Here is a 63,113-nt window from a genome sequence, read left to right as displayed (position 1 = left end):
ATTGATTACCGTGATGTTTAATGTATTCTTTTAGTCAACTCTTATTTCTAATAATCAACTGCGTAAAACGACTCTAATGAGTAAAGGAGTAGAACGATTATTCATATGTTTTAATATTATATATTATAACCAACGACAATAATAACGAGTATACGATCAATTCCAAACTTGATATAAATGATTTATTATTATAAGCATTATGATTGATATATAAGTTTGTAAATAGCTATGATGGTAATGAGAACAATACTACAAATAAACATCAAATGAAAATGATAATAGTTAATCATAAGAACATGTAACAAGTAACAACCATAAGTTAAGTAAAATAGTTAATCATAACTTATTAAAATAAGTTAACTCTTAACAATAACAACCATAAGTTAAGTAAAATAGTTAACAAGTAGTAACTTGTTAACATTTAACAACCATATAGTTTAATACTAGTATAAGATTAACAACAATAACACTCCCTTGTCTTTATAAGCTATAAGATTATTTAAGAAGTTATTAACAACAACAACAACAATGACAATGAGAACAATAATAATAATAAACATAAATTATAAGAAGTTAGTATCAACTCAATGAAATTCATATAAGTTATATCGTTACACAATAAGTCACTTAAATAGATATAATATAACTATTACGTGATTGGGTGATAGTTGTATACGTAACACTATAAGAAGTATAGCTTGATAAGCAAAAGTATATGTATGCTATAACACATCAATATAATTATATTGTTATATACATTCACGTAAATGACTATAATCAAAACATTAATTAAGCAAGTAATAGTTGTATAAGTAATCCAAGTATAGTTTCGTAAGTAATGACCTTATAACAATGTAGCTAGTATAAAAATTTAATGGTTAGCATTTATGCTCATTACATTATAAAGATTCAAGATAATTTTTCAAGTATATATTCATATGATTGGTTTATTTGTTTTATGATATGAATATTTGTTATTCCCTAATTAATTTATGATAAATGAGACTATGAGATAATTGACACGAGAATAGGAACATTGTGTATGAGATTTGGGTTTAAGTTTTGGAGTATAGGGTTAGCTGTTTGGGATAATAATTCATTAATTTAGTAGGATTATTTCTTTTATTAAGGAAAAATCCAATACCAACTAAGGAGAAAACCTAAACCGTTAGATCATAAAAATCAATGGCACATAAAATTACTTAATTGAATAATAGTTTGATAGTTGTATAAATAATGCTATAAGGAGTCGAATAAAAATTTAGAAACTCAAATCACAATTTTAATCTAATAATAATAGTTATACTATGCTAATTAATAAATGATAATTATACTTAAATAATACTAATAACAACTTCAATAAAGATAATTAAAATTTAAAATTATAATGAAATAGTAATAATTAACTAATTACTAAAGACCGTAAGACTAAACCAACATAAGAACTATTAAGTGATAGAATATAAGATTATCAATCCATGTGCTAGGTCATCAATCCATGTGCTAGGTTATTCTATTTTTCTATTGGCTAAAAAATGATATCATGGATCATGAATTAGAACCATTGATATGAGAAGGATTAAAATCTAACCATTAATTGTGTATTGAAATATAAAAGAGGGGAAAAAAGGGATCTAATCTCATCCGTTGATGATTTCGATCAAACGAATGAGATTGAATTTAAAAAACCCTAACATTCTTAGGTATAAAAGAAGCACCCACATTTTTCATCGATCTCCCATCTGGCCATCTCCCTCGACGGCACAACCGTCCTCTCCTTCCTCTATCTACTTTCTCAGATCCTCTCTCACAGCCACCATTTTTATGTATTTTGCCACATACGTGGGTTCAGTCCTCCAAGACCGGTTATAGCTCATCAACAACCGTCGTCAACAACCGCACGCCAACCTCTCCTTCCTCTATCTCTATCACATTAGGGATCAGGCCTCAGAAGTAATGATGCTGATCTGTCAAAAGTAAGTCATAACCATTCTATTTTCACGTCCTCCTACCACATTTCATGCATTTTTGGTAACAATTTTGTCCTCCTTTAATTTCTCTTTTGCTGCTTGATATAGCTGAGCGGAGTGATAAAACTAGAGTATAGAATTGCTTTAAGATCTTCACTTAGAGAAGATTTCACTGAAGGTGTCCGTGTTGTCTTGGTTGACAAGGATCAGGAGGACGTGAAAATGGAATATGGTAGGAGGACGAATCGACGGAAGGAATCGGAAACGAAGAGTTGATTCAGAGGAAGGAGATGTGGAGTTGATGAGAGTGAGAATGTCGAAAGATTTTTAGCGTTTATTTTTAATTTAGTTTATTAAAATTCTGAATTATTCAGCGTTTAATTGTAATTTTAATAAACTCTAACTAAATTTTGTCTATTTTTTCTTTGAGGGGAAATTTTGTCTATTTTTAATTTAGTTTGTTCATCGTTGTAAATTATTTCTTAATTTAGCTTGTTTATATATTATTTTTAGATTTTTAATTGTCGAAATCTTCAACAAGGCTGAATATTGTTTTAGATTTTTGATTTAGCTTGTCAATATACATTATTTTCGCAATTCGTTTATTAATTTAGCTTGTTTAAATATTAGGTTTTAGATTTTTAATTCGTATAATATTATTTTTTGCGCTGAATAATTCAGAATTTTGTAATTCATTTTTCTTGTTTTTATTAATTTATTTTTTCGTATACTGTATTTTTCTTCTTGTTTTTGTTAATTTATTTGTTTATTTACTGTCTTTTCTTATTTTTATATTCTTATTAATTTAGCTGTATTATGATATTGCATGTAGAATCTCTTGCGTTTTCAGAAATGATAAAGATTGTTGGTGGTGTTTGTTAATTGAACAAGATTTGCATAAAACCAGTAGTTAACAAGTACTTGATTAAGCGATTTAAAATTGCTGGTTTGGGATCTAGAAATAGTTTTGTAAGTTGATGTTATCTTAGGTTTAATAAGTTTAATAAAAAAATCAAAGTAAAAATAATTGACTTGTGAATTCAAGTACAATTTGATGTAGATAACAATAAATTAATTTGATTACTAAACAGCTTTGGTTAGTCAAGTTCAATTTTTGATTAAAATTTGTCAAGTTTCAACTCAATTTTTGTTCAATTTTTTTTTTTGACAGCCAATTTTTGTTCAATTTAATTTTAGTAAAAATAATTTACATGTTGACATTGTGACTTTAATAATATACATCAATAGATGTAAAATTAAAACAAGAGAATAATGTACACAAATAATTCAAAAATAAAGAAAATAAATAAAAATATAAACAAATACATGATATTGAAAGTGTAACCTTCAAATAGTCAAATTAAATGTAATTTAATTTTTAATTTTTATTTAATTAATTATTAAATGTAAGCAATTTTATAAATTAACATATTTAAATTATTTTGTAGATATAAAAAAAATTGAATTTTAATAATATCTTGTTGATTGCGGTCGGGTTCGGGTTTGAGAGCAGGTCTGTCTGAACAGGTCAGGATATAATCTTGCCGGGTGCCGGTCAGGTCTGGGTAATCCCAGGTCAGGTTTCGGTCAGGTCTAAGGACTGACCCTCACAGGTCGAACCAGGTTCAAGTCAGGTCAAAATCAGGTTGACCCAGCGGTCAGATCTGATTCTGACACCACTACTAAAAGATAACCAAAAACAAAAACAACAACCAAAGAGTCATAGACTCACCTCACGCTGCCGCGTGAGATTGTGTTGATTTTTTTTTTTGTCTTTTTTTTTTTTTCATTAAAATCTTTTTCCTTTTTTTTTTGTAAACCTTTTTAAAACATTTTTAAAATTTTGTTACCAAAGTACTTGGGTTTCAAAACTGGTAAACTTAGACCCAATATTTATTTGGGCTACAATTTATTTATAAATACTCAAAATCTTTTATTAAAGCTTTTTTAATAAATAATAAGCCTTTTTAGTAAATAAAACCTTTTTAAAATACTAAAACTTTTATAAAAATATAAATAGTAACTTACTAAAAAATACGGAGTGTTACAGACTACCCCCTTAAAAGAAGTTTCGTCCTCGAAACTTGAACAGCAGCAAGCAAGTAAAAATAAAGCAATAATTACATATACCAAATTTCTATTAAAGTAAGTTGCTCACTTAATAACTCATAAAATAAGTCAAAATATAGGTCAAAAATAGTGTTTTAAGTTAAAAGCGCGAAACTCTATCGCATTCTACCCCCTTAAAAGGAGTTACGCCCCGTAACTCGCTAAGGCTTAAAATTACTTAAAATTATTTACCAACTTTGTAATCAAACAATAAAGAAATCGATTGTGGAAATGTAATAATAAATCACTAGAGAGAAATAACACTTTCAAAAATAACTTTAAACTTTTAAAAAAAACCTCTATTCAAGGTATTAATAATAGAAATAATTGCCTTAAAATAGATAAACATAATAAAGAAGTATTTGAATAAGTACAAAGGTAGTTTATGACAGCTAAAAAGTTATACGAATTGAGTAGGAAAATTTTCCAAATTCTTGAAATAATAAAGAATTACATACTGATACTAAGGACAAGTTTTGTAGGAAAACTATTTGAGAAAATACTAATATATTATCAAAATGCTATAATATAGTGAGAACAAAAGAACTTTATAAAACCTTTCGTAAGCTTTACTCGAAAATATAATATTCAAACAGCTTTTTCCTTTTGTTTGTAAAATACATTTGTTTTCTCCTCAAAATTTAATCAGCTTCATAAAACTCATGAAGCTCTCACAATGAATATCATAAAAATGAATTACCCTTGCTCCTATACTTTATTACAAATCAAAATTAAATCAATTCATCATTATTCACAAGCAAAACTTGTTAGTATATATACTAACACAACATATAATTGAAGGAAAAAAAAGACTTCCTTACTTAGATCCTCAAAACTAAAATTCCTCGAAATTCAGCTTCAGAATTTTTCTTAAAGTACCATAATTAATATTCTCTAAAAAATAGACAGTAGCTCAACTAGGACTTGAGATAGTAAATAAACAATCTTTCCTCATACAATCTTCAATTCAATAAAATTAACTCCTTCACATAATATAAACTCAATGCTTAGATCCATAATATAAAAATACGACTACTCTTTCCAAAATCAAACCTTGATTGACTAGTTTCTTCCCTTTTTCTCTTTTATTAAGCTCCAGATTTCTCCCAAAAGAATTATTTCTTCTATTATTAGAGTCACTATTTATTTCAATAAGTGATATACCAATCCTTATAATCACTCTATCTTTCATTTATCCAAAACAACAATTATACACTATCATTCAAGCAAAGTTTAAGACTACTCCAAAAATAATACTCCTCTTGAACTCAATAATCCCAAAATCAACTTAGAATACATTTAGAAATTCTAGTATCTTACTTCACCTTTAAAACAAAAATGATCTAAAGGAACCTGCTAAATTTCAAATATGGTCTTACTTCGTACTTTCTTTGTTAACTATAACAACGATAACTCCTTTAAAATTGCGATTCAGCATAGGGGAAAATTCCTTAATTAAATCCAACTTCAAATATGGTACTCGTATACCTGTAAGGTCCTCATAATCTTCCTTATTTTGTCACCTTTCAAAAGGTTATGTCTATATCATTGCTAAGACGGTGTTGACTATATCCATAAACAAAATATATAACTTATCTAAATCTTAATAATTCCTCCAAGCTGGTATAAACCATTGACCTCCTACTTGTTTCCACAAATTATGAAATTTCTCTTCCTTACTCATGTCACTAAACATTAAAGATCATCCAACTACATAAAACTTCAAATGACTAATTTCACAATTCTTAGCACATAGTATAATGTATTGCCTTCTTCACTCCTAAAAAAAATAACTACTAAACTTCTTTCCTTCAAAGGAATAAACTAGAACTATCTTCACCTATAATGAATCTAAATATCAACATGGCTTACTTTGAACTCATAGGTTCTCCTAACACTTATAAATCAACAAATAAACATATTGATGCTTTACACAATGTATATAAATCACTTTGCATGAATTGGATCACATGCATACATGTCATATAAGACATAAAAAAAAACCAAGTTCAACTCATAGAAAATATACATGCCAAAAAAATATCGTAAGAGATAGTAATCTCACAACTTGCAAGTAGCTTTTCTTAATAATATGTCATGAAAGACAGAATAATAACTCAATTCTTATAATAAACATCTTGCATAATAACACTTTCTTTTGCTTATGAAAAATACGAAGATTTTTCATATTAACTTGACAATAAGTCAAACTTCCTTAAAATATATTCAAAATAATCATATTACAAATAGACAATAAACACTAAACAATTCTTTAAAAAAAACAATACTTTATAATTCAAATAAATATATATAGATTTATAAGTAAAATAAGGGATGCATGTTGAATAATAGTCAAAATAAAAATAAATTTGAACTATAATTTCAAATGAATCGAAAAAATATTTGAAATTCCTATATAAAAAAAATTTGTTTGATATTCTTGAAAAATACTATATATGTATATGACCAAAGAGTTGTTTATTTGAGTACTAGGCTTAGTGTATGAATAATTATCGAGTGAGTTCCCAGGAAAGAGAGGTGCGGCACAAACGGCCAACTTAAGTACCAAGTCTTTCCTTAGCCAGAACTTTCCTCAGAAAAATAAATCCACATACTTATTCCGTTCTTCAAAATATAAATCAGAAAATATTTATACTTGAAAATATAAGTATTTGCTTAAAAAAAAGAAGTATTTTTTTTCACATAATATAAAATGTCAAAAAAAAATGCAAATAGAATGCGAAACTCTAGCTTATATGCCCTTCCTAGATCTACCCATACTCTCATTGACTGTTTATTTTATTTTCAAAAAGAACCTGGAAAACTGATACCACTTTGTAACACCCCCAAATTTCTCTCTTTTGGAAAACTTATTTTAATATAAAACTCCTTGAGAAACTTGAGAGTATTACCGCCACGTGATAACGTTAAAGGCTTTAATACTAACTACTAACTGAACTTTAAACTAATGCAGCGGAATAACCGAACTAACTTCTCTTTATAAATATAAACTTTATTGTACAATTATATAACAATGGAAATAAAGACAATAAAATAACAACTCCTTGACTAACTATGATTCCTCACTAGCTCCCCCATATGAAGTATGCATCAACCTGTAAATCTGCTCACCAAAAGGGTCATCACAGGGACAAAGCCATAAAACAAAACAAAACAAAATGCGTGTCAGTAAAAAATACTGAGTACATGTATATGCGGAAATTTAAATACTTTACTAAACATTTAAAATACTCATATAAACCTTCCTTGGATACTTGAAATAATTTGTATAAACTCCTTGGATACTTGTATAATATAAAGTATATAACTTTAATAAAAATCCTTTTCCTTGCCTAGGTACCTTGCCTAAAGTGTGCACACCCCCCAAGTTTAGTATTCCTTACTGAGTCTATTATGAGGGGTTACTACCTTGTCCACATGACTTATACAAAAAGTACATGGGTAAATAATATAATAGCTACCGTTCTTGCTAATAAATAACAAGCTGTGGCCTCTTTATAAATTGTGATCATAAAAGATCATGTAACTAATAAAAATCCTTCGGAAATAATCCTCCTTTAAAAAGAATAATAATTCTTATATAAGACTTTAGCCATATAAAGGCATAAATAATTTGTTCGTAGAATAACTTTGAAAACTCTTAAAAATAACGGTTATTTCACCAAATACCCCCGACAAATCAAAAAATTCACAATATACCCTCAATGTTTCAACAATTCACCATATACCCCTGACTTTTCATTTTTGTGCACCATATACCCTTTTTCTAACGGACGTTAGGCTGCCGTTTGCTTTATTTACAATTTTGCCATCATTATTCACTAACTCTAATTTAAACCCTAATCCCTAACATCTAAACCTAACCCTAAAATCCAAACCCTACACCAGCCCCTCCCCTACACCAGCCCCCCACCCCACCCAACCCCCACCCCCCCCCCCCCCCCCCCTCCCCCTCCCCCACCGCCGCAGCACGCTCCCTCTCCCCTCCCCCTCCACCGCCTCTACCGTCGCAAGCCTTGCAGCCCCTCCCCTACTCCCTCGCCGCCAATTTCTCGAAGGGTTGTAAAATCTCCGGCGAAGCAGCAAAGCAGCGACACAACGCGAGGAAGTAAAGCTCCGGCGAGCGGGAAAATCGATGGGGTGGGGTTTAGCGTTAGAGGGAGGGGTGGGATTTTTCGAAGGGTTGTAAAATCGGGGCTGGGAAATCAACGGGGTTGGGAAGTCGGTGGCTGGGAATCGGCGGTGAGGGTGGGGGCTGGGAAATCGCCGGGGAAATCAGCGGGGAATGGGTGAGGGGAAGCCGGCGGTGACAGACGCGCAGGCAGTGGGGAAGGCCGGCGGTGGGGGAGGCCGGCGGTGGGGAGGGGGAAGGGTAGGGGCGGGGTAGGGTGGAGGGGGGGGTGGGGCTGCCAAAGAGGTAGGGTTAGGGTTAGGGTTTAATGGAAGGATTAGGGTTGAATTAGGATTAGGGTTAGGTTAGATTAGGGTTAGGGTTTAATGATGGCAAAAACGTAAATAAAGCTAACGGTGGGTTAACGAAAGTTAAGAAAAGGGTATCTGGTGCACGTTTTCGAAAACTCAAGGGTATACGGTGAATTGTTGAAACATTGAGGGTATATTGTGAATTTTATGATTTGTCGGGGGTATTTGGTGAAAAAACCGTAAAAACAATCATAAAACCATAATAGTTTTGGTCTTGCTAATCACGTTGCTCTTCAGTATTCATGCTAGTGTATGATATGAAAACTTTAAACAATTTTCATACTAGTAGATGATATGGAATTTCAAACAAAGAATGTGATAATGATTGTTAAAATAATCCTGCGGCTACCTACGCCGACTTCAAACATATTATAAAACATAATATTCGACAAGTTCAACTAAAAAAAATCATGTTGTTCATATTAAACTCAAACAACATGCACTCCAATCTAATATATTTTTCCTAAAAACATGATACTACACTTGTAAAACAATTATTAAAAAATCTACAAATACACGCACCTTGAAAATTAATAAGGACTAGGGAGAAAGAGAAAGGTAGGCTAAAAGGGAGAGAGAGTTTAAACTTGAGAAAAGAGATTTATTCCTCAAATTTGGTGTGAAAAATATGATGGGTGGAGACCCCTATTTATACTAGTTGGAAAAGTAGAATCGGAATAGGATTAGGAAACTAAAAGATAGATTTAGGAAAAAATATAAACTAAACTAGTTGGATATAACTAATATTTACGCTTATCCAACTAAGATTAGGAAAAAGATATAAATTATTCCATAATACATATTTGTATAAGATAAATAACTAAAAGATAACCAAAAACAAAAACAACAACCAAAGAGTCATAGACTCACCTCACGCTGCCGCGTGAGATTGTGTTGATTTTTTTTTTTTTGTCTTTTTTTTTTTTTTCAATAAAATCTTTTTCCTTTTTTTTTTTTGTAAACCTTTTTAAAACATTTTTAAAATTTTGTTACCAAAGTACTTGGGTTTCAAAACTAGTAAACTTAGACCCAATATTTATTTGGGCTACAATTTATTTATAAATACTCAAAATCTTTTATAAAAGCCTTTTTAATAAATAATAAGCCTTTTTAGTAAATAAAACCTTTTTAAAATACTAAAACTTTTATAAAAATATAAATAGTAACTTACTAAAAAATACGGAGTATTACACATGAAATCTCAAGATGCTCCATTTTGGAAGGAAGTTATTGATGATGAAATGGACTCGATCATGGGGAATAACACATGGGTTCTAGCGGATCGGACCTACCTCCTAAATGTAAACCAATAGGGTGTAAATGGATTTTCAAGAAAAAAATGAATGTCGATGGAACTATTGACAAGTTCAAAGCCCGGTTAGTGGCTCGAGGCTTTTCCCTAAAGCCGGGGAATCGATTGTTTCGATACATATGCACCCGTAGCTCGAATCACCACTATAAGATTATTGATTGCTCTTGCGGCAATCCATAATCTTGTGATCCATCAAATGGATGTCAAGACAACATTCTTGAATGGAGAGTTAGATGAGGAGGTTTACACGAGACAATGTTGGGTTTGTTGTCAAAGGTCAAGAACAAAAAGTTTGCAAATTAATTAGATCTTTGTATGGGCTAAAACAAGCACCTAAGCAATGACATCAAAAGTTTGATGATGTAGTGTTGTCTAACGACTTCAAATTGAAAAATTCAGACAAGTGTGTATATAGCAAATTCGATGACAATGGTCATGGTGTAATGATTTGCTTATATGTAGATGACATATTAATATTTGGAACTGATTTATCCCAAGTTGAGTGGAGTAAATTTTTTCTTTCGTCTAAGTTCTCAATGAAAGATTTGGGGGAGGCGGATGTCATTCTAGGAATTAGAATTAAAAGAAGCAAAGGTAAATTGAGCTTGTCTCAATCTCACTACATCGAAAAGGTTCTTAAGAAAGCACAAAAACTTTTTAAAAGTACAATTCTCTTTCCTCTCTCCTCTATACTACTACTTGAAAGTGACAACTTCCCTAAAAAAAAAGTGACAAGTAAAATATTTTCTCACTCCTCGTATTTTCTCACTCTTTAAATTTTTTTTCAGTCACTACTACTTGAATTCTTGAAGGGTTTCTAATTTATATTTTGCTAAAGTAAAAAAAGACAACAGTAAAAGTAAAAAAAAAAAACCCACTATACTTTGCTGTTCTCATTGCTCTTCGATTTCTTCATTTATACACTTCAGTTTAGCATTATTAACCATGTTTCTATTTTCTTTTCTTTAGGTGGCTTTTCTCCCAGCAATCAATATCTCTATTTTTTTTTTTTGAGCTAATCAATATCTCTATTTTTGTTCTTCTTTTGTATGAGTACTTCAGTATATTGATGACATCGGAGTATGCACCTCTTACTTCTATACTTCCTCCGTTTCAAATTAATGACTACACTTCTCAAAACACGGACTCCAATGCAAAATTTTTTCATCTTCTTACAACCACTGCATTCACTACATTTAGGAAGCTCATAATTATACAACCACTGAAAATAACCACGATCCGCTTCCTGACAGTAAGGAAAAATGTATTAAAACCCTAAACAATTACTTCCTCCATTTCCTAAAGATCTTCTCACTTACTGTTCCTACAGATACCAAGGAAAATCAAGTTGTGTGGGGCATGGTGTGAGTAAAGTAGGAGAGAGAAAGGGGTTAAGATAAATAAACAAATAAAAAGGGGTTAAAGTAGGAGAGAGAAAGGGAGTAAAATTGAATTAATAATGTAATAGTGGACCATATGATAGTGACATGAGAGGATAAATAGGGAGATTTGTTTTGCCAAATAAGGAATAAAGCAAAAGTGGGAAGATCTTTTGGAAACACCCTTAAACGAAAAGTGAGAAGATCTTTAGGAAACGGAGGGAGTACAAATAAATAAAAGCGATAATGATTTATACTCCTCGAATGCAAAACTAATGTTTAAAGAATACTCACAAGAAACATCCCACAACCCCTGAACTTTCTTCGATGGTTGCCACTCTTCTTCGCGACGGTCTGAATTGCACAAGGAACCCCACACTTGCAATTCCTCATTAATCCACCCCATGAGTTGGAAGAATCACCAGCGGAACCATGTGATGGTGTCATTTTATAATTACCAAGTATAAAACAAAGGAGGATTAGAGGTTGAAGAAGATGATTCGGCGCGCGATATTAAGAATAGAGAAGAGGATATGAGAAAGAGTAAAGAAAACGGTTGTTTTTGTCATGAAAAAAGTTCATTTAATTTCATGTGACTTTCAAAGTACCGTTATGGTTTTATATTTCCAATATCCCATATTCCCACATTAAACCCATGTTTGTGGGTAAACTACACTAATTTATGCTAAATTTGTGTTTAAATTATACTAATCTACGTTAAACTAACCCATGTTTGTGGTTAAACTACACTGATTTATGCTAAACTAACCCATGTTTGTGGTAAAACTACACTAGTCTGCGCTAAACCAACCCATGTTTATGGTTAAACTACACTAATCTATGCTAAGTTTGTGGTTAAAATACACTAATATATGTTAAACTAATCCATGTTTGTGCTTAAATTACACTTGTTTACGCTAAACCAACCCATGTTTGTGGTGAAACTACACTAGTCTAAGCTACAGCAACCTATGTTTATGGTTAAACTACACTAAACTATGCAAAACTTGTGTCTAAACTACACTAAGTTATGCTAAACCAACCCATGTTTGTGTTTAAACCACTATACCCATAAGCAGCAATATATCACATAAAAAGAAAAAAAAATAAAATAAAGATATATCTGCGGTTTCGGCCAAAAACCGCAGCAATATGATTTCAACGGAATTTTTTTGAAAAAAGTTTACTTTTTGACTAGACATATTGCTCCGGTTTCTGACAAAAACCACAGCAATATATTAAAATTATATTGGAAAAAAATATTTTAATATATTGCTACGGTTTTTAAAAAAACCGCAGCAATATCATCATTTATTTCATAACAGACGCTAGGTTTGGACACTCCCTCATTTAGTCCTTTTTCAGCCTTCAGCCGCATAAGAGGCGCTAGGGTTTCAAGTCTCCTTTCTCTCTCCTCCTTCTTTTCACCCGTCCCTCTACTCCTTCTTTTCAGCCGTCCCTCTCCTCCTCCTTTTCAGCCGTCCCTTTCCTTGAGTTTCCTCCTTTTCAGTCGTCTCTTTCCTAGAGTTTCGTACTTTTCCGATGCACCATAACCGCCCTCTCCTCGAGTTTCACTCCCGCTAAGCGTTCGCGTCTCACTCACACAATCTTCATTACCATTACCCACTCTCATCTTTCTCCCCCCTTGCTTTTCTGATGAACCGGAAACGAAACATCTCTCTCTCTCCTCCTTACATTCGTCGCTGAAGACCAACTGGAAATGAAGACCAAGCGCATGAAATGAAGACCAACTGGACAAGTTCTACCTCGATGGCTGAAGACCAACCGGAAACGAAACATGTTTCCCTTTTTTTGTTTTTTTTTTCGTTTTTTTAATATTTTGGTAGTTTTTTTAGATCTGAATTTATTTTTCGTTTTTCTCTTCATTACCGTACCAGTGCCATCGTTGTCGACCGTTCGTTGATGTTGTTGCTATGTGACTCCTTCGTTGTTGCGACCAGATCTGTTTTATTTTAGGTGTAATTTAGTTTTTTTTTTTTGCGGCCAAATCTGTTGTTACTATATGTTTGTTTAATTTTCTGGTAATTTTACCAGATCTAGATTTTTTTTTGATTCGTTTACATTTTTTAATAATATTTCTAGAAGTTGAATTTTTTTTTACTTTGTTGTTGATTATAAGATGTCATTTTATCTTTCTATGGGCTGTAAATTTGGCGAATAGTGGATTGATTAATTGCTTGGTTTTAATATTTCAAATTTGATTGCAAAATACGGATTTTTTTTAGTTGTACCAGTAAATATTGCTGCGGTTTTAGGCAACAACCGCAGCAATATGCGTATTTTTCATTATTAAATACAGTATATTGCTGGTGTTTTCCCTAGGAACTGGAGCAATATCCTTTATTATTCTGCTATAAGTTAGATATATTACTGCGGTTTTACCCAAAAACCGCAACAATATCTTCCAATATTTCTGCGGTTAAAAACCGCAACAATATAGTTATTACCTATTGTTGCCCTCTTAATTGTTGCGCGCCAAAAACCGCTGCAATAAGCATTTGTTCTACTAGTGAACTACAGTGGTTTATGCTAAACCAACTCATGTTTGTGGTAAAACTACACTAGTCTGCGCTAAACCGACCCATGTTTATGGTTAAACTACACTAATCTATGCTTAAACTACACTAATACTCCCCCTATTTTTTTTATTGTTCTCACTTAGAATCTTGGCACTATTCATACTTAGAGAGAATCTTCTCAATTTTTTTCAATTTATAAGAAAAAATATAGTCATGTGGGATCTTGTTTGATTCGTCTCATATAGTACATTATTAATATTCAATCATTATAATTTTTACTAATATATAATGAAAGATATTTAAGTTTAAAAATGTGCGTTGGGAGATGTGTACAGAAAAGTGAGAAAGACAAAAAAAAAAAACAGAGGGAGTATATGCTAAACTAATCCATGTTTGTGTTTAAACTACATTGGTTTATGCTAAACCAACCCATGTTTGTGGTGAAACTACAGTACTACACTAGTCTGAAACTACACTAATCTATGATAAGCTTGTGGTTAAACTACACTAATATATGTTATGTTAAACTAACCCATGTTTGTGTTTAAACTACACTTGTTTATGCTAAACCAACCCATGTTTGTGGTGAAACTACACTAGTATGCGCTACGGCAATCCATGTTTATGGTTAAACTACACTAATCTATGCTAAACTTGTGGTTAAACTACACCAATATATGCTAAACCAACTCATGTTTGTGGTGAAACTACACTAGTCTGCGCTACAGCAACCCATGTTAATGGTTAAACCACACTAATCTATGGTAAACTTGTGGTTAAATTACACTAATCTATGTTAAACTAACCATGTTTGTGTTTAAACTATACATTTTTATCCTAAACCAACCCATATTTGTGGTAAAGCTACACTATAGTTTGCTATAATAAATTGTTTATAAACACCTTTGTCACCCCAAACAGCAAGTGCAAGAACTAACTGTTTTGGAACAGTTATTTGACAATCATCTTGCTAATTAAATTCAACGTAAATCGAATATTGCAAATATGCTATTTTGGATACAAACAACTCATACGGTAAAAAAAGCCAATAATTTTGGGTAAAACTAAAAAAAAAAAATCACAAGAAGTACAACATTTCTAAACCTGATCAGTACTTTGTCCAAAAAAAAAAAATAACAAAAAAAGAATGATGTTAAGAATTGAAATTACAATAATCTAAAAATTTATTTAAAAAAAAAAAAAAGAGAATCCGACCCAACGTCGTAGGAGAGGAGAGTCACGATTTTAGAGTAATCTATAAATCAAGAAGTTATCTTTTACGATCAAGTATTCTATAAATCAAGAAGTTAAATGCACTTCTTACAACTTCATAAACATTTAAACACCACCAAGCACACTGCACAAGCATACGTAGCTTCTTGAATTGTTTCCCACACCACCAAGCACCAGCATACCTTCTTGTTTCCCACACCAGTACACCACCAAGCACCAGCATACCTTCTTGTTTCCCACACCAGTACACCACCAAGCACCAGCTCCAACGTAACAATGAGCACTACTTTTTTTAATATTCCTTGCTACAAATTTATACCAACACTTGAAGAAATATTTACAGAGTGTCTAAAACCCAAAATCTGTGGTAAAAAACTTCCGCCGGAGTATCCAATAACCGAAGTTAATCTTTATGCTTGTCATCCCTATGAGTTATTCAAAGATATGGCCATGAAAGAAGATCGAGAGGAAGAAAGAATTCGCTACGTTTTTACCGAACTCAAGAAAGTTAGCAGCAAGCTAAATAAAGTCAGAAATAACCAACGTCGAATTGTCGGAGTTGGAACATGGAAAGGAGAGCGTCCTGACGAGATTATAGATGAGGATGGAAAAGTTTTTGCTTATGATAGGTATTTTAAGTTTGTACCAGAACCTAAAAAAGAAGATAGTAACAGTATATTAATGGTGGAGGGAGAGTGGAGGATGCATGAATATTCCTTCCATCCAGACTTCTTGCAACAACTACAAGTAGAGATCAGGGATTTGTTCTATGCCGGATAACTATGAAAGTCAAGGGAAATAGTAGAGCAAAAAACAAGCGTGGATGTCGAGGACTGATTTATGTGCGCAAACCTCCTGCTTCTTCCAACGTCATGATGGAACCGCCCGCCGCTGCCGCTGCAGCTGTACAAGAGACGATTGAGCAACCAACTTATCATCTTAGCTGCAATGTTGCTGCTACTACTAGTACTACTATGGAGGAATTGGGTGAAAGTATGGAGTTTGTCGATAGTGGTAAAAGTTTGGACATCATCGTGGATGATACCATGAAGGAGGGTGATGGTAATAATGCTACTACTGATCATGTGGAGAACTCTTTCGTACCAACTTATTTCGATATATTTGGTTATTCTAGCGACGAAGAAAATAATATGGGTGAAGATATGGAGGTCCATGATAATGTAAATGAAACCGCATCTTCTTCTGATCTTAGCTGCTATGCTGCTGCTGCTACTACTACTGTGGAGGAAGTGGGTGAAAGTATGGATATCATTGTGGATGATACAATGGAGGGTGATCAAAGAAATTGCGAAACCGGTTGTTCTACTGGCAATAGTACTACTACTTCTATGGAGTATTTGTGTGAACCTTTACAGGTGCCTGAAGACAACCTTCATGATATTGACTTTGGCTTCCAATATATAGAATTCAAGATTGTGGATGAGTTCCTTAGAGATGTATAAAATAAGATTTTGTTTCATGTATGATGATCTATATCCAATTAGTGTAATTATTAGTGTCTTATCAAGTAACTGTGCTAATTACCAATTTAGTTTGTGTTTGTGGATTTATAAGATTGAGTTCTTTGAATAATGATCAATGGAACATCTGGATTTATGATCTACTTTCTTGCAATTTATGCTTACATTTGAAACTCTGTTATGTACAAGCTGCACATATATATATATATATTCTTGCTAAGTTGATTTTCTCGAGTTTATGCTTCAAGCAAAACTATTGGACATTGAATCTTAAGCACAATTACAAACTACTGCATCTTCCTCTTAAGCACAATTACAAACTATTGCGTCTTTCCTAACAATATTTAAACTAGTGTGTTGGCTTTAGAAATTGGAACGCAACAGCTATAAACCACCATTTACAAATCAAAATAGTTGTTCACTCAGTTGTTGTCCTAGTTGCTAGACATCTAATTACATTTGAAATAAAAGTTCAGACAATTCATAGGTGCCTAATAATATAAGAGGTATTAAAACCACCATTTACAAATACAAAATTTGTTTATTTATTCAGTTGCTATTACATCTTACAATGAAGTGGTAGCTAGTTCTACCAGTAAAATTGTTGATCAGATAATTGCTTTGGTTCAAGTTGGGTGCGCGGAAAGCATAGACTCCATTTCGAGCCTTTTGATTCAGTACTTGTCATGCTGTTGGGGTTTCTACAATCATTTTAGAGATTAATTTGAGTAGATGTGCACTTTGATGTGTTATTTTCTGCTCCTGGGATGTGTTGGTTGCAACTAATGAGCAATTTTTGGAGTTGGAAGTGGAGTGTCCCTCTGAATAGCTTAATTTGAGGGGCTGAAAATGAGAGGATTATAGAAAATAAATTGCTCATCATGGATCTGAGATTCAATTTTGTGAGACTTGCATTGTTGCTCTTTACATGGCAGTGGAAAATCAATTACACTATGGAAACTCCTGTTAATCTTCAGTCTGTTCTGCAGTCTGATTTAGATTATTGGACAGTTTAATCTTCGTTTCCTTCAAACATTCAGATGGCGTGCACTCAGAATTCTCAACATAGCTTCTACTAGGACTGCCTTTCTTGTCATAAGGAGTAGAATCCATGTGCATTTCCTCAGCATCAAGCACATTGGACGAGGAAGCTAAGCAACTAGGAGTCCCCTTACACTTATGATCAATATATTCAAGCCATTTCTGCTTCTATTGTTGCTGCTCTATGACGGATTGATATAATTCTGAGTATGGGGTTTCACCTTCAAGGTAACAGGATATCCTGTTTTTACCTTGTGTTCTGTTTTTATGAGATGGAATTTAGCTTGTTTTGAGTTTCCACGTTTCGCTTTTGCCCATATCTTGGATTGGCACTTGACAATACTGTGTAAGCCACTGGCTAAAGCACCACATTAGCTGTATCTTTTTTATGTTTAAGAAGATTAAAAGAGTGTGATAAGGTCTGCTCTAGTCTATTCCATAAATTTAATTGATATTAGTTTCAAGTTTGGTTAATTTTTCCTTCAATATTGTTGAATTTGTGTGAGATTTCTGTTTGAATATCATTAGGAAGATGCAATAATTTGTAGTTGTGCTTAAGAGGATCTTATGAACCACTGTATTATTAGCACACGGGGCTTCTAAAACGTTTGATCGAGATGTGGTGTTGATAAACATTAAACGGTATACATCATCATAGGAAACACTAACTAGAAGTGAATACAAACTCATAGCACCAATTAAACATCAAATACATGAACATGAATAACATTGAATCAACTTAAGATTTCCGCCGAAACAAAAGCATCAATCGAAGGGAAGGAAAACTGAATTCAAGGATATAAACATGAAATTAAAGAGTTGAAGAATGTGGTACATGGGAAAATTAAAGAAACTCCCACATAAATAAATGGTATCATGGTGGTTGGAGTATTTAGTTAGAAATTATAGACAAAGTCCAATTCCACCAAGATCAGGAATATGAATGCACTCCAGTCCATCACAGCAAGCGTATGGACCTTCACCTGGACAGACATGATTTTGTTGCTGACATTGTGGTATTTCACTGGGTGAGGGTGACTTAGGAGCTGGAACATATTTTTGAGACTCATATGCCCCTGGAGTATACGATGATCGCCCTGCTAATGTTGGAACTGCAAGCATACAAGAAAAAAGTATCCATCTTAACTCTGTATTATAAGAACAATTTAGAAATGACCTTCACCTAGCTATTTGACGTTATCTCAAAATAAAACCCTGTATAGACTTCTTTGCTATTGGAATTAATCATTTTCCAAAAGAATTGTTAATACCATATTCATAGCAACGATATTACTCTATACACAACTTTGACAATCGATATCTTCAAGTCTTAATTAGAGCAATAACTCATAAAAATTTGATATCGTGTAGATATATAGTAGAACAAATCTTATAATATTGTGTACTTAATATATTCTTTTTTCCAATACTAGTAAAAAGTTATTGTGTGGATATAATGCAACAAGTCCAATTAGAAAAAGATTTAGAAAACAGATGGAGCATAATGTTATATAGGAGTAATAAAATAGGTTGATTCTATATTATATATATACTACTATAAGCTAATAAGGGAAGTTAATTCAAAGGAGTTAAACCTGATGTAGAAAGTAACAGAATTGCTAACATCATAGCAATAACAGAATAGTTGCTGTGAATCCCCATCGCTATTTGATGATTATTGCTAAAGAGAGCTTATGTTATGAAGATATGGTGAATTGGTGATAGGTTCATCCTCTACGTTGTCTACTATTTATAAAGTTTCTCAATGGCAGCATTAGCAATATCTGAGCTGTAACTGTGTAGTGCTATGAATTTGTAGCATATGATAATGAAAATGATATGCATCACGAGTTTCATTTTAGCTTTGTGATCATGACTGGACTAATAAGAAATAGTCTATCCCCATCGCTATTTGATGATTGCTAAAGAGAGCTAATAATGAATATTTTTTAATGGTACTTTTCAGAACAGCAAATAGCCACTAAAAGACAACTAATTGCTTAACTTATCGTCCACCAAATCTAAATCAATTTTTCGCGACGTGGAATTTAATTTAATCTAATAATGTAGAATTGAGGTGCACCACTTTTATTGTTGTTGAAGTCGTGTATGTATAGGAGTTGGTGGACTTGTTATTGAAATTTACTAGATATACAACAATTGATGTATGCCATTTTGAGGCTAAAATCTACCCTCATCCAGATTTAGTCTTCGCTTACTCATCTAGGCAATGTACAAATAGTGCACACGCTTACATCGAGTGAAACATGCAAATAGAATAGCCATTCATCAAACACACTTTTTGGCTATATGAACACATGAAAAAGACAAAAGTCAATGAAAAAGATACGCAATACTAGTCACCAAGCACACACATGTACAAGGCCACAAGATTTAGTTACCTTTGGTGTATATTGATTTACATTGGTAACAATATCGCCTAATGGTTCCTTCAACAAAATCTAATTGGCTATGATTCTTAACGATAGCCCAACGAGAGATGGCAATGCGTAAGGTCTGGGTAGGGTAAGGCTAGACCCTTACACATACCCAAATTTTTGAATGTAGACCCATACCTTACTCATATATATCCATAGGATAAAAAGTTTAGGACCCTTACCCGTACAAGTAGGATCCAATACAAAAAAATTTCCACTTACATTTCACGTGGATATATAATCGTTAAGTACAATTCTATATATAAATTGTCAATTAACACACAAAATATCATATTACATAGAAATACATGATTTTTTCCATCCAAAATATGAACAAAAACAATAGTTTAGAACGAGAGACTGGGATACATGTAAGATGAAATTACTAGAGTGTGGCTAGGCAACGAATTGATGGTTTTATTTTAACTAGAAGGGTTTCTATATATACATATATATATATATATACATATACATATATACAGTGGCGGATTTACTTAGGGTCACGTGACCAACAAATATTTTTGAAAAAAAAAAAAAATTTTTTTTTTTCATTTGCAGCGCTTCACACGCGAAAGCAGAGAGCAAACCCAGAAACCCTTCCTTTCTCTCTCTTTCTCCTTCGCGAACAAAAAACCCTAAGTAGGAGAAGTGTAGCAGCGCCGCAGCCCGGCCGGTGAATTTGCCGGTGAGTTTGCCGACAGCCCGACCCCCGACGCATTTCAGTCTTCAGTATATGTGTATGTACAGTAGCAGCGCCGTGTAGACGTCTAAGAGACGAAGACTGATTTTCCGATTTTCCGGTAGACTAATTCGCAAAAGAATCTGATTTTCCGCCTTTCCGGTATGTTATTTGCTTGATTTTGTTTGATTTTGTTTTGTTTTATTTTGTTAGCATTTCGATTTTGTTGTTTTGATTTTGTTAGGGTTTTTTTTTTTATCACGAAAGAATCTGATTTGTGCTTTGATTTGCGAATTGCGACAGACAACAACACCAACAGAGTGCGGCAGGCCGGCTGCAAGGCGGGCGGCAGCAGGCGGCGGCACCGCGGCAGCAGGCGGCAAACACTTCAGGTATTCTTCATTTCTTCTTACGTTCTAATTCAACCTTCTTAATTGAATCATTCTTAAAAATTGTTAAATTGTTCTTCATGAATCATTGTTGGGTTGTAAGTTGCTGGCTTGTTGCTGAAAATTGATGTTTATTTGTGAATTTTTGTCAATTTGATTCCATTCTTGATTGAATCATTCTTGATTGTGTTGTGATTTGGAAATTAGATTAGGATGCCATTACGATTGTGTTGTGATTTAGAAATTAGATTTGGAAATTGATGTGAATTTGTGATTTATGAAATATTTTACTAAGGTTAGGAATTAGAATGTTTTAGAAATCATTTTTGAATGATGTATTATGTGCTTGATTGTATTGTGTTGGCTTTTTCAATCGACTTATTTAATCTCATTCAAAGTATTAATTTAATTTTCAGAATGAAAAAGAAAAAAACGAAGGATATTTCAAGTTTTTTTGTTAAAAGAACGCCAATTCAAAATCCACCTCCACCTTCTCCTCCTCCATGCAAGCTACATAATTCAACTTTAGAAAAATAATCTTCCATATTTCATCATACTTTTATATTATTTATTTCTCACTTGCTTTAATTTCACTAAATTCACTGCTCCTGTGTAAGCCATGCGTATGTGTTTGCTCAGTGAATGCGTGGAGGATACATCACTATCTTTTACCAAGTCATGCAATAGTTTTAATATGCTATTCAGTTAGAAATATATGCACATTTGCATAACCGAACTCTTATGAATAATGTAATGACTCGAAAGTCTTGTTATGCAATCAACTTTGCCGTGGGTCCAATTCAGATAACCCTTTTATAATTCTTTAGTACAAGTATTACTAGTTCCTAAACTTGTGTGATACATTCTCTCCGTCTCCAAATATTTTTCCATTTTTCTATTTATGTTTGTCCCACATATATTTTTCCGTACCCGTAGCCATTTTTGTGCAACCTAGTCGGTAGTGACCAACTACTCATAAATTCCTGGATCCGCCACTATATATATATATATATATGTTTCATTTCATGTTTAACTAACTTTTTACATACTTCTTAACATACTCAAATTTTGGATAGTCTATTTGTTTTGGCTAACTCTTAATTTGAAACCGAGAATTGTGTATTCCGACTCATCGGTAATCCCAACATCAACTTGACCCATGTATTAAATTGTTAACTTGTGTTGACCTACATCCTTTCTAGATATAGTGGATTATCTAGAAATGATATAGATTATGCATGATATAGTATGTTTTTGAATGATATAGTAAGTTTCTGAATAATATAGTGGATTGTTCAGAAATGATACATACTTTTTATAGTGCATACTAATATTAACATGAATTGGGTCTACACAAGTTAGATTGTATATAGATTGTAAAGTCGGCTAACGAAAATGAAAAGTTCTTTTAAAAAAATAATCAAACTTGAAAAAAATTATTATAACTATAAAAGGATAAGAACAATATATAGAACAGGTTTTCTTGGATTCTCCTTTCTTATTTTGTTATTATCTTTATTTGGTTGGGAGATTTTGCGGATCATCAAAATCGAAAGACATGTCAGCCATAAACAATGAAAATGGCAAGTCACTGAAGTAGCTAGCAATTAATTCTTATCTGAATGGTTTCATACACGTAGATGTTGTAGTCAACTCACGACAAAACCGCATGAAGTTTGAGATACAAAAATTATTGAACAGATCAAGTTATAGAGAGCTGTATACAGCTCATACTATGGCTTCAAAAAAGTCCTATTTTTATGCGTTGGGGAGTATTATAAATACTAAAATGGTGAACTAGTAGCAGCAAAAAACACATAGTTTAAATTGTTCATACAACAATATTACTTGGCATCTAGTATTATTCACAAATATGAAGAGAAGTTCCATCAACGTTTTGGTCATGACAGTTATACTAGCAGTGATTTTATCAGGTTTCGCGATTCTACCATAAATTAACTATTCCAGCTTAATTATTTGTTCCACATTTCCTTGTTTTTTTGGGTACAAACATTATTGTACGTACTTTCGAAATATCAACTAACAATTTGGCTAATGCATATTTGGTTGTTTTATTTTCTTGTTCTTCAGTTCCGGCGTGTTGGGCAATGAACTGCCGGACTGAAACCGAAATTTGTGTAGAAATCGATGATTATAGATGTTGCGAAGAGTTAACCTGTGCACTAGAAACTCAAAACCTTCCTCTTGGTATTGGAGTATGCGCGCCATTAGGTCTACCACCACAGCCACCAAAAGAAAATGAGTGTCGAAAAATGCATGATATTTGTCAGCTTTACGGTCAGCTCCAATGCTGTGACAATATGCGATGCGTTCATACGGGAAAACTTCCTGTTGGTTTAGGATTATGCGAAGCCATATGATATAATAGTTTAAATGTTCGCGGCTAAGCAAAATCTACAAGGCCTTTTTTCTATAACCACTCTTCTTTCAGGAGTGTTGTTGCTGGTTTAATGTTTTTGCACTTGGTGTTATTGAGGGTTTCACCTTGTTATTGCCTTTCATCTTTGGATTGAACCTATTGTATTGATTTCAACGCTCCTTTTTATATTTGACAATCATTTGATATGTTTTTGCCAATTGACACTTGTGAAGACTCGAGAAGATGATCATAATTTTGTAACTATTTTGTTTTTTTTAAAATTACACAATTGGCTTTTTCAAGTTCGACGAGACGATTCTTTGTATGTTAACATTTCTAATTATGTAAAAATAAAAAATATAGTGACACAAATCTAATAAGACCCCATCTGATTGTGTTTTTTCCAATATAATTATGCGAGATAGCTTAACAAAATTGTTTGATGAATAGTGCCAAAAATGAAATGGTGCAATAAAAAAAATCAAGAAAGTATTCTCAAGTTATATAACTTTATAAATAAAAAAAATCATAAATTTGAAAAGGAAGATTAAAGTAAATATATATAATGTTCAATATATAAATCTATGGCAACGTTTCATGTTTTTGGAGTTCATAATCCATCGTAAAAAAATCAACAATTAGATTAGTCAATAATCTAGTGCATGGATTGATGTCGAACGACAATCAATAGGGTGTTTTTATTTTGTGGATTAATCTCAAATGATATTAGAATTTTTTTTCTTAGGACTCGTTAATTGAGATAGAATCACAGTAAGCTCGTGTGGTGCAGTATGCTCGTACAAGCAAGGTACATGCTGTGTGCACGAGAGGGCAAACATGAAGCACCAATTGTACAAATTGTGGCTATTCTTAACCTTGTAATGGTGGAAGCGAGATGTATTATTAAATTATTAGTCGACCATCAACAAAATAAAATGAAAAGAAGAATATAATGATAGTCTTGCGATACTAGCTGAAAAGGAGCTGTAACTTAATTATAAGTAAACTGAAACTGACAAGTAGCTGAAACTAATAGGTGTTGAAACTGATAAGGTTGTTGATTATCTAACTTGCTTGGCAAATTTAGTTGTTTAATTTAGTTAATAATTGCATCAAAATAGTTGTTATAAAAATTATCAAAAGAGAGTCATATAATATAGCCAAAAATCGTTCTATCTTAAAAAAACTCCCAAACGCTAAACCTAGAACTCAGCCCGCCGCCTACCGTTCTAGGATCGCTAATGGCTGGCATCCATCTTTGTCGCCGCGAGCCTAGCTCTGTTGATGCTTCGTAAGTTAAGCGTCAGTTTTAGGGTCATTTTTCCTCTTCCACCGCATTTTTCCCCGACTCATAGCCACGTCGCCCCCTTCCCGTCGTTCCCCCACCGAGCCCCTCAATTCCATTGTTCCCCTCCTCTTCCTTGTGCTTCAATTCGGCCTTCTCTTTCCCCTTCCATGCTTTCTTTTCTCCGTCGCACCACCTCTAGTTCTAGGTTTTCGTCCTTCTTCATCAAATTACGTGCCAGCAGCTTTCCCTCCCCGGCTTTTTAGCTTGTCACAGTAACTAGGTTAGTTCCCCCTCCTTGTTCCCATGAACTTAGTGTTTCAAGGTTTAAGATTTAGGTTTCCCTTCCCCGCTCCCCGGTTCAAAGTCGAAGTAGTTAATTTCTAGGTTTCCTTTCCCCGTTCCCCTTCTCTAGTCTTGAGATTTAGAGTATTTAGTGTCCTCTTCCATGTTCGCATGCTAAGGTCAGTTATTGTCCATTCGATTGGATTACAAAGGTAGCAATAGTTGGTACGTGCAATGTTCATACAGTATTTCAAGGTTAGGTGGTGTTGTTAACGGTGTATCTTTATGTTTCGAGTGTGTGATTGTTTTGTTTGTCTCGTTTGTGCTCTTTGTTTAAGCCTTAGTTTAGGTTTAGTCGGATCAAAAATTGCAATTGTAGGAGTAAGTTGAGAGGAGGTTGTCACTTTAAGCTTGTTATGGTTCGATCTTCTAGGTTAGAGATTGCAAGGTTGGATCTTTAGATCCGTAATTTGGGTGACTTATTGCACCATAATTCGCCCCAGGTTCATGTGATGACTTTCAGAGTCATCACAGTTCAAAAATGCATATTGTGGGAGACCCTACAATTTAATTCGGGGCAAGTTTCGACTTCCAAGAATTTTGAGTTTGGGTCTCGTGAGACCAAACTCTGGTTACCCTCGCAGATGCGACAGTAGTCACCGAAGAATGTGCCTTCTTTGTTACTTCAATCAATAGAATCTCAAAAAGCCTTTTCCGTTCAAGGACCTTGAAATTTATTGTCTGGAAGACCTTGGCGTCTACTAGATGAGATGTGGCAATCCGTTTCTGCAGACAATGTCATTTTCATTTTTCAACAGGTTCCCTCTCATTTTAGGTCTTCTACAACAAGACATTCAACCTGACACTACCTGTCGTTGCTTGCGACAAGTTTGAAGTTCACTGGACATGTGATATTTTGTTTTTGTTTCATAGAGGATGTAAGAGAAAATAAATTTCTTTTTTTGTTTTATGTTTGATTGTATTAGCGTTAGGTTGTATTTCTTTATTTAATTAATGCATGTTGTTTCGTTGTAAAAAAAAAATTCATAAAATTGTTGAAAATTTCTGTCACTTGATTTTGAAAAGTTAATAATTTTCCATTTATCAATTCCGTCATTTTAACCACCTATAATTATTTAATATTAGTTAGGATTTGAAATCCTGATCGTCATGACCATCACTCCTAATCGATCGTCATAATTTGTAGTGTTTGGGCCCATTAAATCCTTCCAAGAATATCATGCCATGTGGCACCGCCATCTAAGCACCGTGGGTCCCACCAACTACAGCATGGCCAATTCAGGCCTCATGGGTCCCACCAGAATCATCCTTTGAAAAGGTATCATCAATCCCCAAGTGAGCTGTCATGTCTAGCACACCACTTTCTAGAAATTCTCACCACTATAAATACCTCTTGTCCCATCAATGCAAATGTATTGAATTCTCACCTAACTAACTTGAGTTTCTCACTCTAGACTCTCTCTCTACCTCAATCATCAACTGACTTGAGCGTCGGAGGGGCGATCCCGGAACAACCCCCGGGGTAGTTTTTCTGTGTTTTGCAGGTTTCCGGTGAACTGATAACCTGCCCTGCTCAGACTTAAGGACTTGCTCAGCACAGATCATTAACCTTAATTTCTAGACAGAAACAGTTTGGCGCCGTCTGTGGGGATAGTACAAAAAGTTACTTCGCCACCACTCAGAAGATTTTACTTTCTACTCAGTAGAATTTGACCCTAGTGCTAATCAGCTATGGCACCATCCCAAAACGCCAGTAACAAACAATCTACCCAACCCCAGCGATCCGAGAGGGAACGTTCACCCCACCAGAGGAGATCAGCACGGACTCGATCTCCTTCGGTTCATACACTGGACCCTAACCTGGAACTCTCCCAGGAACTGCAGCCTTCCCCCTCTCGGGAAATACAGCATGTTGACCCCCAACCTCTGCTCACGGCTGACATAGCACTTATAGCAGCTCAGCTACAACAGACTTTGCAGCAAAGCATCATGCAAATGCTGACTACCCTCCAACAGGGACAGGGCCAGAACCAATTCAGCCTCCAACAACGTGATGACAATGTCCAGAGGCCATCCCATAGGGAAGAGCGTAACCCTCGCTCCATTCACGACCAGCCTAACCGGCAAAGGTCAGCGGCTCGGGAGCCTGTTCGGTCTCAAAGGCCCCCCTCCCGGCAAGATGAGCGCCCTCCACAGGGCGAGAGGTCAGCACCTCGGGAAGCTGCTCTCCGAAGAGAGGAGACCCACGTCTCCAGGTCGCCAAGGGGGAATCCTGGCCGCAAGCCGGAAGATGCTCGAAATATTCTTAATGAGAAACGCCGTAGTCAGGGATATGACGCTCGTTAGTTCCTAGATCGCAAGGCCGCTCAGCGTGAAGGACATGGTGACTCGGCTTAGTCCAAACCTCTAAGGCTCGGTAATGGAAGCCTCAAGTTCATGACCCCGTTCAGCCGAGAGATCATTAACACCCCCACCCAAGGGAAAGTTAAAACGCCGCTGATTGAACCATTCGCGGGTCTAACCGACCTGGAAGATCATATGGCCACGTATAAGGCTCAGATGAGTGTGCAGACCAGCTGCGAGGCCACATGGTGTCGGTTCTTCCCTACTACGCTGAAGGGGCTCGCACTGAATGGGTTCCAAGAGTTGCCAGCTGGAATTATCACCGATTTCGCGGTACTCGAGGACATGTTCACTCACCAATTCGTGGCCGGAAAGAGGCAAAAGAAGACAAGCTTGCACCTCATGGAAAGTCTAGCCGACTACATAAAGAGGTTCAATGAAGAATCCTTAAAAGTATCCGACCTGCAAGATGTCGTTGCCTTCGCTGCTCTCATGTCCGGATTGCAGCCTGGCCGGCTCAGATGGACATTGGCGGAAAGTGAAGTCAAAACTTTTTCCGAGGCCATGGCAAAAGCTCAAAGATTTATCCAAGCGGCATACATTTGCCGTCACTCGGAAGAAGGAAGTAAGAAGAGAAAGGAAGAAGGAAACAACAGAGATCAGCCCAAACAACAGAAAACGGGCGGTAGGTCGGACATATTTACTGATCATGGAAATGACCCTCGTTTCAATAAGAATCGAAGAGAAATTTACCTGGATATCAAGCACAAGTCCATGCTGCCCAACCCCCCACCCATCAGGACTTCAGCCAACCGAAGAGACAAAAGCTAGTGGTGTGAGTACCACCGGGAATGTGGTCATACCACAAAAGATTGTAGAGAGCTGAAAAAAGGATTGGATAACCTTGCCGACCAGGGCAAGCTGAACCGCTACCTCAAGCACACAAGTGAAGAGAAGGGAAAGCAAAAGGTCGGTCAGTCCAATAGTGGGGACACGGAAGGGTACATTGGGGTCATCGCAGGGGGCTTCGCCTCGGGAGGCCTAACCGGTCGAGCTAGGAAAGCCCACCTCCAAAACCTTAAGCACCAAGTGCTAAAAGTCAAGCCAAGCCGGTCGAACTGTCCCATAATGACATTCGGGGAATCCAGTCGGCCCGTCAGTGTACCCCATGATGACCCCCTGGTCATCGAGCTCAAAGTAGCCAACTCCCGGGTCAGACGTGTCTTAGTTGACAGCGGGTCATCTGCCGATATCATAACTCTGGAATGCCTGAAGAAGCTGAAGTACAGTGAGAAGGACGTCACGCCACTCGATCAACCACTCATAGGCTTCGGGGCAAACTCGGTACAGCCTGTCGGGTCGATAAAGCTCCCCACTCGGATGGGTGAGAAAGGCAAAGGTAGAAGCCTACCGATCGACTTTCTAGTGGTCGACATCCCTTTGCCATACAACATAATTATGGGACGACCCACCCTGAACAGAACAAAAGCCGCAATCTCCACATACCAACTCCTCATGCAGTTCAAAACAGATGAGGGGAAGGTCGGAAAGATTCAAGGGGATCAGCAGGCCGGACGAGAATGCTATGTTAATAACCTAAAAAGCAGAACTGAAATCGACGTCCAAGAGGACTCGAAGAAGAGAAAAAGGAAGAAGATCACCAAAAAACTTGGGGTATACATCACAAGAACCCCAAGTAGTACGAGCGACCTCAGCCAGCTGAGGAAGATGAAGAAGTAGAGATCGGAACAGAACCCGGTCGGACTGTGAAGGTGGGCAAGGCCCTAAACCCAGAAACAAGAGCGCAAGTAGTGGAAGTGCTCCGGGAATACCAAGACGTATTCGCCTATGAGGCCTCAGAGATGCCTGGTTGACCCCAAAATCATGTGTCATGAGCTGAATATCAAGGAGGGGTACAAGCCAGTCAAGCAAAAGCTAAGGCACCAGGGTCCGGAAAGGTGCAAAGCTGCCGCAGTTGAGGTAGAAAACTGCTGAGGCAGGAGTTCATTGAGGAATGCCAGTATTCGGAATGGCTGCAACGTAGTACTGGTGAAAAAGCCGAGGGGCTTGGCGCATGTGCGTGGATTTCACAGACCTGAACAAGGCCTGTCCGAAAGACAACCATCCTCTGCCCAAAATGACAGGTTGTCGACTCGACAGCTGGTCATGCCCTTTAAGCTTCATGGATGCTAATGCAGGCTACTCACCAAATTCCATGGCGGAACACGATCGTGTTCATACCGCCTTTCACCACCCGCAAGGGTCTTTGCTACAAAATGATGCCATTCGGACTGAAAAATGCCGGAGCCACCTACCAGCGGACGTTAACAAAATTTTCAGTGATCATTGGGTCGGAACATAGAATGTATGTTGACGACATGATCGTCAAAAGCAAGGCCCATTCTGATCACCCAGCCACCTAAGGGAGACGCTGAGCACATGAGGAAGTATCGTATGATGCTCAACCCTAAAAGTGCGTCTTCGGAGTGAAAGGGGCAAGTGCCTCGGATTTCGGTTGATGAAAGGGGTATTGAAGCCAACCCCGACAAATCAAAGCAGTACTGGAAATGAAATCCCCTCGGAACGTCAGGGAAGTGCAGCGCCTAACAGGATGTCTAGCTGCTCTCGATTTCCTCTCGCGGTCGCTATAAGAGCCTGTTTTTCTTCAAGACACTTAAGAGAAAAGAGTTCACTTGGGACGAAGAGGCTGAGCAAGCCTTCGCTTCCCTCAAACTTCATCTCTCAGCACTCCCCAAGCTCATGTCCCTTGCTGGGGAAACATTGTTCATTTACCTGGCCGTATCGGAATACGCCCTAAGTGCCGTTCTGGTGGCCGAAAGGGAAGGGGAACAGCACCCGGTCTTACATAAGCCATGCCTTCGAAGGCAGAAGCAAATATAGCGAGGTGGAGAAAATGGTTTTCGCCCTTGTCATGGCTAGTAGAAAGTTGAAACCTTATTTTCAAGCCCATCAGATAAAAGTCCTCACCGGACAGCCTCTCCGCAAGGTAATCGAAAGCAGAAACCATTCCAGTCGGATGACAGACAAGGCCGACCAGCTAGCGGATTTTGGTTTAGAATATGAACCTCGCGAGAGCATAAAAGCCCAAGCCTTGGTGGATTTCATAACCGAATGCACAACTCGGCCCCCGGTCGGCCAGAATGAAGAGTGGGAACTATATGTGGATGGTTCTTCCACCAAGTCGGGATGTGGAGCGGGGCTAGTGCTCAAGCCCCCGGTCGGAGAAAAATGGAGTATGCAATCAAGTTCGAATTCCTGGGGTCGAACAATGAAGTAGAGTATGAAGCTCTCATCCTCGGACTTCAGCTGTGCATTCTTGCGGGAGCTACAGCCATTGAGGCCCGATCGGACTCCCAGCTTATAGTGGGTCAGGTCTCGGGGAGTACGAGGCCAAGGAGGATAATATGAGAATGTATCTGGCCAAAGCACAAGAGTTCATCAAAAAACTCTCCCACTTCCATATCAGCCACATACCTAGGTCGGAAAATCAACAAGCCGATGCCCTGGCACGCATGGCTAGCTCAGCAGAGGGGTCAACCCCTCGGACCATCATGTGGGAGGTACTCCACCAACCCAGCATAAACGCGAAAGAACAGCTGATTCTAGACCGAACGTCCACTTGGATAGATGAGGTGGTCGGATATTTAAGGGATGGAGTCCTCCCAGCAGACGCCAAAGAAGCCGAAAGGATCAAGCACCGAGCAGGTTGGTTCTTATGGCATGACGAGCAGCTATACAAGAAGTCATACACACATCCACTGCTGAAGTGTGTAACCCTGAAGAAGGAAATTACATCCTAAGGGAAATACACCAAGGGGCGTGTAGCAGTCATCAAGGGGGGAGAACCATAGCGGGAAAAGCTCTAAGAGCTGGGTACTACTGGCCTACTCTCAAGGCAGATGCACAAGAGTTGGTGAAGAGATGCCCATCTTGCCAGATCCATTCGGATATCCCAGAGCCCCAGCCACCCCCCTCAACTCCATTCAAGTAGTTCTGCCATTTGACAAATGGGGCATGGATCTGCTCGGCCCATTCCCACCAGCATCTGGTCAGCGGAAGTTCTTAATTGTGGCCATAGACTATTTCACTAAGTGGACAGAAGCCGAACCCCTCGCCTCCATCACTGACAAGCAAGTCCAAGCCTTCATTTGGAGAAACATAATTACAAGGTTTGGAGTACCCCGAGCTCTGGTCTCAGACAATGGTCGGCAATTCAACAGCGGACCAACTCGGGAGTACTGTGCTCGTTTTGGAATACAGACCAGGTTCTCAGCCGTTTCCCGACCGCAAACCAACGGCAAAATAGAAGCAGCCAACAAGATAGTGCTCAAAGGGATCAAAAAATCCCTCGACGCAGCAAAAGGCGCTTGGGTGGAGGACCTGCCCGGAGTCTTGTGGTCTGCTCGGACAACAAGTAAGGAGGCAACGGGACACTCCCCGTTCAGGTTAGTCTATGGTAGTGAGGCGGTACTACCCGTAGAGGTCAGCATCCCATCACCTCGGATCACCTTCTATGACTTCGAGCAAAATGAGGAAGAAAAGCCTGTCAACCTCGACTTGCTGCCAGAAACAAGGGGCAACGCCTTGCTAAGGTCGATCCGCTACAAGCAGAGAGTAACTCGGCAATTCAATCGTCGAGTTACGACAAGGCCAATCCAGCTCGGAGATTGGGTGGTCAGAAAGGTTGAAGCAACGGGGCTATCACATCTTAAAGGCAAGCTGGGGGCTAACTGGGACGGTCCTTACAAAGTCACCAAGGTGATCAAACCTGGCACATTCCAACTCGAGAACCCCGAAGGCATCCCACTTGCCCGGCCATGGAACCTGGACAATCTCATGAAATACTATGTATAATGTCCGTCAATTGCAATTGGGGGCATATAGTTGATGTAATGGCCAAGTATGGCATGTAGGCACTCGGACCAGTCCAGGTCGCAATTGTAAAAGACTTAACCAGTCAACTTTCAAGTTATAAAAAGACTTAACCAGTCATTTACAAGTTCCAATCAAACTTAACCAGTTTCAATTTCAAGTTATTCGAATATTAATCCGACCAGCACTATCATTCTAAACTTAACCAGTTTCAATTGCAAGTTGTTCGATTTTAATCCGACCAACGCTATCAGGCAAAACTTAACCAGTTCGAGAAACAATACTTGGGCATAAGCAAATTGCAATTGACAAACATAAAAGGTGCTCGGATAAAATAGAAGGAAGAATTTCATTGAAGTTAGAAAATATTACATCCTAAAAGCCTGGTACTACCAAGGCTAAGCGAACAAAAAGCAAAAAATACAACATAAAATGGGCCTAAGCTGCAGGGGGGTCGGTCTGGTCATTGGTACTCCCATGATGCTCCTCGGACCTGGCCACCCCTTGGCCATGATCCTCGGCAACCTCCTCCGCATCATCATCATCATCATCCTCGGAGAGGGCGATGCGCAGCTCGGAGAGGAGGGCCTGATCCTCCTCCTTCAGAAGGGCATCATAGCTCCCCATGACCTCGGACCAAGGACGAGATGGATGTGATCTCTCCAAGGCCGCCTTCATCCGCTTGAGGGCGTCATCTACCCCCATTTTTTGGGCGGTCGAGCCGACCTCGTTGACGAAGTCCTCGCAGGCCTTGGTTTCCTTCCAGCCCACAAACCACTCCTCCTTAGATCTGGGAGCCTTCTCCAATTCAGCAAGTTGGGCCATCAACTCAGAGACCCTCTTCTACGCCTCGGCAGTCTGGACCTCGGCAGCCAGCTTGGCGAGCTCGGCTTCCTCCCTCTCCTTAGTCAGCTTTGCCTTGGTAAGGGCCCAGTCGTCCCGCTCCTTTTGAAAATCTTGCTGATCTCGCGCTATACGCCTCTCGGCATTAGCAAGATCAGCCTCGGCCTTTCGCTGACCTTCCTGAGCAGCATGCAGTTGGTCGAAATGCTTTTTGCCCTTGGAATGAAGAGTGTTGACCTCCTCGGCCAAGCGTACCCTATTCTGGGCCACGTTAGCCAGCCGAGCGGAGAACTGCACAAAAAGGCAACAGTTAGGAAAATTCTCACTTGATAAAAGGAAGAAACCCGATCAAAGCTTACCTCGACCCAGCAGCGGAAGAGGTCGTCGGTTTCCCGAGCGCCGCTGGTAGTGTTGATATGCTCCTGGTCAGCAGGACCATAGAGACAGTCTATCGCATTGGACCAGCGCATGTCCAACTCGCGAATGTTCAAGTCGGCAAAGGACTTGGACAAGTTCACGGCGAGAGCCTCTGTGTCCGCGTGTGGATGAGGAGGAGTGGATGGAGTATACTGGGGGCTACCCACCGGGCGAAAGTCATCCAAATGAAGGGATATCCGAGTCCCCTCGGTCCGTTCAGCAGGCTCCTCTGGTCGGGGGCTATTGACTTCCACCGACCTGGCTTTCTTCGCCTTCTCGGCCTGGGCCTTCGCCAGCGCCTTCGCTGTCATGGCGACCTTCTCAGGAGCCCTTTACTTCCTTTTCTTCGAGACTTTGGGTTTCGAAGGATCCTACAAAACAGCAAAGGAGTTAGTCGGCTATAAAAAGGCCAAAGAGTCGATCATCAATCGGAACATTACCTTGGGCTGGGGAGGGACACTGAGCTTCTTGGCCTTCAGTTCAGCTTTTAGCTGAGCCGCCCTCATGGCTGCATAGTTGAGCTTCTCGGCCATATCAGGGTCGGATTCAAGCAGATAAGTTAAGGATTGGGCTGCAAGGAAAAACAAGTTAGACAATGAAAAGAAAATATGGACTAAGTAAAATAACCCCCGGCCGATTACCCTGGGGAAACGTCCGGCTCAAGCCGACCGCCGATAGCAGATGTTCATTCTTGAACAGACGACAGCTAGGCAACCAATTGCTGGCCACATACACTTCTCCACCCTGAACAATTTGGGCCTCGGTCTGCATATAGATGGCGGCCACGGCTTCCTCCTCAGACATTTCGGGAACACGAAAGTTCAGCTCATAATTCGGGTCAACCTCCGGTCGGACGGTAGGGATACCCCAATCCCCTCCATAGAATACAAAGGCAAACTCCCTCCTAAACCCTTTTTGAGATGAAGGGAGGTCGAGCACAGCTTTGTAACCTTGTCGGGCCTGGAAATACCACCAGCCCGGGCCGTTCTCTCCCGCCATCATCTCGACCAGCTTGAACATATTGCGCTACAACCTGATGGTTGGTCGGACGCTTAGCATAGAGCAAATGGTTTGAACTGCTACAATCCCTCCCCAGGAGTTCGGAGAGATCTGGCTTATAGTCAAATTATAAGCGTTCAAAAGCTCCGTGACAAATGGCGTCAAGGGAAACCGAAGCCCCATCTCCATTGACTTATAATAGACCGCTATACAACCAGGAGGAGGGGTCAACACTGTATGGAAGGCCTCTGGTCGGACAAGCATGTACGGATCCCTGATCTGAAATCTTGCCGCTTGCCCCCTCGGATCATCAAGAATGGCCTTCATCAACGAAGGCAAAGAAAATTTTGACCCGGGTCCCCCCTGCGGATCCGGATCTGGAAACTCTGGTCGACCTGAGGTGGATGCTTCCCCTTCGCCATCCGACATGGTCACCCTCACTACACCATCAGCAATGTATTTGTCTAAGTAACTGGCTTTAGAAGAAAAGGCCAGGCACACTTCCCAGGGGAAGGGAACAGCGCCCTCGGCCTCTTCCTCCACTGACGATGAGGGGCTCGGGAGTAGAACCGCATCGGGAACGGCCGAGGGGTCGGAGCAACTTATTACGGTTGACACCAGCGTTATTCCCATACCCCTCACCTCCTCGAACCTATTTTAGGGAGGTGAGGTCGGAGGTGTCACCGACTCGGATGATTCTCCCATTATTGTATGGACAAGGGAGTCGGCCGAGGATTATTAAAAAGAAAGCAAAAAGGAAAAGCTAAAACAAGAGCGTACCTGGTCGGGTGATGAAAACCAGAAGATCTGCTGACAAGTTAGAGAGAAGGAAGAGCTTTTAGAGAGAGAAAGAGAAAAATTTGCAAAGGATGCACAAATGATTTCTCTCTCCTCTCCGTACCTTTATATAGACCTGCCTCGGGACGCGTCCTTTCATGGGCCTATCAAACGCTTCCAGATGGCACCATTCCCCTTCCAAAAGGCGGCCCATGGAAGATGAACCGTCAATTTTTTTGGAAAGCTCCGTGGCCCAGTTGAAAAATGCCATGTGGCCATCACTGACTTCCAGCTCAATGCCACCCGCTCGGTCATGTAATATCAGTTTCCTCATAGAGCCGGTCGGACAAGATGGCAATCTCTGCTTGTTCCCTTCACTTAGCCAAATTTCACTAAGTGCTAGGGAATACCTGCTCGGCCTCTCCAGGGCTTGTTAGCCCCTGTCCGAGCTGCGCCCATCAATCCAGAACCCGGTCGGTCAATTTGGGGCTCCATCACCCTTTGTCCGACCAGGCCTCTGCTTGTTCCCTTCACTTAGCCGATGTTGCTAAGTGCTAGGGAGCACCCGGTCGGTCTCTCCAGGGCATATTGGCCCCTGTCCGAGCAACACCCGTCCGTCTAGAACCTAGTCGGTCAATTTGGGGCTCCATCACCCTTTGTCCGACCAGGTCTCCGCTTGTTCCCTTCACTTAGCCAAATTTCACTAAGTGCTAGGGAACACCTGGTCGGCCTCTCCAGGGCTTGTTAGCCCCTGTCCGAGCTGCGCCCGTCAATCTAGAACCCGGTCGGTCAATTTGGGGCTCCATCACCCTTTGTCCGACCAGGTCCCCGCTTGTTCCCTTCACTTAGCCAAATTTCACTAAGTGCTAGGGAACATCTGGTCGGCCTCTTCAGGGCTTGTTAGCCCCTGTCCGAGCTGCGTCAGTCAATCCAAAACCCGGTCGGTCAATTTGGGGCTCCATCACCCTTTGTCCGACCAGGCCTCTGCTTGTTCCCTTCACTTAGCCGATGTTGCTAAGTGCTAGGGAGCACCCGGTCGGTCTCTCCAGGGCATATTGGCCCCTGTCTGAGCAACACCCGTCCGTCTAGAACCCGGTCGGTCAATTTGGGGCTCCATCACCCTTTGTCCGACCAGGTCCCCGCTTGTTCCCTTCACTTAGCCAAATTTCACTAAGTGCTAGGGAACACCTGGTCGGCCTCTCCAGGGCTTGTTAGCCCCCGTCTGAGCTGCGCCCGTCAATCTAGAACCCGGTCGGTCAATTTGGGGCTCCATCACCCTTTGTCCGACCAGGTCCCCGCTTGTTCCATTCACTTAGCCAAATTTCACTAAGTGCTAGGGAACACCTGGTCGGCCTCTCCAGGGCTTGTTAGCCCCTGTCCGAGCTGCGCCCGTCAATCCAGAACCCGGTCGGTCAATTTGGGGCTCGATCACCCTTTGCCCGACCAGGTCTCTGCTTGTTCCCTTCACTTAGCCAAAATTACTAAGTGCTAGGGAGCACCTGGTCGGTCTCTCCATGGCATGTTGGCCCTGTCCGAGCAGCACCCATCCATTCGAAAACCGGTCGGTCAGTCAATGGGCTCTTTAGCTTCTCAGCCGACCTGGTCCTCTCTTCAACGACCTGGTCGGTCAATCATGGGGCTCAGCCTCTCACCCGACCTGGTCCTCTCTTCAAAGACCTGGTCGGTCAATCATGGGGCTCAGCCTTTCAGCCGACCTGGTCCCTGCGTCAAAGACCTGGTCGGTCAGTCAAGGGGCTCTTTAGCCCCTCAGCCGACCTGGTCCTCTCTTCAAAGACCTGGTCGGTCAATCATGGGGCTCAACCTCTCAGCCGACCTGGTCCCTGCTTCAAAGACCTGGTCGGTCAGTCAAGGGGCTCTTTAGCCCCTCAGCCGACCTGGTCCTCTCCTCAGAAATCCGGTAGGTCAGTAAAGCTCCCTAGCTCTCGGCCAAATCGATCTGCCTGTCAAAGACCCTGGTCTCCTTCTAATCTCCCTTCATGGACGTCGGTTCAAGAGATCCTACTGATTATATAGACCTGGTCGGCGCATGCCCGACCTGGTCCCCTTCTGGCCTTTTTTTATGGAGGTCGGTCAGATGAGAGGAATGTACTCCACCAAGCCACCAAGGGGCTTCACCCGGTCGGACGGCTCTTCTGCCCCTTCCTGGCGTGGGGCTAAATGTTTGGGCCCATTAAATCCTTCCAAGAGTATCATGCCATGTGGCACCGCCATCTAAGCACCGTGGGTCCCACCAACTACAGCATGGCCAATTCAGGCTTCATGGATCCCACTAGAATCACCCTTTGAAAAGGTATCATCAATCCCCAAGTGAGCTATCATGTCCAGCAAACCACTTTCTTGAAATTCTCACCACTATAAATACCTCTTGTCCCATCAATGCAAAGGTATTGAATTCTCACCTAACTAACTTGAGTTTCTCACTCTAGACTCTCTCTCTACCTCAATCATCAACTGACTTGAGCGTCGAGGGGCGATCCCAGAACAACCCCCGGGGTAGTTTTTCTGTGTTTTGCAGGTTTCCGGTGAACTGATAACCAGCCCTGCTCAGACTTAAGGACTTGCTCAGCACAGATCATTAACCTTAATTTCTAGACAGAAACATGTAGATAAATATCTTTGAACTTAAGAGAAAGGTAATAACATATGTCAAAACATAATTTCTTATAGGTCCATATAGGATATCTCGCATTATTTTTCTAGCCATGTATAGATAACAAAATATTTTATTCATAAATATCCATAGAAAAAATTGTACTTACCAACCATTGGACAATACTACAATATTATAATATTATTTTGGGTTCTTCTAACCTATGTCATAAGACATAGGTTAAGAGTATCAAATCTCCTATATAAGATATTATTATGCGAAGATTTTTAATTTCAAAATACAACTAAACTAAAAAAATCTTAGATAATTATCTCTATCTCAAGTATCTATTCTGATTTTTTATTCACAAATAGAATCTTATTGTATTATTATTTTAATAAAATCTTAAAATTTTCTTACCTATGCATTGTGCTATAGGTTAGAAAAACTATATTTTTATTTTTAAGATAAGTAGTAAAAAAAATAACGAGCCAGTGGATCATTTTCTATAGTGATGAAAATGCCCTTGACAAGGGCCTAACATGGAGGAGAGCTACGTGACTGAACAAGGGAAAAACTAGGTCGTTGCTAATTCTCCTAAGATCAAATAAAGGTCCTAACTATCCACCTAAACTACTAGTCAAGGGGCAAGCAAGGGTCGAACCACAAGGATCGGACGTCTCACCAAGTAAGGTATAGTCACTAGAAGTAAGCTAAGTCGAAGAAGATATCAATTTCTAGTTAAACTAAGGGGTATTAACTATTGGAATTTAAATTAGTAAAAGCATAGGAGTTGGGAAACACCACAATCATGAATCACATCCTAAAATCAAGTAGAGTTATGAGGATTGACATGTAAAGGTGATATACAAAGGGGATACATAATCCTAAATACCTTTATAATATATCTTAGGGAGTTTATAGTCCCAATTATAGAAACAAAACCTATATTTTGAGGTGTTAGCACTTAACTAGGACAAGATAGGAGTTGGAATAAAACCCAAGTCAATACAAATCAACAAGTGATGCATATCAACTAATCAATCATTTACGAATTAGGTCAACCACCTAAAAGCAAGCTATTAAGGAGCAACAAATGGGTTAAAAGGTGATGGACCTCACATCAACTAAGTGGTAACAACATTAATGATCGAAAATGCACAAATTCCAAACATAGAAACCCCCAACAAACTCTACTCATGAAATATTATGGACACAATGATTGGGCTATTCCCCAATCCTAGTTAATGAACTACCCGTCTATCCATTATACTAACAAACATCCTAAACATGAAAAAACTAGCAATAAATCACCAATTCGAAAATAACAAGAACAAAAATCAAGACTTTAAAGCAAAAACAAAACAGAATCTGATGAACAAATTAAAGAAGAAACTAAGAAAATAAACTTAATCTAAATTAAAACATTAAACATGAAGATTAAGCAATGAAAACATGAAACTAAAGCATAAAAATAATAAATTACATAAAAACAATGAGAAACAAAAGAAAGGATTGAGAAGATTACTAAGGAAATAAGAATCTTAAAGAAATTTATCACTTTATATTGACTTTCAATGCACAAAATGCACTTCTAGAACTAAGTTTTCTCTCTCCAACCTAGTTAGCTAAATTTAGGGTTTAAAAAATTTGGATTTCTTCCAAAATAGGGCAAGGGAGTATTTATACTTCCCCCAATTACAAATATCGTAAGGGAAAAGAAATGCAAAAAAGGACTCAACAGACAGTAGCTTGGGCAGACTTAAAGGCACACATGGGAGTTAGTACAGAGCTCGGACGGTGTAGGGTGACCAGGCTCGAGCGGTGCTCACAAGCATGCGCCATTTTTCTAGATTGTGGCAGTATGTCTGCTGCTGAAGTGCCCAGGCGGGCGGACAGATTGCTCGAGTAGGAGACCTGGCTTCGCGCAAGCTGCTGGGAGCTCGGAAAGGCTCCGGGCTCAGGCGAGTTTGTGGCTTCCCGGTCAAGCTTCTTCCTTCTTGCATTCCTTTTTTGCTCCCCTCTAAAGTTGTAGGAACCTTAATTCCTACACTTCAAAAATTAGATGGAAGAGTATGGAGAGGGGATGCAAATACATGTTTATATATGCTAAGAGAGAGTTAAATAGAATAAAAGGTGAAATTAAGGGGAAAAAAACTAAATGTGGAAATAAACCAAGTAAAATAGCCTTGACACCATCCTAGGAGTGAGATAAATCTTGCTCATCAGTGACATATTACAATCCTCTTAGTTTGCTCACACTTTTCGTTAACAATAGTACTGTCAATTCTAAATAATGCAACTATAGGTTGTAAGTATTTTCATCTTGATAACGCAACCATAAGCAAGTGCATGCACTACATACTTTCTTCTCCAAACCTATCTCAAATTCCATTTCCCGAGCGCTCTTTTACAACTTTTTGAATATTTGCATTGCCCTAAAAGTTGAAGCTGAAAACATGGTAAATGACAATTTATAACTTTGAGAACTACTCCTTTTGTTTTTTTTTTTTAATTTACTCACTTCACTTTGGGGGAGACCGGAGAGCTAAAAAGGAAGTATAAGAGTATGGGGTGGAAACTGAAAAGGTGGAGAGAGAAACTGAAAAATGAGAGAGAGAAACTAAAAAGTGGGTTTGAATAATATTAAAAAGTAAATGACATGTAAGACGAGAAAGTAGATGAGACGTGTTAACAAGAATAGAAAAAAACGACAGTGTGTTGATTAAAAGAAACGAAGCGAGTAGAAGGTAAGTATTTGAAGTTCTAAACATAAAGTTACAATTCCAATTTTTTATTAACCATGAGAATATGGATTATAACGGATCTTGGACCCAATCTAAATTCATGGATCCAGATCCGTTTCTTAGGATATGGATACCAAAAATTCAGACCACGCGGGTCCATGTCAAATTCGGATCCCCTGGTCATAATATGAACGCGGATCCAGCAGGTCTGGATCTGGATATGATCTCAGGACTCGAGATCTGTAGACTAGTTTAGAAAAGGGATAGATTCAGTATTTATCTAAAAAATCCTATGTGACTAACTTACAACAATTTCTCTAGCAATACTACCAGCTCTCTTCTCTTTTTCTCTCTCTTTATCCTCCCTCCACCTACCAGCAGCCACGAGGCTCATCACGAATCCGTCATACGGCTGTTGCATTACGATGGCCACCGCTTGACAGCTAGCCTCGAATGCCACTGCACAACCACCACTTGCTACCGCTAGCAGTCCATCCCACGACTCGTCAACCCGTTCTTTCTCTCTCATGACCACCAACTGCAACCCTAGTTTTTAATTGATTAGGTTTTCAATCTCTTCTCTCACCCTCTCCGCCTTCACACGTTATTTTTCTTATGGTTAGTTTTAGTTCAGTTTTCTCCTCTCTTTCTCTCTAGTTTTTAGTTGTAAACACTAGTTTTTATTCTTCATCATTAATTCATGAGTTCATTATTCTCATCTTTTTTCTTTCATTGATTTTTTTGATTATGCTTTTCTTTATAGACTTAGATTTCATTATTTATTTCATGATAGAGTAGTTTTTAATTCTCAAGTTTGGAAATCCATGTTTATATGATATGATTATTGATTGATATTTATTCATGGTTTGATTAGTTATTGATTTCTCTAATTGATTTATTTTTTTATTGTTAATCTTGCAATCTGATCAATTGTCTGATTAAAGATTGCTAATATCGAGTCATAGATCGAGAGATAGTACTCTTTAGAGGCTTAACTACAATTCGCAAATCTGATTATGTTGAGCGACCGTACTAGCATATGTTGATTTGAGAGCGTTAAGACCCGACCGTAGGATTAACTTGTGCTCTAGATATCTGATTAATTAAACTATTGATGATATTTTGATAGATTATAAGTATAAACATGGTGAACCATTATTGCCCTAGATCTTTTTACTTTGATTTTGTTTATTTATTAGTTTAGAACCTTAATTCACATATTTCTGATCTTATTTAGTTTTCCCATAATTTAGAAGCTAGATTAAAACGATCATCTTTCGGTGGATTCGACCCTACCTATCCTACTACATGTTAGAAGGTTTTGAAGAAATTATTATTGACAAGTGTATGACAACCTATCACCTAGCTACATGAGACTAAAGATAAATTTACATGCAACGTCCTAGTAAATTGGGATCGGGTAGGAAATTAAAACTAGTGTTTGACTTGGAATGTGTATAGTATGGATGCTTTTTTTCTAGGGGAATAATATGGATGCTCATGTTCCTTAATACTTCCTTCCTCTGTTACTTAATAGATGATATTATATTGACTTTTGACACTCTTTAACTTTGATCATATTTAATTATTATTTTGTAAAAAATGTCATTATCTTAATTGTTCTTGGGTTAATCACAATTCATGTTTTTAAAAATATTATTTCTTTCACTTTTACTATTAAATTATTGAAAATATTGGTAGTCAAAGTTGTATATCGACAAGTATGCCCAGTCAATATAAAAGAACGAAAAAACAATCTTGACCCTCTTAGGTTGTTCAAGAAGAATAAGAAAAACCTCTAAAACATAAAATAATGTAAGAATTGGATATAAGAATTCACTTGAAGGTATACTCAAAGAAGTACAAACATTAGATACAACGGAATTATAGAAAACTCATAGCCAAAAGCCAAAAAAGAGGGAAATAAAATTGATAATGAAAGCCGAAAAATATAAATAATGCTATAAATCAGAGAGTACACAAAGATGATGCATCATCCAAGCAACTCATTTTATAGTTACGTTGCTTGTTATATCTTCACTTCAGGTGTACAAACTCCAATCACGATGTTGGGATTTGAACAGACTAGTCCTTCACAGCAAGCATATATACCATTAAGAGCACATATATTGCCAGGACCTTGACATTCTGCTACTTCTTTGGCCCTGGGTGGCTCAGCTAAGAGTTGACGATTTCCAGCCAAGATTGGTACTGAAATAACCATGAACAACAATCATCATTCATCAATTTAGAATCAATTATAATAAAGATAATCATCCCATAACTTCATATATATAATATAACACCAACTACAACTGCAGTGCAACTCCATTAAGTGGGTGTATATAAAACACAGACTTTATGTTGGGAGTAGAGGAGGGAATACCAACTGTAATGTTGGTATGCCCAATGACATTAAAATCCTCCTACTCTACTCCCCAATTTTGGCTTATCACCATCGCCAAAAAAAATAAAAATTTAACACCATATTTGATAACATATACTTTTTCTATTTCTAAATAGTTGATATATATATTTGTCAGTGCATAACTTTAGCAATTAACATTACTAATATCTTACATGTAAAAATTATAAAAAAGTTGATATTTTAGAAGTATATATATCGAGACAAATCTAATAAGATCTCATGACTAAAGATGTCAATGGATAGGGTCTGGGTAGGATAAGTCTAGACCCTTACCCATATCCTAATTTTTGAATGTAGACACATACTCTAGCCATACCCATAGGGTAATTTTTTAGGACCGCCCTTACCCGTACCCGTAGGGTTCGATAAGGTATGGGTAGGGTATAGGGTTCATAATGGGTCCAATATAAACATGTATATATAATTGTTAAGCACAATTCAACATATAAAGCAGTTAATTGACACAAAAAATATCATATTACATAGGAATTATTTTTCCACATCCGAAAAGTCTAATACATCCATATATGAATAAAGAAAATAGTTTGGAGCGAGAGAGTGAGATATTGGTTAGATAAAACTGTAAGAGTGCAGGTAGGATAAGGGATTGAAGGTTTTATTTTGATTGAAAGAGTCTCTTATATCTATTATATATTATATATATATATATATATATATATATATATATATATATTTATTTATTTTGAATTAATATATATATTTTTAGTTTTAGATGGTCTACGGGTAGGGTGTGGATAGTTGGGGAGCGAACCCTTACCCTATCGTATCCAAAAGTATCAAGACCTATACCCTACCATTACCCATAGGATCCAAAAAATTAACACATATACCCTTCATTCCTTCAATTAGGGTAGGGTCTGGGCGGGTCCATTTAGGGTCTTGGTCCATTGTTATCTCTACCCATGACTATATTCTTCGACACGTAAAAATCACAAAACATGATCAAAGAAAAGTGTCTGAATAGTGCAAAAGTCAAAACATATCATCTATTTTCAAACGAATGAAGTATATTCTTATGTCATTGGGTGTACCCCAACATTATAGTTGGTGCTTCCCTATACACCCTTTTTATTTGTACAACTCTATCCCGAAACCATACTTTAGCGTACAAAAGAAAAAAAAATGAAATGCATATCTTAACAAGTGCGAAACACAATAAATAAAGGATGGGACTCGTGGGAAAAGAGGAGGAGCCAGACCTGAGGTGCTAAGTAGAAGAACTGCTAACATAATAGCCATAACAAACGTATGGAGCCTTGCCATTATGGTGTACTCCTATTATGTGATGGTAATTAGAGGATATGAAACTCCACTTTAAGCTTATACTATTGTTGATTTTGATGGTTGTTTCCACCAGGGAGTTGCTTCCATTTATAATGTTAGCCAAACGCACCCCATGAACAATAATCAAAATATATGAGCTGTACGTATGATGTAGTTTTCTCTTTGCAGGCATAATGGTGCAAGTGATACTCTGTCATTTTGATTATTGTTATGTACGCATAATGGTGCAAATAATACTGTGTGTCATTTTAATATACTAATTTTAGATAGCAGAAATCTTATTAGGAATACAGCAATTCCTAATTGATCAAAAATTTGATTAATTATTATGGATTGAGAGGCACGACTTTCGTTGTGGTTGCATACTTGCGGACATGTCTTTGCGTTGCTGGATTCATTAGTCATTTGAAGTTACACCGAAAACCAAAAAGTGGAAAAAGTTAAATGTTGGAACCCAAGAGAACACTCAAGAAGGGGGGTTGAATTGAGTGGTGAAATCTAATCGATTTTCGCAAAAATATCCTTTTGTGGCTCAGTGCCTGGCACTGTGTCAAACACTCATAAATCGCTGATTTGAGTTTTTGCGAATAATAAACTAAAAGATATTAGATTTGACAAGGAAACACAGGAATATAACGTGGTTCAATCTCACCTCTGAGATCTACGTCCACAAGAAACAAAACTCTTTATTTCTTTGAATCCTAAAATATCAAACTCTTGATACAATAAGATTCCCCTCACTACTAACTCTAGTAATGACTCCCAACACTTAACTCTAAGTGTTGACACTCTCTATAATGTTAAAGTTACAGAAAAAGAACGATCCTCAATGATGTGCTTCTTAGTCAAGCAAGTAGAGGACAATTACAATTGTGAAATAGTAACTTAAATTTGACTCGCTCAGTGCTATGCTTAGTGCCGGAGGAAATAGTTTTCAGCTTCTAATAAACTCGATTTTTCTCTCTGAAAACTTGAGATCTACAAGTGAATTACGAATCCCTTTTATGGAACATGGGTTGGACGAATATCCTTCCAAAGGATATCTTTCAATTCCTTAATTCAAGGGATTTAATTCTCTTTTAGAAAATCAATCTTTATCTTTTTCATCTTTATCTTTATTCTTAAAAAGATATGTTTTCCATAACAGATTTTCTTTTCAACTCAAAAAGATATTTTCCAAAATAAAATCTGATTTTATAAAACTTATTTTTAGAAAATTCCAGTTTTTATAAAATCTCTTTGAAAAACACGTTTTTAAACAAAATTATTGTATAAAAATATTTTTAACACGTTTTAAGAAAACTAGATTTCTGTAAAAATCATTTTTCTAAAATCCTTTTATTTTGTAAAACACATTTTTATAAAATCTTTTTCTAAAGCTTACGTTTTATCAAAATCTTTTATAAACACGGTTTTATAAAATCTTTTTCTAAAACTCGCTTTTATCAAAACCGGTTTTATAAAATCTTTTTTCTAAAACTCGTTTTTATCAAAAACGGTTTTATAAAATCTTTTTTCTAAAAACACGTTTTCCTTAATTCTTTTTATTTCTGATTTCGAAAACCTATTTCCTTTTTATATAGATATATAATTTTAATATAATTATTTTCTTTCTTAACTCAAGGAAAATAATAATTATACTAACTTTATATTTTTATATTTAGCACATAGCATATCACTAAGTTAGAGCATATTACATTTTAATCCAAAGTAACTATTCTAAGAAACTATAAACTTGGACTTCATTCTTGATTCTTCTTTTCTTCAAAGTCTTCGTTTATCAATTTTTGCTTCATGCATCTGTTGCAACTGTTACATACTTTCATGCTATAACATATTATATTAATTTTCATCATCAAAACATAACATGTGCATAAAACATAACATCCACACATGCAACTCCCTTAGAGGTGGGTGTCAAAACATCAAAAGCATGAAATACTTTAGTAAGCCACAACCCATAAGGAAAATAGAGCGAGGTGAGGGATAAATTTCGCATATGATGGAACATCAAATGAGGAAGGATAATGGGGTTTCCACGAATTAACAGCCAAAGCAGCACCTGATCCACAATTAAACACTCACCCTTATTCTCAACCCTGGGTAAAATTGTCTTTGTAATAAGGTTACGAAGCAGTTTGTGGTTGGCCGAAAGTAAAGAAGCCGAAAAAATCTGGGCTTGGGGCAAGGGTTGATCCGACAAGGTACGACTTATAGTCGCATTGTCAACGCCAAACACAAAAGGCCAAGTTTGGTAGGGTAGGTCCGAAAAGCCAGCAGATGGTACCTCTAACAATTGACCCAATTCTTGAACCGTAAGTGTAATAACAGTCTCATTCACAGTAGATGATAACACCAAATTCTTAGAAATCACCAAATTACTATAAAACTGTCTAACCTCATCCTCATAAATAGCATCATTATAGTTCAATAATCTTAACCAACCTTGATTCTCCAAAGATTCTTTCAAGAATTTAAATTCAGCCCTAGAAATCCATTCATCCTCATAAACGCGACCGGAAAGCACTTTGACTAGATTTAGAGACTTGGAACGGTGCTTACCAGTGGTGCCGGCGGTTTTTCGCTTTCGGGGTTGCGAGGTGGAAGGCGGTGTAGCAGCGGAACTTGACGGAACCGAATGTTGTGACCGGCGAGGAGAAGGAGGAGGGATTGATTTCGGCACAGATTGCTTGGCGGATCTTGTGGTGGGTTTTCGGACAAAGGGTTTTGTGGCCGGAGGTTTTGAAGCAAAAGTTTTGAAGCGATGTTTGGAGGTAGAGGGAGGAGGATTGTGGGTTTTTGGTGGAGAAGGAGGTGGTGACGGCTGTGGAGGCGGTGGAGGAGGAGACGGAGGAGGTGAAGGTTGTGGTGGAGGTGACGGAGGAGGTGTCGGAATTTTTAGAGGAGAGGACGGGGGTGTTGGGGTCGGTGAGGGAGTAGGTGGAGGGGAGTTTTTCTTGAGGAACCGTCGTCGAGCCACCATTTTTATTCCCATGTTTGAAAGCTTGAAGGTTAGAGGAGAGAGAAGGTGGAAAGATTTGTGTAGGGTTTGAAAAGTGGAAGAGGGGGAACCGGGTATTTTGGAATGGGGTTAATGTGTTTGGGGTTAGGTGGTGTAGGTTGGAGTCCACTAAGTCCTTCCGGGGGTGTTTGTTTAGGGGGATTAGGGGGTGAGAATGGGATATTATATCCCTATGGGTAGATATCCCATGTTTGTTTGAGTAGATATCTAAATTTCCATGTGAAGGGGAATGGGATTAAAACCCCTCTTATCCTACCAAAATAAGACATGGGGAGGGGCAGGTATTAGGGAGGGGGATTATTTTTGGTTATGTTAAGAGACAAATTTACCCTTCATTAAAATATACTTCACTAATATTGCTTGCTCTTCTTTTGTTATCCTTCATTAAAAAGGGTAAATTTGTAATTTAGCAATATATTCCCTACTTAATCCCACTAACATACCAAACAAGGGATTGGAATATATTTAATAAATTTCCACCTTCTAACTCCCATTCCTAATCCCATCCTCTAACCCCCAAACTCCCAATCCCTCATACCAAACGCCCCGTTCTAGTTCTAATGCCTTGCATAATTTTCTTAAAAATTTTGAAAAACAATTTTTTTAAAGTATTATAGTTTTATCAAAGCAACATCAATGGGAAGTTTCGAAAACACAATACTTTTGCAGGAGTTTCTCATGGAATTTTTAGAAGCAACTTAGGTGTCAGTTATCAGGACAGCATCAATAGCCCTTTTAGGAGTCTTGGATTACATCAAAACATCTGACTTAGTGTAGGTATAATCTTTCGAACTCATGAGCATGTAAAGGGATCAAATAAGCACATAAATCAACTAGGCACTAGAAATCAACCCCAAGGCTAATCTAAGTTTTTCAAATCTGTCACGAGCAAGTGGTCTAGTGAAAATATCAGCTATTTGGTCTTCGGTACAAATAAATTCAAGGGCTATGTTACCTTTTTCTACATGATCACGTAAAAAATGATATCTGATTTCTATATGCTTTGTACGTGAATGTTGAACAGGATTTTTTGAGATGTTTATGGCACTTGTATTGTCACACATAATGGGCACATTATCAATCATAACACCAAAATCTCGAAGTTGTTGTCTTACCCATAATACCTGTGCACAACAAGATGCGGCTGCAACATATTCAGCTTCTGCAGTGGAAAGAGCCACGGAATTTTGCTTTTTGGAAGCCCATGAGATTAAGCAAGGGCCTAAGAAGGTGGCTGTTCCAGAGGTACTTTTTCTATCTACTAAAAATCCCGCATAATCTGCGTCAGAAAAACCAATCAAGTCAAAGTTTCCTCCTTTAGGATATCATAGATATAAGTTATTAGTGCCTCTTAAGTATCTAAGTATTCGTTTGACAGCTTTGAAGTGAGATTCCTTTGGACATGATTGAAATCTGGCGCAGAGACATACACTGTGAAGAATGTCTGGTCGACTGGAAGTTAAATAAAGAAGAGATCCTATCATACCTCGGTAGATTGTTTCATCTACTTTCTTACCATTTTCGTCCAGATCTAATTTAAGTGCAGTAGGTACAGGTGTAGGATAAGTCTTTGAGTCTTCCCTACCATACTTCTTCAGTAGTTCCTTCACATATTTCTGTTGATGTATCATGATGCCATTATCCAGTTCCTTCACATATTTGTGCAGGGCTTTTTTATGGGAAGGTACTTACTATTCAGCTAAAGGGGGTTATGTGGCCTGGCAGGAGTTGTGTAATAGCAAAAGTAAAGGAGGCTTGGGGTTTAGAAACATCAACAACTGGAACAAAGCTTGTTTAGGCAAGCATGTGTGGGTTGTGGCAACCAAGAAAGACACAGTGTGGGTGAGATGGGTGCACTCAGTCTACATAAAGGATGCTGACTGGTGGGAGTACAATCCACCTACTGGCAGTAGTTGGTATTGGAGACGCATATGTGAGGTTAAAAATCTCATGAAGAGATATTATAGCAAACAGGAGGTTCAACAGATGAATAAGTTTGGGATTCAAGAAATGGTAGGAAAATTAGCTGAGGAAAGACAACATGTAACCTGGGATCAGTATGTCTGGAATAGACTCAGTGTGAAAAAGGTTTAAATTCATTAATTGGTTGGCTATGAGAAGAAGATTACATACATCAGATAAGGTTCAGATTTATGACCCAAATGCCCCTACTGACTGCTGGATATGCTGTGATGCCACTGAAACAGAAGAACATCTGATGTTTTCATGTTATTATAGCAGAGAGCTGCTCAGAAAAATCAAGAACTGGATTAATATAGAGTCTACATGTGATGACCTGCATAGACTGGTGAGATGGATATATAGTAGCAGGAAGTCAAGATTCCAGAAGGCTGCGTATGGTGCTGCTATTGCTGGTGTTGTGTATGGTGTATGGAAAGCAAGAAATGACAGCAAATGGAACCAAAGAGTCCCCAGTATCCAACACATGGAGTCATGGATAAAAGAGAATGTCAGAAGAAGAATTTTCCTTGTCATGCCTAGGAAGATTTCTAGAAATGATAGAAACTGGTTCTATTCACTGTAATGTGATGTTTGAGTGTATAGAATGTGTTTAGCCTTGCTAGGGAGGAGGGGTCCAACCTAGTTGGTTTGTTCCTTCCTAGTTTATGGCTTTGGTTGTAATTGTTTTGGGTGTTATAATATGATTATTACTTAGCAAAAAAAAAAAAAAAAAAAAAAAAAACCTAGGAAGAAACTTAATTCTCCCATTATAGACATTTCAAATTCACTTTTCATTAGTTCAGCAAAATAATGACATAATAATTCTGTAGTTGCTCCAAAAATAATATCATCAACATAAATTTGAACAACTAGCAATTCTTCCCCCTTACTTTTCTGAAACAATGTCCTATCTACTGAACCTCGTTTAAAACCATTTTCCATTATAAAGATAGATAGGCGTTCATACCAAGCTCTAGGAGCTTGCTTTAAACCATAAAGTGCCTTATCCAGTTTATAAACATGATTAGGAAAATTTTGATCAATAAAGCCAGAAGGTTGTTCAATACACTGTTTCCTTTAAGTACCCGTTTAAGAATGCAGTTTTGACATCCATTTGAAAAAGTTTAATATTTTTGAAAGCTGCAAAGGATATCAAAATGCGAATAGCTTTTAAGCGGGCTACAGGGGCAAAGGTCTCATCTAATCAATTCCCTCTTGTTGGTAAACCTTGGCACACTAGTCGGGCTTTATTTCGAACAATCATCCCACTATCATCCAGTTTGTTTCTAAAAACCCATTTAGTTCCAATTACTGATTGATGAGTGGGACGAGGTTCTAAATGCCAAACTTTGTTTCTTTTGAATTGATTCAACTCATCCTGCATAGCCAAAATCCAATCAGGGTCAGTCAATGCAATTTTATAATTAGACGGTTCTATTTCAGATATAAAAGCATTGAAAGCACAAAAGTTATGAAGAGATGAGCGAGTTTGAACTCCCTTTGATATGTCTGTGAGTATTAGGTCAGTAGGATGTGATCCTTGGTGTTTCCACTTCTTCGGAGTGAAAATTGCGTTCTGTGGCTCAGTGCCATGCTCTGAGTGTTCACTGTTGTTTTCGTTTCCTTCAGCTTCTGTTGGTTCTGCCAACACTTCTTCTTCAACAGTTTCAGTTACCTCTTCTGCATCCTTTTCACGTTCGTCGCAGTTGTTTTGTTCTTCAGACTGTGCCATGCTCTGAGCCTCAGAACTTGTTTCAGGTTGTTCTCATCATGCGTTTGTCTCGTGACTCTCTAATCAGTCCAATAGAGAAGTCTTCGTCATCCTACCTGCACATCTTGTAAGCTTTTATCAGATTCATCAAATATGACATGGACACTCTCCTCCATACGCATTGTTTTTTGTTGTAACTTTATATGCTTTGCTATGAGGAGAGTAACCAATGAACACTGCTTCATCACTTCTTGGATCAAACTTACCCAAATTATCCTTGCCATTGTTGTGAACATAACAAGTACATCCAAAAATCTTAAGTGAGAGATATTTGGTTTCCTACCTTTGATGAGTTCATATGGAGTTTTATTCAAGATGGATCGTACTTTAGTTCTGTTATATATATAGCATGCAGTACTTACTGCCTCGGCCCAAAAGCTTCTAGAGCCACTATGTAGAAGCATGGTTCGAGACATGTCTTCTAAAGTACGATTCATCCTTTCTACAACTCCATTCTATTGTGGTGTTCTTGGTGCAGAGAAATTATGATCAATTCCATTGTCATTGCAAATTTTCGAAATCTGTATTTTCAAACTCAGTGCCATGATCAGTACGGACAGACGCAATTTACAATTTGTTTGATTTTGAACTTTTCGAATATGAACAAGAAAAACATCAAATGTTTCATCTTTCCCACCAATGAATAATGTCCAAACAAATCTAGAGAAATCATCAACAAGTACCAACACATATTTGCTACCACCTCTACTCCTTACACGCATTGGGCCACAAAGATCCATGTGAATTAGTTCCAAGGGTTTAGAGGTGCTAACAAATGTTTTGACTTAAAAGATGATCGAACATGTTTGCATCTAGCACATGCATTACAAATTGTTTCCCAATCAAAGTTTATGGATGGTAAACCATCTACTAAATCCATTTTTCTCAATTTTTAAGCAGTCTAGAGCTAACATGTCCAAGTCTTTTATGCCAAAGTAGTGGATTATCTTGTAGGGCACTCATGCATGAAATTTTCTCATTAGGTAAGGTATCTAGACAGATTATATATACATTATTTAATCTCTTACCTTCCAATATTACTTCCCTAGTTTTCATATTCAAGATTTGGCACAAATTTGCCTGAAATTCAACAACATTACCTTTATCACACAGTTGTGATATACTTAACAAGTTGTGTTTCAGTCCATTTACCAACATAACATTCTCGATGGAGTGTGTTAGAGATTTGCCGACTTGCCTATTCCAATGATCTCTCCCTTTTTGTTGTCGCCAAATGTAACACACCCTCCATTGTGGGCTACTAGTGAGAGGAATTGTGTTTGTCACCAGTCATATGTCTTGAGCAACCACTGTCGAGATACCATAGGTTGCTTCCTCTCACGTTTACCTGCACAGATCTTTTAGTTTTAGGAACCCATATTTGCTTGGGTCCCTTTTTCTTACGTTGAGCATCTAGAATGTCTTTCCTAACACAGATTTGAGTAACATGTTTGATGTTCTTTGCAATTCGATTTTTCTTTTTGTTACAGTCGTCAATTAGGTGACCATTGTTACCACAAAATTGCAAATTAGATATTCAGGAAGGCCCACGTATTTTCTCTTTCGAAAGTCTCTTTCGAAGGTTCTGGCATTGAGCCTGGCACTGGGTTGCTGGTCAGAATATCCTAATCCTGTTTTGTTCATGTTGTTTGTGGTGCAAGTTAAGTAATTTCATGCATCTTAAAGCAATAGAAAGTTGTGATTCCAAATATTCAACTGAGGTATTCAAATCACTACTTCTTTTTCGGGAAATCTCTAAGTCCTTTTTAACTTTATCCAATTCTTCTCTTATCTTTTCATCACTAGGTAACGTGAGTGGAACAATTTCATTGTTGTCTTGAGTTCTTAAGTTCATTCAACTCGTGATTTAAATTTTCAATTTGTTCCTCAAGACTAGATTTTTCAGCTTCGAACTCAGTGACTGGCACTGAGCTATTTACGAGATTATCAACTAGAGTCTTTTCTTGTTTTAGTGTGTTTATCTCTAAGTCTTTCTCGTCAATCCTTTTCATCAGAGTTTTTTTTCTTTAAGTAATTCCTTATATTCTGTTTCTAATCCAATTTTTAGCCTGGTCAAAAATTTTATTTCCCTTTTCATGCTATCAAAATTATCATTCATGTTTTGACAATCATCAATTACGTTTTCAAGCAATGTGACAAGCTTACTTTTGGAAAGAAGATGAATTGAAGGTTTTAAAGAAGTTAGACTTACCTCACTGTCTTCTTCCTCTTCAAGAGGGTTCGAACTTTTAGCCATCAAGCATAGATGTGAGTCGTTAAGGCTCAGTGCCGTCCTCAGTGCTATGCTCAGTGCCGGAGGAAATAGTTTTCAGCTTTTAATAAACTCGATTTTTCTCTCTGAAAACTTGAGATCTAAAAGTGAATTATGAATCACTTTTATAGAACATGGGTTGGACGAATATCCTTCCAAAGGATATATTTCAATTCCTTAATTCAAGGGATTTAATTCTCTTTTAGAAATTAATCTTTATCTTTTTCATCTTTATCTTTATTCTTAAAGATATGTTTTCATAACAGATTTCTTTCAACTCAAAAATATTTTCCAAATAAAATCTGATTTTATAAACTATTTTAGAAAATTCCAGTTTTTATAAAATCTCTTGAAAAACACGTTTTAGAAACACGTTTTAAACAAATTATTTTATAAAAATATTTTTAACACGTTTTAAGAAAACTAGATATCTGTAAAAATCTTTTTTCTAAAATCCTTTTATTTTGTAAAACACGTTTTTATAAATTTTTTTTCTAAAGCTTACGTTTTATCAAAATCTTTTATAAACACGGTTTTATTAAGTCTTTTTCTAAAACTCGCTTTTATCAAAACCGGTTTTATAAAATCTTTTTTCTAAAAATCGTTTTTATCAAAAACGGTTTTATAAAATCTTTTTTCTAAAAACACGTTTTCCTTAATTCTTTTTATTTCTGATTTCGAAAACCTATTTCCTTTTTATATAGATATATAATTTTAATATAATTATTTTCTTTCTTAACTCAAGTAAAATAATAATTATACTAACTTTGTATTTTTATATTTAGCACATAGCATATCACTAAGTTAGAGCATATTACATTTTAATCCAAAGTAACTATTCTAAGAAACTATAAACTTGGACTTCATTCTTGATTCTTCTTTTCTTCAAAGTCTTCGTTTATCAATTTCTTGCTTCATGCATCTGTTGCAACTGTTACATACTTTCATGCTATAACATATTATATTAATTTTCATCATCAAAACATAACATGTGCATAAAACATAACATGTACATGCACAACATTAGATATAAAGAAAAATACACACATATGGTTGGATAGAAAATTAATGTTTTGTTTTTGGTGCTAAGTACTAACCTTATTGTTTTGTTTTGATGCTACACACATAAGAGTGATGAAAATTATATGTTGTGCATGTACATGTTATTTTTGTTTGAAAAATACATACTTTCATGCTACACACATAAGAGTTAACATTATTGTTTTTTTGGTGCTAAGTACTAACCTTATTGTGGAAGAGTGATAAAACGCTTATCATGAGCGGTAGTATGAACTACTCACAACCATATATTATTTAAAAAAAGTTGAAAATATTAAAATAAGTAAGTTTGGTATCCTTGAAAAAAAAGTGAGTTTGGTATTTTAATAAGAAATAAGTGGTAAAGGTAGGTTTGTATCCCAATAATAAATGTGACACCTCTGTCAACTCACAGATTTATATTCATAAAATATTATTGGAAGCATTAAAATAATATTAAGTCAAAAAGTAATACTGATAATTTTTCCCCAAAAAGTACAATGAAGAATCCATTTTTGTGTATTTGAAACACTGTTTATTGTTAAATCATCCCTATTTGTGTGTATGAAATCCATGTTTTTGTTAACTCAATCTCTGTTTGTGAAAAGTTAAACATGTGATCTCTGCCATAAAGCAAAAGGTTTGATTGATTTGTGTGTCCCATTCAACTTTTCCCCACAAAAGTACAATTGATTATTGATAAGAATCCTTGTTTGTGTATTTCAAATCCTGATTATTGTTAAATCAACACCTGTTTATATGTTTGAAATCCATATTTTTGTTAACTCGACCCCTGTTTTTTTTGTTGGGTAAATGGAGGAATATATTGAAGCTAAGAGAGTTTAACGGAGATCAAGTAGTAACGGTAGCTGGGCTTATATGCCCTATATTACAACACCGACATAGTTGTTCGAAATTTATATCTAAGGCAGCAACATTACATTCCTCCCATATGGGGGTTTTGCCAAATAGCTGAAAATATTAACCTCAATGCTATCCTTCCGACTTGTCTTTGCTAGAGCATCTGCTTCCTTGACTTGCTCCCGTTCAGTCTGATCTCTTCACCCATCCCTCTTCCACTGACGCCCTGCACGTGGATGCGGTATTAACATATTTATCTCGTATCTCGGTATTGCCACAAATGTTGTCCACAAAAATCAAAGAGTCTGATAGGATGATGCAATCTCTCCACTGTCTCATTTTGGCCCATATCATTGCCTCTTTTATGGCTAGCATCTCGGCCATGGTTGGATCATTTTCCACCAGGTTTCCAGAGAATCCTTCAATCCATACACCTGAACAATTTTCACAGATGACTTTCATACCTGCATTAAGGGATTTTTGGTAGAAAGATGCATCTACCAATAGTAAAAGAAGGAAATGCATCTACCCCTGTTTGTGTATCCAATTTTCCCTTTCCATTTCCTAATATCATATGTACTTCATTTAATTGTTAAATTACCACTTTACACCTTTTTTGATTGTTAAATTACCCATTTACCCTATGAGTGGTTTGAGGTTGCCACTCATGATGAGCATTTTATCACTGCTCCCTCATTGTGAGATAGAAGGTTATGTTATGTTATATATATTGTATTATACCGCTTCTGTTCTTTTCCTATTGCAACAATGGTCTTGGGCACGGTTTTTAAGGAAGTAAAAAAGGTTGCTAGTTTAGCATAAAGGCACCTCTTTAATTAACTAGAGTATGAGACTGATAAAATTTAATATAGTAAAAACAACTTTATAAGACAAAGTGAGTTATTAATGATGGTTTTAGTAAGATAATAAGTTAAGGGCTAATGTTATTTTTTTTACCAAACTAAATAGAATTGTTCTAATAGATGTGAAACTAGCCAAAATCATAATTATTACAATAGAAAAAGAAGGTAGAAACTATTATACAAATTTATTAATTATTATTGAAATGAAAATCTTGTTCTGTTGAGATTATCATGTTAGTATGCTGGCATATTCTATCAATAAATTTACCTTCAAAAATTAAAAAAGTTGAAAGTTTGTAACTAAACATTGTATATAAAAGGGATTTTTGTCACAAACCACCTTATAAAACATAAATTTTGTGAAAAATCACCTTATATAATTTTCTTTGCGAAAACAAATTAAACCCTAAATATTTTTTCTTTGAGAAACCACCTTATGCTGGATTTCAATCATTAACCTAATAAGTTTCCGGTATTGACCATGTCATATGCAAGTCACATAGCTTTCATAGACCCCAAAAACCTATTCTTTTTACCATTTTTCCTTTTGTTTCATGACTTCATCCCCTTCCCCAAAAAGAACCCATGTTTCTCTCTTTTCTGTGTGCACACCCCAAAACTTCCACGAATCACTTTTGCTTCATGACTAAATTTAGAGTTTCTCAAATTTTCTCTCTCTTCAAGTAGGGGTGAATGTTATTCGAATAAAATCCAAAATTCAATCCAATCCAATCCGAATTAGTAATTCGGATCAGATTTAAAATGTGTTCGGATTGTGTTCAGATTCAGATTTTTTAAAAAATTAAATTTTAATATCGGATCGGATTGAGGGTAACTGAATTGTAATATGCCTTGTATTACGTATCTGGATTGGGGTTAAGTGCTTAACTATTTTTTTTTTTTAAAAAGCCTAGTACATGACCCAATAGACACAACAATTCAACCCTTCCCCTAAAATCGTAACTACACTTAATTCCTCATTTCATAAATATACTAGGCTGCTATTGTGCTTAATTTATTTCATCAAAAAACTAGATTTTTAGAAAGTCGGATTTTCGAATTGGATCCAATCTAGAGTATAAAAATTCGGATTGGATTTGATTGGATTCAAACTCTAATTGATTTGGATTCAGACAAAAAATTGAAATCCAAATTTTTTTCGGGTTGAATTTGATTACGCCCTAATCCAAACCGTATACGGCACTTTCACTCCTATCTTCATGCATTACCCTCCAATGGCCTCCCACCTCTCTTTTCGTCCAACTTGAGTCAGGTAGAGTGACGTTTTGAGTTTTGATAAGTGGTTTTTAATGCCCAAGTCCGCCACATCTTGCACATTTGTTGCTTATTTTTGCTTTTTTACCAACTCCATGAGATTAATAATAGAACTGCAGTAGAATTTATGGGAGTTATAACCTCTACATCACAGGAGAGAGATATATAGGAGGTGAAGGGGATAAAACATAGTGGGAAAAAGGAAAGAAAAGTTGGGCTTTTGGGGTCTATTAAAGTCATGTGCCTTGCACATGACATGGTCAACGTCGGAAACTTGGGTCAATAATCGAAACCCGACATAAGGTGGTTTCTCGCAAAATTAATTTCGTTTAAGGTTTGTTTTCACAATATATATATATATATATATATATATATATATATATATATATATATATATATATATATATATATATGCTGTGACTTCTCACAAATTTTTTGTTTTATTAGGCGGTTTTTGACAAAAAGTCCTATATAAATAAAGGGTGTAGAATTTATCAAAACGCCCAATGAACCCCAAAAACATTAAGTCGATAATGGTGTGTGTTTATAGATTTACAATTTTTGACTGTTATTATATATTTTTATTTATTAGTACAATATACTCCCTCCGTTTCATCTTAATCTACACACTTTGACATTTTACACTATTCACAAATTACACTTTGACTCTCGTTTGTGATTTATATGTTAATAAAAACATAGTCATGTGGGATCTTGTTAGATTCGTCTAAGTATGTATTTTATTAATATGTACTTTTTATAATTTTTACAAATACAAAACTAAAGATATATGTCTTCAAAGTTTTACATTGACATGTGTGAAAAGTGTAAGTGTGTAGATAAAAATGATACGGAGGGAGTATATGATAAAAAATTAATGTGTTAAAATTTTACTTTCAGGCAAATCAAATAACATGATTCACCATAGTATGAGGATTTTGGGTTGCCCCAGAAATTGAAAAACAATAGTGGCAGGAAAGGTACTGTAAACAGTCAAATGGTGGATCAGAACAGGATTCGACAACTTCATCATGCCACACGAACCATGAAAATAAGAATTATCTACTATATACTAATCAATTATCGTAATAACCAATTTAATAGTAGTATTTATAATTTATGTTCCTCCTTTGCAGGAATTCTGTAAATCGAATAAAATCCAACGACGTGAGTCCAACATACATTGGTTGTGTTGTGTGTCAGTGTGTGTGCCAGATTGGATTGAGTTATTTTTAGTAAAACTGGACGACATGTATATTATACAGCAAAACCAGTTATGAATCATAGGGTTCTAGCATTATATAAACCCCAATCCTTTAGCTAGTGAGGAGCAACCTCAGCAGTACAATCAAATATATCGCTAGGCACCAAATTAGATATAAGCAAATGGCAAAGTTGAGTAACAACTTGTTTGTCATGACAATTTTGTTCGCATTTGTGGCTATTACAGTATCAGGTTTGTTTTGAATGTCAACAAATACAATATACAATATACTGTCAAATATTAAAAATCCATCCAATGTTTCTTACTAATGTTTTTGTTTTTGGCTCATGTGTTATTTACAGCTTATGAATCATATGCTGAGCAACCAGCGTACGAGCAGCCAACGTACGAGCAACCAGCATATGAGCAACCCGCATATATATACCCGCCGGCGACAGAACCACAGCCACCACAGACAAATCCTACGTGCAGGAACATAACTGAACTTTGTACCAGTTACGGAGATTATAGTTGTTGTGATGGATTTACGTGCACTGGTTGGAAAGAAAAACTTCCTGGTGGTGCTGGAGTATGCACGCCTCTAGGTGAGGAGCCACGTCCACCAAAAGAAAAGTGTCAAAAAACTCATCAACTCTGTCAGCCATATGGTCCGTACATTTGCTGTCCTGGAGAGCTTTGCGTTCATCCTCGAAAACTTCCTCCTGCTGCTGGTCTTGACCCTGAACAAGCTAAGCTTCCTCCTGGTGTTGGTGTATGTGAGCCCATTAAACTTTGAGACTACTCTTAAATATGGTTCATGGGAAAACAACATTTTTTTAATGCCTTAATCTTATCATATTTGTATTCGTAATCTACTTATGATTTAAGTTCGTCCTTCGTTGCCTTTTATATAATTTTCAAGCTAAGGTTCGTTGTATCTTTTTAAGATTTATAAATTGAGAATCTGAGTTTCTTTATTACTGATTGTAAGACGATGATTGATTGCAAGACTACGTCAGTGTTCTCACCATGAGGAATATAAACACATCCACAACCTAATTAAGGATACATGAAGAATTACGTAATGACGGCTTAACTTCTCATTAATCAATTGGCACAATATACATGTTACAAACTTCCCTCAACCTAGAAAACAAGATAACCTAGATATTTTAGGGAAATAACATAAAAGAAGATAATTACATAAATCAAGGATATTCACAGAATATTTCCATATAATTATCCTAATACCCCCCTCAAGTTGGAGCATGAGGATCAAGAATGCCCAACTTGGAACGTAACACGTCAAACTGAGTTTTGCCAAGTGCCTTTGTAAATATGTCAGCCAACTGAGAAGATGTAGAAATATGAGCCGGAGAAATACCTTCATTAATCGCATCACGCACAAAATGACAATCCACCTCAATATGTTTAGTGCGTTCATGAAACACAGGGTTCTTTGCTATATGCAAAGCAGATGGACTATCACAAAACAAAGGAATAGTCTTTGGATGATTCACACCCAAACTCAACAGCAAAGCCTTTAGCCATTTCAACTCACAAGTGACCGCAACCATAGACCTGTATTCGGCCTCCGCCGAAGGACGAGAAATTGTATGTTGTTTCTTGGTCTTCAAAGAAATAGAGGAATACCCCAAAAAAGAGCCAACCGGTAAGAGACCGTCGAGTAATAGGGCAAGTGGCCCAATCTGAATAACACCACCACTGCAGAGTTAAATCACAATCGGCACTCAACAAAATACCCTGACCCGGAGTACCCTTCAAATACTGGACCACTCTCAAAGCAGCCTCCCAATGTTCAGTTCGCGGTTCCTGCATAAACGGAGACAAAATATGTATGGAGTAGGCTAAATTCGGCCTAGTCACTCCAAGATAAATCAGACGACCAACTAACCGACGATATGATTCCGGATCAGTGAGAAGCTCCCCGTCAGCCAAGCCAAGCTTATGATTTTTTTCAACAGGGAAACCACTTGGCTTGGCTCCTAATAACCCAGCCTCAAAAATCATGTTTAAGGTATACTTCCTTTGACACAAAAACAAACCGGCAGGACTACGAGCGACTTTGATGCCCAAAAAATACTTCAAAGGACCTAAGTCCTTCATCTTAAAACAGTCACTAAGATAAGCTTTGAAAGCACACAATGCAGCGGAATCATTCCCAGAGATAATAAGATCATCGACATATACTAAGACATTAATCTGGAGTTGTGCCTTAGTAAATGTAAAAAGAGAATAATCAGAGTAAGATTGGAGAAAACCATACTCTTTCAAAGCTGTTACTAGCTTTGCAAACCAACATCTGGGAGCCTGTTTGAGACCGTACAATGACTTACGCAATCTGCACACCAATGAAGAATCCGAGGCTTCAAACCCGGGGGGCAACTTCATATATACTTCTTCATCAAGATCACCATGTAAGAAGGCATTATGAACGTCTATTTGATGAAGCTCCCAATTCTTGGAGGCAGCAATGGCCAAAAAAGTCCGAACTGTTGTCATTTTTGCCACCGGAGCAAATGTTTCATTGTAGTCAATGCCTTCTTGTTGATGATTTCCGAGAACCACAAGACGGGATTTGAGCCGTTCAACCTCACCATTTGACAAATATTTGGTCTTGTAGACCCACTGACTACCAAGCTCTTTTACCGGGAGGAAGTGGTTCCAAAGTCCATGTACCATTAGCCTCTAGAGCCTGAATTTCATCATGCATAGATTTCTGCCAACCAACATTCTTCCTCGCTTCTTTAAAAGATTTTGGATCAGTTCCATTAACAATGGCGGCAATAAAATTTCGATAATTAACAGAAATATTGTCACAATGAATATAATGTGCTAAGGGATACAGAGAACCTGAAGGATGATCAGAGGACGGAGCCGGAAGAGAGGAAGACTGACTATTAGCAAACACCGTATGGGTAACATGATTACGAAGCATGACAGACGGAAACTTTTTACGGAAGCCAAGGCCCATGGCCTCAATGGACGAATCTACATCAGCAGCCACAATAGGTGGCGGGTCAGTGCTGTCCGAGCCAGCGTGCGGGGCAGACGTAGCAGGGATGCGCTACGTTGGGGGAACAGTATAGTGTTGGCTGGCTCAGACGCGGCGGCAACTGGCTGGCCGCTGGGTTGCTGCTGCCGTGTGGGGTCGGCCGTACCCCTTGCGTGACCACTTACACCCTCATCACTCACACTCCCTGGCCCCGAAACATCACAATCATCGTTACAAGCACCAAAGTCCAAAAAATCCTCATGAACATCCACACGGTCAACAATATTAGGAGCAATATGCACATCCTCCGGACAAGCAAACGGAAAAACATCCTCCATGAACTTAACATCACGAGACACAAAAAACTCTTTGGAATCAAGATCATACAAATTCCACCCCTTTTTCCCAAAAGGATACCCCATGAACACACATTTTCGACTTTTGCTAGCAAATTTATCACCTTTGGTCTTTTGGTTGTGAGCAAAACAAAGGCATCCAAAGGTACGAAGGGCATCAAAGGCGGACGGTTTATGAAAGAGAATTTCGAAAGGTGTTTTGTTGTGGAGGATAGGTATAGGAGTGCGGTTGATTAAATTGGCTGCGGCAAGTACACACACCCCCCAAACATAGATAGGAAATTGAGCTTGAAATCGTAAGGCTTTCCCCACACTCAAAATGTGTCTGTGTTTTCGCTCGACCTTCCCATTTTGTTGTGGAGTACCCACACAAGAGGTTTGAAAAATAATATCCATGGCCTTAAAATAATCAAGCAAGCATTTAAATTCGGTACCATTATCACATTGAACAATCTTAACAGTTTGAGAAAATTGCCTATCAACCGTAGCAAAAAAGGTCAAAAACACCGAAAAAACTTCTGATTTATCAAGTAACAAATAGATCCACACAGCTCTAGAAAAATTATCCACAATTGTCAAAAAATAACGAGCCCCACAAGAAGACTCATGTCTGTAAGGCCCCCACAAATCACAATGTATCTTTTCAAAAATTCTAGAACATTTATTTTCACTCAAAGGAAAACTATCTCGATGATGCTTAGCACGAAAACATACTTCAAATCCTTTCTCTAGACGACCCTTAGTACTACCAACATGGGGAAGCAACTTAACTACTTTCTCGGAAGGATGACCAAGACGCCTATGCCAAAGCTCCAAGGTTGAAGTAGCTTCAATTGCAGACACCACCTCGGGTTTACTAAAATAGTACAATCCATCCCTCCTAGTGCCCGTTCCAATCAGCGCCTTCGTTTGGTCCTGTATAACACACATATGAAAATCAAATGTGACAATAGTGTATAAATTATCATTAAGTTGCGAGATGGAAAGTAAGTTGCAACTCATATTAGGTACATAGAGAACATGATGAAGAGTAATCGAATCAGACAAATAAACCGACCCCTCCAC

The 63,113-nt window shown here is 37.4% G+C and overlaps 5 protein-coding genes and 2 long non-coding RNA genes across 7 annotated transcripts; 6 read left to right on the top strand and 1 right to left on the bottom strand.

Annotated features, from left to right (window-relative positions):
- Positions 1 to 1,463: 1,463 nt before the first annotated feature.
- On the top strand, positions 1,464 to 2,567 carry LOC104898564 (uncharacterized). Its single transcript, XR_790809.4, has 2 exons — positions 1,464 to 1,976; positions 2,079 to 2,567. It is a non-coding gene; the product is annotated as an uncharacterized LOC104898564 (long non-coding RNA).
- A 12,755-nt stretch (positions 2,568 to 15,322) lies between these two features.
- LOC130591035 (uncharacterized) lies at positions 15,323 to 15,826 on the top strand. The gene has a single exon (XM_057393918.1). The coding sequence runs from the start codon at positions 15,323 to 15,325 to the stop codon at positions 15,824 to 15,826; it is 504 nt and encodes a 167-aa protein (XP_057249901.1).
- Positions 15,827 to 22,790: 6,964 nt separating this feature from the next.
- Positions 22,791 to 23,726, top strand: LOC109136437 (uncharacterized). Its single transcript, XR_002041353.3, has 2 exons — positions 22,791 to 23,008; positions 23,166 to 23,726. It is a non-coding gene; the product is annotated as an uncharacterized LOC109136437 (long non-coding RNA).
- Positions 23,727 to 27,583: 3,857 nt separating this feature from the next.
- Positions 27,584 to 28,219, top strand: LOC125496432 (uncharacterized). The gene has a single exon (XM_048641878.1). The coding sequence runs from the start codon at positions 27,584 to 27,586 to the stop codon at positions 28,217 to 28,219; it is 636 nt and encodes a 211-aa protein (XP_048497835.1).
- Positions 28,220 to 46,351: 18,132 nt separating this feature from the next.
- On the bottom strand, positions 46,352 to 47,391 carry LOC125496431 (uncharacterized). Its single transcript, XM_048641877.1, has 2 exons — positions 46,617 to 47,391; positions 46,352 to 46,470 (listed from the first exon to the last, which is right to left on the bottom strand). Exons 1-2 carry the CDS (start codon positions 47,389 to 47,391, stop codon positions 46,352 to 46,354), a joined length of 894 nt encoding a protein of 297 aa, XP_048497834.1.
- A 2,152-nt stretch (positions 47,392 to 49,543) lies between these two features.
- LOC125496430 (uncharacterized) lies at positions 49,544 to 49,975 on the top strand. The gene has a single exon (XM_048641876.1). The coding sequence runs from the start codon at positions 49,544 to 49,546 to the stop codon at positions 49,973 to 49,975; it is 432 nt and encodes a 143-aa protein (XP_048497833.1).
- Positions 49,976 to 58,784: 8,809 nt separating this feature from the next.
- Positions 58,785 to 59,590, top strand: LOC104907033 (uncharacterized). Its single transcript, XM_010695881.2, has 2 exons — positions 58,785 to 58,928; positions 59,039 to 59,590. The coding sequence occupies exons 1-2, from the start codon at positions 58,859 to 58,861 to the stop codon at positions 59,470 to 59,472; spliced, it is 504 nt and encodes a 167-aa protein (XP_010694183.2). The 5' UTR covers positions 58,785 to 58,858; the 3' UTR covers positions 59,473 to 59,590.
- Positions 59,591 to 63,113: the final 3,523 nt, after the last annotated feature.

Source organism: Beta vulgaris, chromosome 4 (genome assembly GCF_026745355.1).
Source record: "Beta vulgaris subsp. vulgaris cultivar EL10 chromosome 4, EL10.2, whole genome shotgun sequence".
Classification (NCBI taxonomy): Eukaryota; Viridiplantae; Streptophyta; class Magnoliopsida; order Caryophyllales; family Amaranthaceae; genus Beta; species Beta vulgaris.
The sequence above is the reverse complement of the archived record's forward strand: the minus strand, read 5'-3'. Positions and strand labels throughout refer to the sequence as shown.

Coding starts and splice junctions, on each gene's coding strand:
- LOC125496432 (XM_048641878.1), top strand. CDS start 27,584: ATGGCCACGTATAAGGCTCAGATGAGTGTGCAGACCAGCTGCGAGGCC.
- LOC125496430 (XM_048641876.1), top strand. CDS start 49,544: ATGAGAAGAAGATTACATACATCAGATAAGGTTCAGATTTATGACCCA.
- LOC104907033 (XM_010695881.2), top strand. CDS start 58,859: ATGGCAAAGTTGAGTAACAACTTGTTTGTCATGACAATTTTGTTCGCA. Junction 58,929..59,038: donor TGTGGCTATTACAGTATCAG/GTTTGTTTTGAA, acceptor TGTTATTTACAG/CTTATGAATCATATGCTGAG.
- LOC125496431 (XM_048641877.1), bottom strand. CDS start 47,391: ATGGTGGCTCGACGACGGTTCCTCAAGAAAAACTCCCCTCCACCTACT. Junction 46,471..46,616: donor TGACAATGCGACTATAAGTC/GTACCTTGTCGG, acceptor ATTGTGGATCAG/GTGCTGCTTTGGCTGTTAAT.
- LOC130591035 (XM_057393918.1), top strand. CDS start 15,323: ATGAGCACTACTTTTTTTAATATTCCTTGCTACAAATTTATACCAACA.